Source organism: Plectropomus leopardus, chromosome 1 (genome assembly GCF_026936395.1).
Source record: "Plectropomus leopardus strain MGB_pleo_1.0 chromosome 1, ASM2693639v1, whole genome shotgun sequence".
Classification (NCBI taxonomy): domain Eukaryota; kingdom Metazoa; phylum Chordata; class Actinopteri; order Perciformes; family Serranidae; genus Plectropomus; species Plectropomus leopardus.
The window spans coordinates 36,756,243-36,813,855 of record NC_142176.1 but is presented as its reverse complement, the minus strand read 5'-3'; the positions used below and the strand labels follow the sequence as shown (position 1 = coordinate 36,813,855).

General features: G+C 39.2%; 2 protein-coding genes across 4 annotated transcripts in view; both read left to right on the top strand.

The window, feature by feature from the left end:
• Positions 1-16,812: 16,812 nt before the first annotated feature.
• Positions 16,813-53,577, top strand: rhpn2 (rhophilin, Rho GTPase binding protein 2). 2 transcript variants are annotated; one of them, XM_088080892.1, is made up of 15 exons: positions 16,813-17,009; positions 23,324-23,439; positions 30,115-30,243; positions 36,701-36,776; positions 38,057-38,134; positions 38,599-38,723; positions 39,882-40,048; positions 42,087-42,274; positions 42,466-42,622; positions 44,199-44,318; positions 45,559-45,753; positions 46,159-46,205; positions 48,152-48,298; positions 49,389-49,544; positions 51,280-53,577. In XM_088080892.1, exons 1-15 carry the CDS (start codon positions 16,944-16,946, stop codon positions 51,544-51,546), a joined length of 2,034 nt encoding a protein of 677 aa, XP_087937018.1. In that variant the 5' UTR covers positions 16,813-16,943; the 3' UTR covers positions 51,547-53,577. The 2 variants fall into 2 exon arrangements, with proteins under 2 accessions (XP_087937018.1, XP_042340172.2); XM_042484238.2 differs by having other exon boundaries at positions 46,159-46,235.
• A 1,387-nt stretch (positions 53,578-54,964) lies between these two features.
• The window catches only part of cep89 (centrosomal protein 89), an 83,538-nt gene continuing 80,889 nt past the window's right edge, over positions 54,965-57,613 (top strand). For both annotated transcript variants that reach the window (XM_042484220.2, XM_088080878.1), the window contains exons 1-3: positions 54,965-55,251; positions 55,887-55,993; positions 57,193-57,339. In XM_042484220.2, coding sequence (XP_042340154.2) covers positions 55,210-55,251; positions 55,887-55,993; positions 57,193-57,339 — 296 coding nt within the window. In that variant the 5' untranslated portion in view covers positions 54,965-55,209. The remainder of the gene's footprint in view (positions 55,252-55,886; positions 55,994-57,192; positions 57,340-57,613) is intronic.

The following is a 57,613-nucleotide window of genomic DNA, read 5'->3' as shown; positions in this document are numbered from 1 at the left end:
TACAACAAATGTCAGTGAGATCAATGTGTGACAAGATTCAGGGATCTAACACCTGAAGCAAGATGGTGTCAGTGATTAATGTTATCTAATTCATATGGACTCAGGGATGGTCTGGCTGTTAATTACACTACCCAGATTCCATGTGCATAGGCCTTTCAATTAACCCTTTTAAACCTGGATTGACATCAGTTTTAATGTGCTGTGTTCAGAAGGCTTTCATATGCTTTTAAACCTTTGAAACCTGAGAAAATTGGTTTGATTTATTTCGAAAACATGGGGGAAAAAAGGCACTTAGAGACTTGGGTACTGCAAATTGCAAATTGCAAAAAAAAAGTAAAATGTGACAAGAAAATTACCTCAGCAATTAGGGTTGTTAGGAAATTACACACAAAAAAGGGGGAAATCTCTTTATTTATAATTTAAATGGTTTTACATTTAAAATTGTGAAACAAATCTAACAAAATATATAAAATAGATAGATATCTTATTATTTTGTCATTTTGTTGTTTCTGATTTCCCTTCTTTTTTTTTTGCATATTTTCAGATAATTTTCTCGTAACTTTTTACTAATTGCTTCAATTTTCCGGGTCATTTCTTGGCAAGTTACTCGTTGCCTTCTATCCATCAAACCTGTTTTTCTGGTTTCAAAGGGTTAATACCAACCAACACCAGACCAATGCAGCATTGCGTATTTACAGCTAGCTGACTAACTTAGCTTGCTTGCTCACTAGCGTTATTGCTAGCAAAATACTATCTGATTGGACATGTTAGCTAGCTAGCTTCCAAAGTTACCTCCCCAGCTAATGTGATTCATGATTTATATTTTCGGTAAACGATACTGATTTATTCAGCAATAAGTAATGTAACGATACAAAGTGCTTTCTACTAGCCAGGAGTGATACAGAGTCATGGAGTTAGCTAACAAGCTAACGGTAACGTGAGATACGGTTAGCCATTGATTTGCTACTCGTCATGGATCTGCCGTTGATAAAGTAATTTGCAAACAGCAAGATACTTAGTCTTATGGAGCCATATGCCCAAATGAAATATAGGAACATTGCAGTGTGTAATGTTTCTAGTTTTGTTAACGCAACAAACAGGATGGTGGTCGGTCATGGTCAGTCTTGAATTCCTAGCCACTTGCTTGCAGCTACAGAGTGCATATACCGGAGCAAAGGTCACTAGAAACAGGTTACATACAGAACCTTTAACAAGCCTAACCTAAAGTATGTATGTTTTACTTTTTTTTTTTTTTAAACTTAGCATCCACCAAGATAAAAGTTTAAATGTATGTTTTTTTATTTACCCCTGAAAACACACTGTATCGTCATGACCTAGCTCAGTTTGATCTTGCACGCTGTAAATGTGTAGTTGGAATATATGTCACCAGATCATAGTAAACCCAAAGATGTCTGCTAGTAGTTTAAAAAAGATTAACAAATCAAGCCGCACAGGGAAACTGTCCTCTTCAATTAATACAAAATAATATGTAGAAATTATCAAATTTTATTGCTTTTTTTTTGGCAAACTCCTTCAAATTTACAAACCAATATTACAAACACGTCTGCCTGCCCCTCCTTGGAAATAGATTATTGTTAGTCTGACAGGATTAGGTGTGTCTGTTTTCCCTTAGGGCTGCTGTAATATGAGCCCTTTGCTTTTAACGTGGAGGAGGGTCGACACTATACTGTTCAACACACTGTCTTCAGTCAGCCACAAGATTAAGTTGGTTAACATTCAGATACTCTCAATTTATTGACTACCTTTCCCTTGTGATGGTATACAGGTGCATTCTGTTGACTCACTGTATTTCTGAACAAGATAAATATGGAATTAGAAAACACAGATATTACGAAATATGTCACTGACAGGCTGAGTGATAAATGCAGAAACAAACAAGACTGAGTTCAATAATTTGAATAATAAATAGAAAACAGGACTATAAACAGTTGCATTAGTTGCTCTGTTAGGCTTTATGTAAACACAGTAATGCATACAGTATGTGCTCACCATAGACTGTTAATAATGGATGTTTTGAAGCCTGGCGCTGTGGATCTGACTGAAAGCTAAGGACATTATCAGTAGACAGCCTGCCACTCATGCAGCCCGTCACCTCAAATGGGTAACTTTGGGCATGAATGGGCCTAACTAGTATATTATGTTGATAACAATTGTTGACAGAAGGACTAAAAGACATAACCTACCATAGAGTCGTGCTGCTAGCATTGCAAAAAAACAGAATCTGCCAACATATTTCATTCAGAAAAGATGTGTTTATGAGTGGGGCAGTTGAGGCACCTCAACAGGCAAACATAATTCCATACTGAGTCAGTTCAGCCCTGGCATAAATCTGGTATGCAACACCTGAGAACAAATTCATTATTGTGTGAAATAATTTGCTTGCCAAAAATCCATCAATCAACACTCAGATGCTCCCATATGGAAATGGCCAGGTGATAGCTAGTAACCTGCCTCACACAAAAATTATTTTTTATCAGTTTTTTGTCACACCATCACGTAGCTTTCTTGGTCATCTGCTTGAAGTGGCAACAGATACTGAAAGAGCAGAAAAGTGAGCAGGTGGATGCAAAAAGTCATATGTGGGAGCATTTTTCACAGAAGACATTTTGACATGTCACAGTAGGAAAAGCGTAGGTGAATGAAGACTGACTGACTTGCTCTCAGACCGTCATGATTCACTGGGATAGTTAAATCGAACAAAGCCATTGTTAAAGTGCCTTAGTCTGGTGAAAGGCTAGGCCAGAGGCATTATGTTTAATTCATTAGGTTGTTTCATTCTTGTGAATGTGATATCTCAAGAACACCTTGAGGGAATTTCTTCAAATTTGGCACAATTTTTCACTTTGACTCAAGGATGAATGGATTCGGTTTTGGTTGTCAAAGGTTAAGGTCACAGGGACCTTGCATTTGTCTCATTCTTGTGAAAACTATATCTCAATAACACCTTAAGGGAGTTTCTTTAGATTTGACAAAGAAAACAAACATTCAGTTGGATTCAACATTGAGCTGATTAGAATACGGTGTTTAGAGGTCAAAATCCCTGTGACCTTTCATGTGTCTCATTCTTGTGAACATAATACCTTATGATGGCCTTCAAGGATTTTCCTAAAATTTGTCACAAACATCCACTTGGAATGAACTGATTAGAATCTAGTCTTCAAAGGTCAAAGGTCAAGGTCATGGTGACATCACAAACATATTTTTTGGCCATCACTCATGCATTATTCTTTATGGAAGCCTTAAGCGGACGTGTTTTTTGTTTTTTTTTACAAGCCGTTTTCTCGATATAACGAGATATTATCTCGTTATAACAAGATATTATCTCGTTATCTTGAAAAAATGAACTTTGTTTTTTTGGTTTGTTTTTTTAAACTTTATTGAATGAACGTCAGAAGAAGAAGTGGCGGGTGGATGATGTGACAGCAGGTGCCGTGTGGTGTTCAGCGCGGACAAATGCGTGCAGGGGCGAGAACCTGCACGTACCAAAAAGCACCGGAGCAACAGTATAATAATCTAGTTATGATTACTGATGAATTTGGGTGATGTGTTCCTTTAATAATCATCTTACCTTGCGCATTTGTCCGTGCTGAACACCGCACGGCACCTGCTGTCACATCATCCACCTGCCACTTCTTCGTTCATTCAATAAAGTTAAAAAAAAACAAAAAAAAAAAACAAAGTTCGTTTTCTAGAGATAACGACTTAATATCTCGGGAAAACAAAGTTCGTTTTCTCGAGATAACGAGATAATATCTCAGGAAAATAAACAAGATAATATCTCGTTATATCAAGAAAACGGCTTGTAAAAAAAACAAAAAAAACACGTCCGCTTAGGGCTTCCATAATTCTTGGCTCAAATTTCACACAAATATTTAATAAGAAGTAATAATGAGGATCAAGCATTTTATACCCAAGAGGTCAAAGGTCAACTATGGCATGAATGTTCTGCAAAACACTTTTCAGGCCATTACTCAGCATCATAACTCAGGAACAGAAGGGGAGACATTTATTCAGATACTGAATTGGTGGCATTGGTAGAAACTGTGCTGATTGTATAGATCTTCTGTGCTGCCGGGGGGGTATGTGTGAGAAATATCCATGTTTTCAAAGACATGGATATAAAATATAGACCGGTTTGCGGAGTCATACAACCACTTGGCAGTAATTCTAATTAAATTTGTTAGCATGAAGACCACAGGTGTAATTAAGAAATACGAACAATGGCTGCATTCAATTTTGTTGGTGTTCATGCTGGCTTACTGGGAAGGCTTACTGGCACACTTTAATGGAACAGAGCCATTGTTAATGTTGTTAGCTGCACCTGTGTTCCTCCTGCTGAGAGGAGGTCTGTGTAGAAAACTCGATTGGGTTGTTCTTTAAACCTTGACAACGACTGCAGTTCAACAAAAATAGTTTTTTGTGTGTGTGTGTCTTTTCAAAGTTGAAATATAAGTAATTAAAAAAACATTACCTGAACCAAATATGGATGGTAGAATAGTGGTTTTGGATTTACCAGTACATAGTTTCTTGCTTTGTTTGCACGCCAGGGGTGGTCGTCTGGTCTCCTCTTCAGAAGGACCTTTGAAAGACTTCACACTCATACCAATTAGCCAAGTAGGCATACATGTGCCACAGGGACAGAGAGAATGAAACATTACTACAGAATGATTAATTATTTCTCCTGCGGTGTATTTGTGTGCAGTGATGACTTCCTGGAGGAGAATGGACTCCAGCTGAACTAGCATCCTAGTTACTGTACAGCCGTTACATAATAAACTGACCTCCATGCCACATCAGTTTCCAACAGAATATCAGGTAGTCTAATATCCTCTTATTCACTGAAACTTGGCTTAATCCCAGGTAGCACAAATCAACCAGGTGACTCCTTTTCAATGTGTAGATCTGACAGAAAGGGCTCTGGCGAGAGAAAGAGAGGAAGTTTGTGGTTTATGGTGAAAAACAACTGGTGTGACAGTGGGAATTGAAAGTCCTGTTCCTGCTGTGGATCCATGCAGAGGTGGCTGCTGAGTGGAGTTGCTGCCTGTGTTGTGGGAGGAGCAACCATGCAGTTGTCATTTTTTTTAAGACATTGTCAGGGGATAATGCATTATACACAAAAAAAGTGAGATTACTATCAAAAATGATGATGCAATACATGCCAGTGCCCCCAGTTTTCACAGGGACACACAGACTAAGGGTACTGAAATATTGAAAAGACTGTCCTGACATTGTAAAGACATTTATGTTCCACAGAGAGATAAATCCCAAACACTTTAGTGATCACCTGGCTTTTCATGTAGCTCCTACAGCAGGACAAAGTTTTCACTTTGTGAAATATCTCTACTTACTGATTGTCACATCACTTGGTACAGACATTCATGGTTCCCTGACGTATCCTCATGACTCTGATGATGCCTGACTTTTCCTTTAGTGTCACCACAAAGTTTGCATTTGTGATTTGAATGAAACAAGTATAGGATGAATGAACCCTTGTCATTAAAGCAATGTCTAAGTAGTGATGACTTAGCAGGTGACCCCTGCAATTAACATGTAGAAGTGTCCCAGAGCAAGATACTGAACCCCCAAATTACACCATTGGTGTGTGAGTGCATGTGAATGTTTATCTGATGAGTAAGTGGCACTTTTATGGTTCCCTTAGTCACCAGTGTATGAATGTGTGTGTGAATGGTGCCTGTGTTGTCAAGCACTTTAAGCGGCTCTTTAACTATATACATATTACTTTATAAACATAGTCCATCTAATTTGTCCATTCCATTAAATGACAACATCAGCAGAGATAAGTGTCATGGATATAGGTTAGAAGGGTTTTGCGGCACTACCTTGTTATAGGGGCCATTATCATGCAATCAAATAAACCCTCTGTCAGATAGGGCAAAATATTAAACTTTCACTCAAGAGCTTTTTTCAAAATCTATGTAAAACCAACATTTTAGCCCAGCTGTGATTGTTTCTAAACCTAACCATGTCATTTTGGCACTTAAACCTAAGAAAACTGAAACACTACAAACTTGTAATGACCATTGAATGGGCTGATAACGCCCTTCTGAATCTACAAGTAGGTGTAGCAGGCCTTTATATGGGGCTTAGCCGCTGATAATGCCCTTTCAGTTGAGTGATAACATTCAAGGCACGTGAATATGATGCACATATTTATATTCGCGGTGGAATTATTTGCCAAATCTTTGGTGATCCCTTAGCTTTCTGTCGGGTGGAATTTTGAATGTATCCAATACTTTGGTTGGTGACAAAGTATTTGCAAAGCTAATGACATTCCCATCAGTCTCAGCTGATATCCAATATGTGAATTTGTGGAATCCAACCTCTTTGAGCTTTCTTTAAAGGCTCTGAGCTTCAATACAATTTAAAATGCAATATAATATTGTTGGCAGCATTTGTGTTGCATCAAGTGATGTGTCTGCAGCCTTAAACAGTAAATAATGAGAAAAATTAAAAAATACACACCCTCACACCACACTGCCTCATCTACAGTTAAGGAGTTAAGTTGTTAAGTTGCGGCAGGCGAATGCTAACGAATGCACAATTAACTTGGAGGGCGGCCTCCCTCTCCAAAAGGAGGCCCCAACAAAGAGAGGAGATGCTTTGTTGGTGACAGGAAGGCAGGCTGAAACACTGGCTTCAGTGTGATGGCAGGAGGGGATGAGGAAGAGGAGGAGATGGAGGGGGCAACAGCCAAAATACTGTGGTGGCATAAGGGGAGGAGTCGTGCTGTAAACAAATACATCACAGCATCCCAATACAGCGGCAGGAGGAAGAAGAGGACCATAGAGGCAGGAGGAGGAGCTCGCGGACAGGGAGAACAGAAGGAAGAGGAGTAGGAGAAATAATGAGAGAATAATGGGACAGAATGAGGGAGAAGAAGAGGCAAGGTTTAGAGGGTGCATTGGAGGATGAACCAAAGGATTTGTGTTGATAAGAAGCTTCCTCTGGCCTCATCAAAAGAGAGCTGTCTATTGACCTGGATGCATTTGACACCATCTGATAAAAAGTATGCCCCAGTTAAGAAGCTGGATCCTATTAAGTCTGTATTTTTACACTCAATAGTTCATAACAGGCTGAGAAGGCTTGTACCATTTTTAAAGGGAACTACACCCATTTTCAAAATTCATACGTGTTATTCCTATAGTCTATCACAGTGAAAAACATTCTAGTAAACAGGATAAACTCTCTCCCAAATCCAAGATTGCTAAAACTCAAATATGTGACATCATAAGGTATTAAGTCTGGAGCTGCTCCTTACACAATGAATAAGAAAAGATGCTACAAATGACACTGAGAGCAGTCAGGGGAATGTCTTGAATATTGTGGTACATTTTCTATTTCAGAACTGAGAACACTACAATAGAATAAAGTTCATTTGGGTATAATAAAAAACAACAACAATCTGTGGCTCCAAAAGTCTATGGAGCAGCTCAAACTTTATACATAATGACATCACACGTTTTAGACTTTCTTCTCCAGTCTCTGTCTTTGAGAGAGAGTAGCTCATGTTCACAAATATTGATTGAACTTTCCTCGACCATGGTTGGGATGCTTAATTTCTGTGGTATTCCCTTTTAAAGACTGGTCTAAATACAGCCAAGAAATTGTTGCCAGCCATGACAACTTTGTGGCAACTGGTTTTGTTTTCACCAAGTGAGTCTGTGTATGTGTCATTATGGTAAATGTGGTGTTGGTGACATCAATTGTAGTAGGAGCTAGATCACAATGAAGACTGAGTTCAGAGATAGATGTTGTACAAATGTCAAACTTACATCAAGCAATAGAGGTAGTGAGGTAGACAGTAGGGAAAGGACCACCTTCCCCACATTACGCCCCTGGCCAACATTCGCTTTAAATTGTGGATTGCTGTATCGTGGCTGAAGGGATCCTGTTGTTGGTCCTCTGTTTTTTTTTGTAAGTTTGAAAGACACAGTCGGTGCATTGTGTGCACCCATTAGTTATTTACTGGTGTCTCGGATATTACACAGCTTGTGTAGGAACACATCTATTCTAATGTAACCTACTCTGACTTTGTGTTGAACATACAGTAGGTCAGGTCAGTGGTTAAAATGGTTTTCTAATGGGAAAAATAAATAATTAATGATTGCCGATCATATAATTGTTAAGCATGCCAACTATTGGCTGGAGAAATTGCTTCAAATTTGCATCCCTAGAGCAAGAGATTGTATTTTGTAACTAAAGCATGTGCAGTCAGCACACTTGCTATGCGCACCGTCTGTACGGTCACAAATTTTGGGCTGCATATGAACGTCCACACAGACATGCATGGACCGTTGTGGGTATGGGCGGTTGACGATATTTACGTTATGCAAATCAAGGCGGACCCTCACCACCACGTGGACACAGAAGTATAGGCAGGGCAAGGCAGCTTTTTTTGTACAGCACACTTTATACAATAGGGCAATTCAAGTGCTTTACAGAGCTCTGAAATAAGTATAAAGCAAATTTGGGTGTGAAGGTCAGCTTGCAGGTCGGTTTGACCTTCAGTGTGCAGAAATCTTTCATCAAACCATCCTCTTCTATTCCTGTGTGAAGCTCTTATCTTCCTGTTCTCACAGAGATAAATTATAAAACTCTCTAGAGGAAAGAGTGAAGATAAGACAGCCAGGTGTAACTTGGTTATGAGTGCTTGTATTGTTCAAACAGAAAGGATCACTGTTATAGCAGCTTTCACTTCTTTTTGTCCCTTCCAAGAAGAGAATGAGAGAATAATCTATAAAGGTTTAGTTTAACTTTATAGCTTTGGGCTTTTGTCTTATGAATGCATGAGCCCTATATGCACACTAAAAGCTGTAGTAAACTGTTTTATTGGATTCACTTTATGACAGAAATTTTTACAACACACTCCAACTGGGGTCTATTCTGTCATGCCTTTCAGTCTGTCAGTTGCATCTGCAACGTTCCAGCGCTTAATGAATAAAGTTGGAGGCAAGGCTCACATGTCAGCATGCTGAGCATTAGCATTTAGCTCAAAGCACAGTGTCACAGCACAGTTAGCATGGCTGTCGACTCTTAGGCTTGTTTGCATTTATTTTGTATGAAGTACTCCAGATTCTTTACTGTCTTAGCAGATCCCTTAGATTTTCCAGCTATCTCATTCCAAAATAAAACTGCATTGATTACAATTTGTCGATTAAGATTATCCAACTGTCCACCAGACAGTTTTCACTGTTTATTCGTCCCTACATTACACATCAGCAAATCTGCACCATCAGCCAGATCCAGCTAATGTCAGCGCCCTTACAGTAACTTCACACCATTGCCAAGAAAGCACAAATCAGTAATCTGAGGACACAAAATACAAAGATTATCAGGAGCTAATAGCTAATGGGATGTTTTGTTCTCCTCAAACTGATACTCATTCCTCATTTCAGTTGTTAGAGCAATATTTAATTTACATTGTCAAGACTTGTTCTTATCTCGGGTTCACGTGGGCCTGAAATGATTTGGCAGTCATTATCCCCACAGGTGGTGGCTGAATCCTCCATGTCATCTTTATATGTGGTTTCAGTCAAATTGCTCTGAATTTTAATACCTTTGACTATTTCAGAATGGGCCATATATTTGAAAACTTCTGTTCACAGATCTAATGCGATTATCAGGGGATAATTTTCCGTTCTAATGAGGAAGTCTCCAGTTACGGTTTTAAAATTCTGAAAAATAAAATCTGATATTTTTGATGTGTTTAAATCTGTTTAGGGTGTAATATAGTGTGGGGAGGTTCATTTTTATTCTACTCTACTGTAGTATGGTCTTATCATCAGATACACTAAGGTGCTGACGATTTACTGAATCATGTGACTACAGCATATTGACGAGTCTATAAAAAGTATCAGAAGCAGAAATGTAGAGAAAGAAAAATAGAATTAAAAAATGATGGAAGGAGAGATAGAAGGAAGGGAAAGTGGATTGAATTTGTGAGGGAGCTAGAGACAAAAAAGGATTTAGAAAAGAGAATGGAAAGAAGGGACAGAGACAGGTAGAGATGAAGGAGTGGTGGAGGGAAACAAAAGGAGGAATGAGGAAAGGGGGACCAAAACATGTAAGAAGAAAGAAAGGTAGGAGAAGAGGCCAATAGCCCAACATCACTTTGCAGCCAAGGATAAGCTATCACTCTGGCTCCTTCTCTCTTTCATCCAGCTCTTGATCTATTCTTACTGTAGAGCTTCTTGAGTGGCTGCTCAAATGGTTTGCCATACTGCCCGCACCACACATCATTTGTTAACAGGGAACCCAGAGTTCTTGCAGTTGGGGAGCAGAGCTGCATAGCAACCCCTCAGCTCTTCCTGTTGGGCCGGGGGTTGAACGCCGGTGCCCGTTGTTCACTGCAGTGCCCCCTCTGCCTTTTGAAAAGCGGCCGGGAAGCAGTTCACTTACAATCGGCTTTGTGCTTCGTTGTGAGGAGAAGAGAAATGAGCGGAAAGGCAAAGTGCCCTCAGTTCACTGCACTCTTTAACAGGCAGGGACCTCTATATGGTTTCACTAATATGGGTCTCTGAGGGCCAACTTTTGGAATGATGGTACTGATAGCCGAGCATGGCTATCTGTATTCAATGCCTTTAAAGAAATACTCCTCCCTGCCCTAAACCATCATTTGTATATCAGTTACTCATCCTGTGTTACGTTGAATTCTGGAAGAAAACTTTGTATTTCTCCTATGCCTCCATGAATGAAGAATCTAAAAAATGAGAGAATTCTTAACAACAGCAAAACATCTGTTAGAAACTCTCAGACAACTCGTGCAATATAATTCAAGTCTCATTAATCCAGTCATATGCTCGGTACTTCCCCAAAACTTCATTTTTACTAAAACCTACTACTATTCAAAACACTTAAACGCCTGCTTAGACAACGCAGGCACACTACACCTCTGTGTGTGACACTGATTTTGCAGAAGTGTGTAAAGTATTAGTCAAAACACACATTTTAAAGGTACTGAGCATAAAATGGATAATTGAGACTCAGATTTTACTGCACAAGTTATGTGAGAGTTTTTAAACACATGTTTTACTGTGGATAAACTTGGGCCATTATTGCTTTAATTCACTGAGAATTTTCTATGTTTTTGGATTCTTCATTCACTGCGTGGGCATGCAAGAAAAACAAAGTTTTCTTCCATAGTTCAACATAAAATGTGGTAAGTAATTGATTTACAGATGATCATTTGGGAGGTGAAGTATTTCTTTAATTCTAACCATTTAATGTTCCAGGTCCGAAATCCCCTAAACATTTAAAATGTGTAACAGTGCCTGTGAAGACTACAGACTGCCCATTTTTCATAGCAAAAACACTGCAAAATATGTTCTGAATAAAAACACACAGTTTCTGACCACCCTGCCAAGTTCTGTGATTATAGGCAAAACCTTTAAAGTGGTTTTACAGCCACAAGTGCCAGGGCCTGCTGGGTTAACTCAAATAAGCAGCTTAAGTAAGTTCAGACGTTTACTTGACATGCCCTCTTGACATTGCGTGCAATGTCAATGGGAACTCGGATATTTATCATCCCTGCATCCATGGTCATGTGAGTGCATATGCTCTCAAAACTTTAGAGGAGTACTCACAATGAACAGGACACAAAAACAAAGTGCAAGACATCTTGAAACACATGCCACGTGTTCCTTTGATTGTAAGCTGTTCATTATTCCTGTGATTACAAGGACTGTGTGATATATGTTTGACCCACAAACGAACAATGTTTTCCCTGTTATAAGATAGCATGGAGTTCACTTTGAAACTAATCTCTATATTCCTAGTAATTTATTTCCCAGTTAAATGAAGAACAATAAAACAATATCCTCATCCTTTTATAGGTCTTTTTTTTTTTTTTTTTTACAGCAGATCTGTCATAGCAGGAAAAGCAGGTATATTTAGTTAATTAATAAAGCTGCACTTCATTTACGTATGTGTGCACGCTCCAGAGCCCTTGTGTGGCTCAGTGACATAATTTACTGGAATAGTTAAAGGTACTTAGCTATATTTCCTAATAACACATATATGCAAGGTAGATTTTTTTTGTAACCTGTCAATCAATGGAATAGTGCAAACTGATGGATGTCATATTGCAAGCTTTCATGTCACGTTTACAGTAACATATATGTACATGTGAAAAGTCAGTTGGTGACAAGGAAGAAAGACTTTTCTCAGACAGAAAGTCTGGATGAGAGGTGTGGATGCTCTCAGGCACTGGCATTGCTTATGGCTTATAGACACACCTAAATGGCATTGGGCCATTAGATGAAGAGAGAGGAGAGGAAGACAGTGTCTACAGTGCTAAGACAATAGTTTATTTTATTAATTAGTAAGAGTTTTTAAAAACTGATGACTTGATTCAACACAAACACCATACAGCTTGAGTCAGCTTATCACACAAATACATAAATGTGTGCTGGTTATAGTAAAGTAGAATTATTTTTATGTTATTCAAAGAAACAAACTGAAAACTGAAGGAGGAGAGAAGCATCTAGTAATTCAAAAGTGTAAAACGATAAATAATGGACAATGTTATTGCTTAAATATTGACCTCTAGTCCCATCTAGTGGTGGATATTATTTAGTACAACAGCAGTCATCTCACTCAGTAGTTCCCAACGTTTTACTTTAAGTAACCCTTTTCTGTCATTGAGTAAACTGGTGACAGTGACATATTTGATGGATAATTCATATAGATCAACTGATAAACTGTACAATTAACCCACAAAGTGAATGCAATAACTGCAAGAAGTTTGTGGATGAATTTTAATATTATTTCTTCTAAAAAGATGAGTTTCATTTTGATAGTGTTCTATAGTATTCTCTGTCTCTTATTATTAATAACAATCACACATATGACTCCTTTTTAAATTATTTATTTATTTATTTTTAACAAAATCTTCAATTGATTTCTTCTTCCTGACGCTTGGCCGTTGTTTCATTAGTACTTTGTTCATGTGGTTGTGTATTTCACTAATGCAGGATGAGGTTGTTTAGCAGAGACTACTTAACTTTAAAGATAGCTATTTAATTTAGTTTTCTCCACATAGAATTGATGAAATATTAAGATATTGGTCTAGTGTATATATATTTTTTTTAAAGTTCTCTCACACCCCTAAAAATCAAGAAAGCCTTGGGACCTCTGGTGAATCTATGGTGACCCCTAGTTGGGGTCAGTACCCTCAGGTTGGGAACCAATAATCCAACAGATTCTCATAGTTCAAAAACTTAGAACCAACATATGTTTTGCATTTTCCCTGATTATTTAAATAATGAGTCAATTCTCAAAAATATTGACAATTTGTTTTCTGTTGATCAATAATTACACTATTATAGTGCGGGTGGTAATTGTATCAAAACTATTTACAGCATAATTAGCCATCACACTTATTTTTTGTGGCTCTATATTTTCCTGATCCCACATGCAGAAGCTTCTGCATTAATTTGCAGTATTTTGGGTAACTAAAGTGCAGACCTCTGTAATGACGTTAAGAGCGACAGTGATACATACATATATTCTGTCACTTCATGTATGATTTTCAGACCATCATGTCTGTCAGTTTAAACAACGTCAGACACAACATCTTGTGTTGATGGTCTTTGTAAGCTGGTCACCAACATAACCAGCCTGACTGGTTTGAACAGTATTGTGTCATCCATCAGTACTGTGGGAAAGTGCTCCGCCTGAGGAGAGTGAATGGTCATTTAAGACTTGAACTCAGACCTCCAGTCCTCACCTCTTCCAATTTTTTTAAAGATGATTTTTTGGGGGGGGGCAAGCAGCCGAGGCTGAAATCGACCCCGTGGCCGCTGCGGTGAGGTCACAGCCTCTATACATGGGGCTCTTGAGCTATCCACTGAGCCACCAGGCACCCCAGTTCTCACGTCTTCTGTCAAACATTAGTGTTTTCTGTAATGTTCCCCCTTTGAAGTATTTTTGACCAGCACCCCCTGACCAGCACAAAACATGTTTGGTAGAAAAAAAAATAGAGGTACAACACAGCACTGTGCCATCAGTGTCTGATTTATTAAACAACATTGTAACTGAAAAACATTTTAAATTTCAGGGTTGCAACTCATGGACATAAATCCCATTAAAACATAATCTTCTGCATACTGACGGTATCTCGTCGATTCTGGTTTCGCCTTCTTTGTTACTTGTCTCTCCGTGTTTTCAGCAGCATTACTGCTATGCTTCAACCATGACTCCATTGTTTGTGTCTTGACGGCGGCAAGTGATTGATTGACAGGTGATGGCATTTGACAGGTAGAGTCAAACGATCCTGGTTTGGGGAGAGTCTGTTTTTTTTAAGGATAGTGAAATTGAATATTGAGTATAAAATTCAGTTTATGAACTTAGAGTTATATTTTTACTGAACGTTTTATAATATAATTATTTTTTAGGAGTTATGCATGACTGCTATTTTTTAAAATACATTTTTTTTAAAAATCTCACGTACCCCCTGGAGTACCTCCACGTACCCCCAGGGGTATGCATATCCCTATATGAGAAACAGTGCTCTACACAAAGGTATTAGCTGGTATTTATGTGAATGTCTTAATTGAGCTATAAACCTTTGTGACTTGTGGTTTCGTGCCGACATGGTGCTTCCTGTCAAGTTAGTTTTATTTTTATAGCACCAAATCATAACAAAAGTTGTCTCGTACAGAGCAGATCTAGACCATACCCTTTTCATTTATGTAGAACCAACTATTCCACCATGAGCAAACAGTTGGCGCAACAGCAAGGAAAAACTTCCTTAAACTGTCAGAATCCTCCAACAGAAGCAGGCTTGAGGTTGGCAGCTATCTGCACTGACTGTGTGGTATATGTACAAACTGATACGAGTACTTTAATGAACTGCTTACTTTCAGTCTGTAATTATGGTTTTGATAAGCCCAAGAGAAAATGCCACAGAAAAAAGAAAATCTGTATGCACTTTTTAATGTGTTCAGCATTCATGAGTCAAATGGAAACAAATTTATTCAGCTACACAGATGTTGAATGAGGCTAGGAATAAAAATGTTTCCGTATTAACCTTTGTCTGGCTTTCAGATGGAGAAATGTCCCAGACAAAGAGAGCCGTGGCCTAGTTTACGAGCTTCAGCAACACCCTCGCTCCACTCAGCTCTGTTTAATTGTTATCAATAATCCTCCCCTGACATTAATAACCACCTCTTCCACAAACAGGAGTTTAACCTGCTTTCTAAATGACAAAACCAGCCACACACAAACAGATGGTTTCTCTTGTTTCACCACAGAAACAAACAGACCTAAACACACCACAATATAGTACACTACTGAGGTACCTTTAACCCTTTGAAACCTAGGGTGACATCTTTTTTCTTGTGCTGCTTTGAGATGCCCTTCAGAAGTATTTAAATCCTTGTGGCAACGAGCCACTTGTAAACAATGTTTGAGGCTCTGCAAGAAATAAGTAGATTTGGAAAATTATTTTATTAATTGATTAATTACATATTTTATATTATGTAATTATTATTGTAAATGTTTAAGCACCTTTTCCAGGAAATGTCCTTGTTACCTTGTTGTTGTTTGTTTTTTGTTCTTGCAAATCTTCTCTCTTCCCAAGTTTTTTTTTTTTTAAATAAATCAAGATATTTGCTCAAGTTTCAAAAGGTTAAACACAGCACTGTCAAAAAATAAAAGTTAGCTGAAAGGTAAAGTTCAGTTCGCCCACAGTTCCTTTCACTGCTGTTCTCAGGCAAACACTTAAAACTGCAGTTAGAAATAGCATGTCCTACATTATATTACTTTTAATAGTCTTTGTATCGATGTATCTGTTTATGTCAGTACCATCTGTCTCCTTCCCCTTTATGTAATAGATGTGCATGTCTTTGTCAGTAAGTCTACAAGGGAAAAAAACACTTCTCATGCTCAACACTCAGCAGTGCTGTCAAAATATTAAAAATAAAAAGTGTTATTGTGGATTTAAGACATTTCTTTCCTAAAATGCACATTCTTTTCATTTATGTCTTTGCATCACAACAATGCCAAACTTTTTTGTCAAACAATTTTTCAAATGCCACGCTTTCAAAATTAGGACTTTGATAACAACCGTCAATATAAAATGTAAATACAGCTTTTAACAAATCCAGTAGGCCTTTATTAACCCTTTGAAACCTAAGCAAATTGGCTTGATTTCTGTCAGACATGGGAAGGGGGCAATGAAAAACCACAGAAAAAATGACCCAAAAAATAGGAAGAATCTCATAAAGAGTTCAAGAAAATTACCTGAAAATGTATGTAAAAAATACATTTAAAAAGTTGAATAAAAGTTTAATTAAATACAATAGCAATAATAATAATAAAGCAAGACAAGTACCTAGAAAAAGTGATTACAGAAAATTATAGAAATTTTGTGACATACATTTAAATATGTAATTATGGTTATTAGAAATTAGTTTTTTTCCCTGGATATTTTCCCCTAGCTTTTTAAAACTAATTTTCTAAATATACTCATTTCTTGGGAATTGTGAAACATTTATTACCAAGTTGCTTGCTTGCTTTTATTTATTTAAGACAGACTTAAATTTAGGGGATATCAAATAAAAATTATGTTGGTGAAAAATATTTTCAGGGTGAAACTTGTAAGTCTTACGGTCTGACGTATCATGACGTTACTACAGCCCGCGTGACCTGAGTAAAACAGGTGCTGCCCGGTGAGTTTTTGGGGTGAGGGTTTTGAACGCACCACCCAGTCCTTGTTTCCATGTGGGCGGAGTTTGTATTTTGTGCTGGAAAAGTCCCGGCTGAGCTGAGTGAGCGCACACACACACACCGACGGAGGAGAGAGGATACACACACCTGTTGAACAGCAGCGGTCTGCTTTGTACACACGCTGAATTCACTTGTTTCTTTCCCCGGATAGTTTCAGAGTGTGAGCTTTCAGGATGACAGACACGCTTTTACCAAACGGCATCAAAGACAGCGGAGGGGACAGCACTTATTTCAAAAAGGTGAGCTTTTCTTTCTCGTCACATCACTTTGGAAACAAAATATATCCGTCTGCGTAATGCACGCCGACACGGAGATGCTAGCGGACATTTTTTACAGTTGAAAATAGCTAAATAACGATTTTAGCTTAATGTTAGCTCACTGTTTTCGACATGGTTACGGCTTGACTTAAATTTTGTTCTATTTTTTGAGCGTATTTTTCAGTTTATGCTAGCAGACAAGTTGTATTTAAATGAGCACTCTTCACCAGATGAGCTGTAATTAAGCTGTATTGTGATTTTTGCTAATCTTATGTCGTAATTCTAGGCTCATGTAACTACAGGATATATGTAATTAACCCACCTATGTTCACTGTTTGAAACTAAATGATAACTGACGGGAACTATATTTTGCTCATGTGTTCGGCTAAAACAAACAACAACAACAACAACAACAACAACAACAACATAATAATAATAATAATAATAATAATAATAATAATAATAATGATAAAGGTGTACAAACCACCACATGGAGAAAACTCACTTTAAAATAAAGTTTGAAAATGCCACATTATTGTTTAAAACAGCATGGCTCTGGTCTCAAATTTAGCATAACAAAAACTGCAGCTCCCCATGTGTCACCAACAGCAGCAGAAAGCACAGCACTGTCAGCCACAGCTGTGTGTGTGTGTGTGTGTGTGTGTGTGTGTGTGTGTGTGTTTCTCCAAGAATAGCTGCATCTCCTGCAGTAACTGATAGTGGGAGAACCTGAAAGGTCAGTGACCAAACATCCCATCATTAACACCATCAGCTCCCGGCTGGCTGTGATGATGATTGACATTGAACAGGAAGTGTTGTGGATGATGATTCCTTTGCTGACATGCCTTTTAAATTTAGCCTCCTTGTCGCTACCTCTTGAATGAGGGCAATACCTCCGTAAAGCCCATTTTTTGTTTCTTTTATAATTTCTTCACTACAGATGACTGCTGTGTTTATTAGTGTAAGAACACTCAAGCCCTGACCTTTGACCTTTTTGATGATTACCTCCAGTTGCACACATTAGAGGCGCTGTGGATAACAGCATCAGCTCAATGATTGAAATGGAAATCTAAGTGCCAGGTTATCTAAATTAATAGACCAGATAAGATGTGTATTTCCCCTGCTGGTGTTTGTGTGGAACTTGATGCCTTTTCATCATGTAAATGAGCTGATGAGCTATCATATAAATGTAATCTTTAAAATAATTATCAACTGCATCAGGACCAGCGGAGAAACCTCTTTAGCCAGTTTCACGTTTAATGTAACCGTAGCATTTCCTAGAGCTGTGCGTTTGAGGCTATGAGAAAAGCACTTGGCAGTGGCTGAGTGATTATCTAATGTGTTTTTACTGAGTTCCCTGTCTGCCATGCTGTGGTCCGTGTCTCATTCCTCTACATTTGTACTAGTGTCCTCAACCAAAGTGTTTTTATAGAAAAGCTTGTTTAGATGGGCATCTGAACAGGGCCTTTGTGTCTCTCAATCCCCCCGAATCCCCCTCTGAACGCTGTCTGGATTTAGGCTCTGTGCTGCACTTCCTGTGTCTATAAAAAAATGTCAGTGGGAGCCGGGGTCTGGCACTGTCACAGGACATGATGGGAGACTGCAGAGCCTAATATCTCAATCACGAACTGTTTACTACTGTAACGCACATTGTAGAGTCTAACTCATCCTACTTTTCCGAATCATCTACATTTCCTTTGTCCTCTGTATTTCTCAGGGTTGAACACTGAAACCCCTCTCAGTATAGAAAGACTTGCACATTCACCGAAACCACAAAGCAATGACTTATGTGTTCTCATTGTGTCATGTTAAAGAGATTTGCAATTTGGAAACTTTTTGGTCAAATTTTAACCATGCAGAGCCAAAGCGATCTTTGCTTCCAATTTTCTGTGCCCCTCTTCCTCTTGGGTGAAAATGACTTTAATGATTTACAAGGCCTCACTGGGCTCGACCGATGCTCCGGGGAGCTGTTGTGGCTCAGGGCTGCCTTCCCAGCCGTCCACTGTTTCACCTCCAGCTGGCTGAGGCCCGACTGGACCGCTGCGGGATGGAAAGATGGCAGAACAAAAAGCCGAATCGGCATGATTCTTCTCCTTATCCTCCTCGGCCAGCGAGAGCATTGACGTAGCATCTGGCCCAAGGCCGTCCTTCAGCCAGACCACAGACACAAATTGACAACATGTGTCCCGGTTCAGAAACCAGACAAGCTCCCTCGACTCGGAGACACACTTAGACTCCCTCAGCAGGGTTTGTGTTGGAAAAAGACAGATGAGAGCTTAAGCTGTGATCAAATGTTGTGTCTTTCTTGGGATATAAAGATGTCTTTCTTTGGACTGAATGAAGAGCACCCCCTTTTGAGCAATCTGCCAAATCGTCCCCAGCGTAATTGGAGTAGATTTAATGTGTGAAGTCAATTAGGGAACATATGAATTCAGCTTCACATTTGCTTCATCTTAAAGAGGCGTAGATATTGATGTACTAAACCCATTCTGTGTATTTCTAGGGTGAACAAGCAATTGTGAGTCTGTTCTGCTGTCAGCACTGGTTAGTGGCTGCAGCCTCTGCTTGGCTGGATGCCAGTCTTAAGCACCAGTTGTATAAACCAACTGGTGTCCCATGAATACATGTTCTTTATGAAGCCTCAGTTATACAACAGGAGAGTGATTGGTTGTTTGTGGGATATGACAGCGGACAGGACTGTCTTTGTTTTATGCTGTGACAAAGTATTTTGTGCGCATGTAGATAATGGCCCTACTGTATGAGTTTGCCAATTGGTAGGACTGGTTCAATTACCGGAGTGGTTCAGAGGTTAGGCAGAGCTACATGTTCACTTGCATGTGTCACTTGATATAATGTTGATCAAGTTCTCATCTTAATGGTCTGTAAAGTGACAGCAAACAATGTCCAAGACAAACCAAAACTTGTCGTGGAATCTAACTAAGTACAGTTAATCAAATATTGTACTTAAGTACAATTTTAATTTTAGCTTCTTGTACTTTACTTTAGTATTTCAATTTTGTTTCTCCAGACCTCTCAGAGTGAAATATTATCATTTTTACTTCACTACATTTCCCTGACAGCTTAGTCAGATTATTAATACGAAATATAAATCAACTATTAAATAATAATGTAACTACCCAGCAGTATATAACATAATTATGAATGAGCTCCAACTTTTGTAGCTGCAACATTTTGGTGATAAACAAATTATTGCATCAATAATTATTATCCAGTTATACGGTACATATGAATCTGAAATAAGCCATTCTGCATAATTATTACTTTTATTTTTGGTACTTTAAGTGTATGCGATGCTAATACTTTTGTACTTTTACTTGAGTAGCATTTTCATTTTCAGCAGGAATTTTACTTGTAACATTTTTCTAGACTACTACTTTTACTGAAGTACAAGATCTGGTTACTTCTTTCATTACTGTCCAAAAGAAAAAGTCACAATGTCCCTTAGCTTATGAGAATTACAGGTGTGATATCAAAGCGTCAGTTTTATGGACTAACTGTAACTAACATGACGTAATGCTCAGTGACCAGCTGATCAGAGCCATGTTGCTACACAGTCATCACTCTGGAATGCATCGGTTGAAGTTTCATAGGTTGCTACATATTAAAAATGGAAACGCGATCACTAACCACTCCCTTGTTCTTTCACACATACATACACCTCACTTTTGATGTAATGATTGATGTGACAAGATACTGCAACAAGTCGACGCCCTCTCCAGTCATACGTGACGTCCTGGGCTTGCTGTCTTTCTAAGAATAGCCGCGCCACGCCCCCGGCAGCCTTGATATGGCTCTGTTGTGCAATTAACAAAGCTCTTATTTGTGTGAATGGTTAATCATTAAACTCTTAGGTCAGTGAAATGTTTGTACAAGTACACCCAAGTGTCTACAGTGGAGTGGTTGTAGAGAAAATGTCAAGTTAAATGCGACCAGTTGACCTGAGATCTTGAAATTCGTACTTGAGACACTGTCACCTATATCTTAATCAACTTCTGCTTACTAATTTTAAGAAGCCTCTAGAAAAGAGCATCAGCAATATGAGATGTAAATGTAAAAAATGAGGTATGGCAGGTGACGCGCAGGCAAAACACTCATCAACAAATACACGTTGAGTTACTTGAATAAATAAAAACAATTCCTTCAAGCAGTATAATAATAACTGATTTTGTTTTTCCTTTTAAGATTACTTTTTGTGCATTTCTCCTTTATTAGAGAATTGCCAGTGTAGAGACAGACAGGAAACAAGAGAGCAGAGACGGGAAAGAAATGCAATAAAAATCATCTTCTCGGCTTGAATGTAGGATGTTAAAGTTATGTGGAATGTGCCTCCAACTGTTTGGCAACAGGGAGTTCACTCATATCAATAGTTGTTGAATCCTGTAGAGCCTTATGGTCCACAAATTAAGTGTTTGTGTGTGTGTGTGTGTGTGTGTGTGTGTGTGTGTGTGTGTGTGTGTGTGTGTGTTGTGGATATTGTAAGTAGATTTAAATAAATGAAAAATAAAACATTATCCATATCAGGTGTTAGAATAAGCCTTAATGCTGCACACCTGTCACTGATCATGTAACAAGCAAACCTGAGGATGCCAAAAAAAGAATACAAAAATAAATACAAAAAAAGAAACAACAAAAAACCCTGTCTTTCTTGACGGATGTGGTTTTTACGGATACTTCTGCTGGTGTCAATGTGGGAAATCAGATTATATGACTTACTTACAGTAGTGGTGAGGTGGGGATCAGAGGGATAGTGTGAATCTGAGGTGTTCTTTTTCAGCTAACAGACATGTAATTCTTCGTCTCCTGCCAAGGGACCACTGATGTATAACTAGCATATAGTTAGCTCTGGGACAGCTAAGTAGCTGTGAATTGTCCTTGTCAAAAAAACACATGAAAAGAAAAACAAGAAAAAAAAATCCTGTGTGTTATGCCCTCCTGACGGAACTCCTTGACGTCAGAAAAAAGGTGACATCGTGTGTAGGTGGTTGTCTTTGTCCCAAAATTGTATCGTGGCAAACGGTGTGATATCAGTAAAAATTGTGCTGATATCCAAAGACTTGATAGGATAAAGCAGCACCCCTGTTTCAAGGTAACAGAGGAGTTTTTTGGAATCAGGCTGTCTGCTCTGCTGAGCACGAGTCAGTGGATCCTCCCTGTTGCTGATGTTTATCAAAGAATGTGAACTTGCACTTTGAGATTTAAAAAAAGTATGAGACATGAATATGTAACAACACCGATGAGCTTTCTCGTTGGTTCTGTTTCACCTGTGATCATTCTGCAGTCACAGGTTATCACATGTTATTTGAGTGTTAAGACTTTGGACTGTTTACCTTGATGTTGCTAATGTAAAAACTGAAACAGTGTCATGTCCCAAGTTGCTGACTGTAAACTAACTGGTTTTACTGAGCTGACTGGTTTTTGTGCATCATGCCGATCTTATGATATCGGGTACAGTACACACCACGCCTCTGCTGCACTGTGAGTCAACCAGTATGAATGTCTAAGGCCAGTTTATCTGCACTGGTGTGAGTGACGGCCTGTTGACTTAGTTAGGCTGGGTCACTTATGGTTGTGATAGGGACAAGGACACACAGTCCAGTTATGTACTGGCTATTGTGTGTAAACACAGAGAGTGAGAGTACAGTAAAACAAGGTGCAGCTCCTTCCATACCCGGCTTAGCTTTATTTCTACTGTTACATAAGGGAATAAAGTAAATTCAAAATTCACATTAAATAATTTTGAAGCCAAATGTACAAACATCTTGACCTCAGAGGAATTTTTAAATCAAATGTTGTCTTGTTATTAAGTACATTGACTTAAGAATAATATTTGCCAGCTCTGTTGAAGTGAATTGATCTGGGGTGGAAGATCTAAGAATAAACCTGTGAAGCTGGTCAGTTTTGACCCGAACTGACTCATATTTAAACAAAAGCCTTTTCTGAATTCTCTGAACAAGAACAAAGACATTTGTTGAGTCGATTGTGCAGCCACAATTCACAGTTGTTAAGCAACAATCTTTTATGAAAGAAAAGCCTGGGACTCACCTGGTATAAGTAAATACAAAACTTGAATGACTTGAAGAAAATTGAGAATTTATTTTATGATTTAAAAAAAAAAATCATTGCAGCATAAAACCCTCAATGAGAAAAAAAAAATCCTCTTTTCTTTGCAGTATGCACATTTTTTTTTTTATGCCCATCCAAGTTTTTTCCCCCGACTTATAACACAAAATATGACCTCCTGCTGACATATTTGTCCCGTCATCTCTTTGTCTCAGGGTTGTAACCCGTTCGCACAGACTGGACGAAGCAAACTGCAGAATAAGCGAGCCAGCCTGAACCAGCAGATCATCAAACAGATGAGGATGAGGGCTGGAGCTGAGAACCTGCTGAAGTAAGAATCACACTGATAAACCATAATACAAACATGCTTACATACTGTACATTTGTGTGTCTGCTGAATATATCAGTTTCCTACAAAGTGTTTTTTTAATTGGGACGTGCAGGATGGTGTAAACTCAGTTATGCATTGGCATGTATTACATAAGCTGTTCTAAGTTTATCTCCCTTTTCTCAGGCCATTCATCCATGTCTCATTCACTCGGCTGTATTGCTAGTCAGTTATGTCACTGTGGTAAATGTGACCTCTAGTAAACTCCAGCTGGCCTGTTGATGTTGGGACAAGTTTGGCTTCATGTCCGTCGTCGTTCGGTCGTGAGTTGTCATGAATTCTTGGTGAGACTTAAAACAACACAGGAGGACAGATAATATGAGGTAGCAATCTGGAGGACGAGCATTCCACGCAGCATGGAAACAAAGAGCTATTGTGATGTGGTTTTGAAGAAACTTCCGATAAATGTGAACATTTTGCTAAGCATATAGTTTTTAAAATGATGTGGGTGCTTTTTGTAATTTTACTCTTGCTGTTGTTGCTGCCTTTGTACGTAGCTACAGTACGTAAAATACTTTTTCCTCTGTCACTCGGAAGAGTTTGGCTTTCTGCTGTGTGTTGTCGAGTTTCATGTGGCTATAGAGGTAAAACTTACTGTGGAGAAAGGTGCGACATATCTAGTCAACAGCTCCCAGACTGTGTGTCTCCATTCTCTAGGATTTAAAAAATAAATGGAGAAATGTCCTCTTACTGCTGAAATACCTGTTACAGTTTGAGTGAATGGCTAAATTTGAGATCAGATTCCTCGGCAGATACAATATGACAGAGAAAAATGCGAATGTTTACTGTCCTGTCATGCACCTTGCAACCTCAGGCTTTTTCTTCAGTCTGTCTGGGGGGCTTCTCTTGACATAAAGCTACCATTCTGAAGGCTGTTTCCGGCATTTCCACGTGAATTTTGGACTACCTGTTGACAAGCACTTTGTTTTTGAACTAGTCGTCGTGCTTTGGCCTAAGGGTCAAAATACACGTTAAGAGAATTGCACCGTGTTGTTGAAATTAGAGTGCAAAGCCAGACATTATACAGAGAAAGGGGAGGACATAAGACATTCCTGGAAGACACTCAGTTGTACATGAGAAAAGTGACAGAAGTGGTTGTTTAAAGAATGAAAAAAGACATCTCGAGAGACAAGTGCAGATCCTTTCTCACCTTTGCAAAGCTGGCTAATCATTGTGTGTTTGTGTTGTTGGAGTTGCAGGAATTGTCAGACACAGCCCCCACTAACTAGGTAGACAGTGGAAACAGCAGAAAAGGGATTTCTGAAGCTATTCAACCATTCAGCAAGCACTTATGATTATAGGTGTTTGATAATTTTGGCACTAGGGCTGTGTAATATAGAGATATTATATCATATCAAGATGTGAGACGATATATCATTGTAGATACTGGATATTGTTATATTGTAACATGTAGTAAATAATTTTTTCTTGATTTTAAAGGTTACATTACAGTAAAATGGTATACTTTTCTCGACTTCGACTGCTCTACTTGTTTTAATACTCACCTTTACCCACTTTGTCATCATATTTGAATTACCAATGGTTATTAATCAAAAATAGAATTGTATTATATTTTTTTCAAAGTACCAGTAGTCATTCCGACAATATCGTCACATCAAAATGGGAATTTGGTTTAAAAAATTTAAAAAAATGCAGTGCTTGATTCTGTCTCCAAGTACTAGCATTAATGCAGTGTTTTTGAGGAGATTTAATTATACCAAGATTTATATCATGTATTGAGATATAGCCGTAAAGTATCATACTATAATTTTCAGCCCATATCACCCAGCCCTAATATGGCCTGGCACGTCATTAGTATCGGCCAGCATTGGCTTTAAAATGAAAAATTGAAGTTGGCCAACATTCTGATTTCATACAGATATAACAAACCGATTTATTAATTTTTTTGGCAAGGAGAACATGTACAAAAATCAGCCATAAGTTAAAGTTTGTTTTTTTTTTTTAAATTTTGCACAATAAATGAATTGAAAAGAATTGCATTTCATGCTTCAGTCTGCTGGTGGGCCATCATGATAAGAGTATGCATAATATGATTCCACTACAGCAGAGACTTGATGATCACTAAAATTAGGTGGGGGAAAAGGTGGATATATCAGTATTGGTTGTCAGCCAAATGAGCTGTTTTAAAGTTTATATATGTAATATCAGCAAAAAATCCAATATTGCATCTCTAGTTATAATGAAGCATATTGACAGCTTATTTATATCTTTTACACCAGTGTCAGCCAGACATAAGACTGTAAGTGGCATCAATTGTTTAAAACATACTGTGTGTTTAACTGAGATATTTTAATGCTAGGCTCATTTTTATGTTCAGTGCTTGTCAAGGATATCAAATCAAGGATATAGCACGATATGCAGTCACCTGTAAAGCAAAATATAGGCTTTGCTTCTGATATAGTGAAAGTAGGTACTTTGGACGGAACAGATTTATTCATTTAATTAATTATTTATTGATTTTTTTGCCCCAAGCCGCAGAGCTTCAAGCCAGGCTGAGGCCCTGCTGCACCAGTCAAAAAGTGATTTGTGCGTTTGTACAGTTTCTGTAGAATGTTTAAGGGTCGTCAGTTGTACTTGACCTTTTTAACGTTTGTTGATGCTCTCTTCTGTAGTCTTTAAGGCAAATGCTTCAGATGTGCCATAGAACATAGGTGACTTTCAGAAATACTTTGTGATCTTGCACAACTGCCCTGTAATTACAAGTCTCTGTTATTAGTGTCACATTTAGAAAAATCTTGACTTTCTTCCCTTGTGTTTTTGGTCTTCTCAAAAGGTCAGTGCTGGCCTGTGTAAACTGTAGAAAAAAGTTTTAGTGTCCACGATGAGCTGACATTCTGGTTTATCATTTATTTATTGTGTTTTTTGTGGTGATCTGAGGTGTATTTTTTGTTACATTTTAAATTGCCAAGGAAAAGAAAGGGAGGAACAGTTGTCAACATTTTCTACATTTGACATAGATCTACTGGTTAGTCTGATATCCAATCTGGGCCTGAGCAGTGACAGAAAATGATGATGTGTTTCCCTCAACACTTTTTAAATGCAACACCACCCAAACCTGCTATACTGGAAAAAAACAAGTCAGTCAACAGCGAGCTGCCTGGAAACACAAAATTAGAAGTTCGAAAACATCTAGAGCCATAAGTCATCTTATTATAACTTTTTGTTGTCGTTAACTGCAGGAAATCTACAGGGAAACGTGGGAAAAGCACAGCCTCAAAAAATCCCAGAGTTGAATCAACAGCTCTGTGACGAAGTGTCAACAGACGTGGAATATTGTAAGCTTCATAAAAGAAGTGTTTATTGCAGGCTCACTGTGTTGGATTGCATTAGGTTATACAGTTCCTCCTGTTACTGTCCACCTTCTGTTTGGCAAGGATCAAATGCCCCACAGCAGTCAGGGTGGTGTTAGGCTTAGCGAGCTGTAAGGGGCTGCTGTTAAAAAGTGTCTTGTAGTATCTACTGTCACACTGGGTTTAAAGAAACAAAAGGTATAACCGTCCACCTCCTCTCCCACTGGGATTCTCAGATCAACTCTCTTTCCGTTTGTGTAAAGACTATGAGGTAGGATACTGCTGTGTGTGTGTGTGTGTGTGTGCTAGTATGTGTATGTGTCTGTTAGGTCTGTACAAGCCCACTGGCCCTCTGTCAGCCTGAGAAGCCCCCGCATTCCTCCAGTACTTCACATAGTCTGCCCAGCCAAGGCCAGGGGCAAATGGACTCTGTGTGTGTGTGTGTGTGTGTGTGTGTGTGTGTGTGTGTGTGTGTGTGTGTGTGTGTGTGTGTGTGTGTGTGTGTGTGTGTGTGTGTGTGTGTGTGTGTGTGTGTGTCTTTATCAGCCCAGCTGCAGCACAGAGAGCAGCCTGGATGCATTTCTGAGTTTCAGGTATGCTCTTAGCTTTATATGTACAGCTTTAAATCATATGCAGGTCTGACTGTAGCCCTACCTGCGAGGCTCCATCTGTGTGTGGATAACAGGGTTACCATGGCTGTTCTACTTAATTGGACATCAACATGGACCATCATGTTAAAAACAGATTTGTGTCAATAAACTAAACATCTTCATGCAACCTTGTGCAAAAATATGACCCTTTTTAAGTAAGATTTTAACAAAACAGCAGCATAATAAAAGAACCTATAAAGAGAGTTTATTTGAGTTATGACCCATGTAGAGCCTAAACCTAGTTTTTCTTGAGTACACTCACTGTGGGTGTATGTGTGTTTGTCTTCTGTTTTGTCTCATTTGGTGCTGTCAGTTTCTCAACTTCAGTTTTTTCTTCTTTTCTCTGGTTCTGCATTCCTCTCTCTATCAGCAACAGGTGGAGTCAGTCTGGTCTGACCAGTTCTCTTCTCTTCTCTTCTCTTCTCTTCTCTTCTCTTCTCCTCTCTTCTCTTCTCTTCTCTTCTCTTCTCTTCTCTTCTCTTCTCTTCTCTCCTCTCCTCTCCTCTCCTCTCCTCTCCTCTCCTCTCCTCGCCTCGCCTCGCCTCGCCTCGCCTCTCCTCTCCTTTCCAGCAATAATGACAGAGACTGACAGAGATTCAGCAAACTCAAAATATTTACATCCATATGTAGTGCTTAAATTGAATACTCCAGCGATTTTAATATTGCACGTCCATAAATTTGGGACTACATTTCTCATAATGTAATGCAATCAAGGCTTGACTTAGAACCCTCTGTGCGTCCTAAATCCTATTTTATTTTCTCAAAAACAGCACTTCCAGTATGTAATACAGTAAGATAAGAGTAAGATCTCAAACTTAAGTCACGCTAACTTGGTGAAGCAATCTGAGCAAGTTTATTTAATAGAGAGTAAATTATCTCTGCCAACTCCAACCAGTGTTAGTGCCATCTATCTCTTTTCAGATTGAAAAGGCTTCGAGGAAAAATACAACTAACTGTAAGTCTGCCAAACACCCAAAAACAGTCCCTCCAGAAAAGAGGTTTGGGGAACTTCAGTGAAACCACGCTTTCTGGTTTACAGTCTCATTCCCACGCTCTGTGGGATGATATTAGATATTAAATTAGATATTAATAACAGCCCCTGGGCTGGCGAGCTGGCATCTACTCTGTCCAAACCACAGCACCTCCGCCTCCTCCACCCTGATGGATTCCCCAGACCAAACCCCCTCAGAACCCACTCAGCAGGCCAAGAGGAAGTGATGGTGTGCAGTTAATGCTGAGCAGGACCTGATCCCCCTGTTATGTTCCGATGGAGAGAAACAAAACAATATTTGACCAATATAAACAGCAAACTATGTTCTTTTTAAGAGCATGACTCAAGACCAAAGAGCAGAGTGAGACAGTTTTAAAGAACAAACTATGCAAACATTTGTTTGCAGGAGACTCTGTGGATTCCTGTAAAGCTTAAACACATACTCCATTATATGTAAGGCAACATGATATTACATTTTCCCAGGATGTAATGGTTTTTTTAGCGCTTAGACCTGATAACATATCTGTAGTAAACTTTGGTCAAGTCGAAGCTTGTGGAAAGATTTCTGTAAAAAAAGTTTAAAATGTAAGAGAATTAATTATCAATATTCAGTCGGTCGTCAACAGCTATGTAGGTCAAAACCTATTTTTCTCTTTTTGTCTCTTTAACCTTCAGGTTAACTTTGTTTGTTTTAACTCCTGTCTGCTGGCGCTTCTTCACGTCTCACCTTTCTTGTTAAAAATCACATCCTCTGTAATTGCAGGGTCGAGAGAGAGATCATGTGACAGCGAGACTGACACTGAAACATCTCTGGACCGGATGTCTGGGTGGGGGCGTGTGTGTGTATGTCTCCCATTAGTTACGGCTGACAGAGAATTTGTTGGGATTCACTGTAAAACGGAGATAACAATGGCGTGTTACCACCTTGTATCACCACGGATGCATGTGAATGGCAGTTTGTGTTTTCACAAAGTAACAATGCATCATAAATTCTGCTTTACAAAAGATCCAGCCGCTTTGTCTTTGTATGCTAACACAAACACAAGCCACACACGTCACATGTATCATTATAACCTTATCTCGGCTGTGCAGGGGCTTTGCAGTGAGTGCTAACCACACACACATAAACACAGTCGGTGTAATGCTTGAGTCTTCCTCACGTTAACACATTTACAAAACAGTATTTACACATTTGCATAATGTACATACCCATTTTTTCTATAAATGTACAGAAAAATGTACAAACAATAATATTAAGAATTGCTGGACCTCTGACTTTTGATCTTTCCAAGCTATGTAGTGCAAAATATGGTGCAACTATGCATCACTTTTGTCATGTGATGTGATGTGTGGGTTTTATTTAAAACAGTAATTTTGCCATTGGAATGAGCTGCTGAACTTGCAGAGATTGCAGCTGTGAGTCAAAGATCTCAGTTAAGCTGTTGTTGTGATGGAGAGTAAATCAAGTGCACAGCAGGGCACAGTGATGCAGGTCCGTGGTCCAGAATACCAGGGGAAGCACGCTTATTTTAATAATCAGCTGCAGGATGGTTTGGTTATGTCAGACTGGATAATAACAAGGCTTTCCTTCTCTTTCCTTTAAACGCTTCTGACCTTTTTGTCTCACGCGTGATGTATTTTCATTTTTTGTGTCTCCTGTGTGCAGGGCTACATCTAACAACAAGGTTAAAGAGATGGTTCTGTTGGAGTTGAGCTACGTTAACTCCAACCTGCAGCTGCTGATGGGACAGCTGGAAGGACTCAACAGCTCAGTGGAGGTCTACCAGAACATGCAGTAAGTCCAAGTATTGCTGCTTTACTGATTCTGCTGCTGCCACAGGTAGTTCAATATGTCAGCTGCTTCAAAGTGACACGTCTAATCATTAGAGAAACTAAGCAAAACCAAACGTTACATCTGGAAATATGAGGTATAATAGTAAAAGCGTCTATATGTTCCATGTATGGGGGACTTGTGAAATGGGAGATAAAACGTAACCAGAAAATAGGATCTTGTGTGACTGCTTCTGTGACTTATTTTTTTGGGCTTGTTTGTAAGCCACACAGCTATTTTGGCCTTAAAATGGCTTCACCATTTAAATAGACTATGGTTTTGTTGTCAGTGGCAATGCATCCACAGGCAATAGAATGTAATTACTTACATTTTTTCAGATTAATTAAAGGTTTACTTGCATGCCAACTTCCTGTGATAAGGCTATTAAATTTATTGCAGAGTAAAATGCATGCACAGCAGCCAGAGCGCTCCAGAGCAGACACAAAAGAATTTGGCGCCAGTCCTCTTGTCACATAATGAGGACATCAATGAGCCAAGCGTCTGTACAGTTTTGACCTTAATCTAAATCTGATCGTAATTTTATTTTCCAAAACATGCAGCAGGGAGGCCCGATCAAAGTGATCTCAGTATGCAAATAAGTCCATGATCTGGGATCCAAACCTCAGACCACTGTTCATACAGAACACAGACAAACCGTAGATTGGAAGCCAACAAAAGACTAATCTGTCTCTGGCACTCTGTGGTTAAGTCATCACGCGCTCTTTCAGATGAAAGACGCTTGATGACAGAGGAGCAGAGAACATGGAGGGAACGCGAGACATACAGAAATAAAAAAGAGTTTGTTGCTGTTAAACCGGACCGGCTGGTTTCTGTAGCACAATGCACAAAGCAACAAGGAAACTATGAGCTGAACTTGTATGCAAACCGAGCATGGAGTGCAGCCTTCTCGGTGTGATGAGCGGGTGTGTTTGGGTGTGTGTCAGTCATAGGTTCTTGTGTTTTCTTTCTTTAAAGACAAGCCAAGTTAATAGGGTGTGAAAATGCAGTATGTGTGTCATGATGATACACGTGATGTCTCAATCACGTTTCAGATACGCTTTTACAAGACACAAAGCTCCTTATAACAGCAATATAAAAATATTGAGGTTTATAGAAGCGATGACAGATTTGACTAGAAAATTGACATCTGATTGTGCTGTAAATAACTTCTAACACATGTCCTCATGATAACGTAGTATGAAGCTAAGCGTGTTGCTTTGCAATGGAACGGCACTTCAGCTTCAGTTGCTGGGTCTCAATTTTAGAGATAGATGATAAAGTGAAGGCAATAAACACTTTAAAGGTGAAGTGTGTAAGATTTTGGGGTATTTGGTGGCTTCTAGCTATGAATTGCAGATTGCAACCAGCCACAGCTTCTACTGGTTAGAATCCCTTCAGTCTGTAAAGGGTTTCTTTTTTTTTTACTGGGAGCTGGCTTATCTGCAGAGGTCTGTAGTTCCCCAAAACAAATAGACAGGTGATTTAAATTGATTTAAAATGATTTAAACTGGAAGAAAAATGCTGAATAAAGCAGTTTCACATCACAAATCATGTATTTATGACACTGTTTTGCATGTCGCTGCAGGCAGCTCTCACAGCGCATGGTAATTTGTGGTTTTCTCCAATAGCTTAAGATTCAGGTTAGGATGTTTTTTAGCTGAAGCTAAATTATGCACAGACGATCTTCCAAAACAAACAACAGACACGTTGATTTAAACCAGTAAAAACACGGAATATGTGCTTCTTCAAATGATGTTGTTAATGCAATTTTTGATGATTAAAAGGCTCTTAGATTGAAGCATGTCTGCAACAGGTGGCTCTTATTATTAGGGACACTTGAGACCTCCATGAACCATCTGCCCACTCACACAAACACAAAACACACCATACACATGCTGAACACACTAAACCCTCAGTACACATTCATGCAGGTGCACATAAGACAATGCCAAAATGCATATACTCATATACCACAAGCATGTTAGATTCACCACACTATAAATATACACGTATTATACATATAATCATTGTTACGCAAACGCAAACCACAGCGCACACTTCTGTAGAGTATGTCGTGTTGCCCATGACAACAAATCAAAACAGTAAAGAGAAAAGTAAGGGAGGGGGGAGGGGGTTGCGGAGGATTGTGGGAGATGGGGTGTGTTGTATGGTGGTAACTATGGTAACAGTTGCGAGGGTCGTTGAGAGAAATTTTACATGGTGTTTCCAAAGCACCAAGCTGCTGCCATTAGGCTGTTTGATTTATTGTAAAAATATTTATTTTTAATGAGCTACTGACCTAGTTAGGGCTTTAAGATTCTGACATAAATCTGCAGATGACCTTGTAAATGCCAAGTTTCATCGGCACACCCTGATTAGTTTGTTTAGCTCCTAAGGTTTTCGTGTTACAAGGACCAGAAGGCTTTAACATGGTTTAAGACAGACTGTGTTAGTGAGTAAGAACACAGGCGCTCCCCCTCAGGAATCCACACACGCTCATATTTTCCTAAATGTATTTTGTGTTCCACTCCATTTCGCTGATGTTGTTACACACAGAAGCTTACAATGTGTGAGCTTTTAGGGTATGACGCCCTCAAGAAATAAGAAAACAACCTCTTCTATACGAACTTGGAGAGAACATTGCAGCCACTAAAAAAAGACATTGAGTTCATAAGCTACCTAACACGGACATCCTCAAAATTCATCAGCTGCCTCTTGGTACAGCCTGAAAGCACAAGTGTCCTCTGTCACAGGGGATCAGTGAGGCTCAAGTGTGGGAACATTCAGCCTCCTTGTCAAGCTCTTAGAGAAACACCTGCTCCTTCCACAGACAATAAGCATGCTGTGAAACTACCATCAGCTCTCCATTGTGTGTCTGTTATAACAAGAAACACGTGCAAAGTCCAAAGTGTTCACATCATCATATGCACACCACCACATCGACAAAAGGCCCTACATACAGGTGCACAGGTAACACGCACATGGGAATATTGGATATGTTGGGAAGGTGTGAGCAGGAGTCTCAGTGGGATGACGCTGTTCAGCCACAATAGAGAGTCAGCCTCCTCCTCTCACCCTGAAATACTACCTCAGCCTTAAGTACGGAGACAAAAACCGCTCCTCGCCTCTCTAGGGTTTTCCCACCGGTCCACTGTCCTCTGAATAGAGTCTCTGAGGTTATTTCTTACTCAGACCAGTCTCAGCTGGTTTTGGCATGAGGTAATGCATAACAGAATATGTGACTGGCGTGCTGAACATGATGTTACTGACCCTCTTAAACCACCCCATGAGAAGAAGCAGCTCCTGTATTTTTTGACGTTCTTATCAGTATTTATTCATTAACACTGTGTTAATGGCATAGTGCTTATTGTGTATGTTTACGTTTGTTCAGTCCCTCCGTGTAATGTTCCTGATCGAGACAACAAACTGAACGTACTCACAGACCTGCTGAATCAGCACAGCTAAAGTGATGACAAATGAAAACAGGAAGATAAAGATATCAGAGCTTACAGGCCCCTTCATTAACGCTGCTCCCCTGCTGAGAGAGAGGAAGGAGTCATTTACTCTGTTATTTGAGATTAGATTAAAGAGATGAGACGCTCAGCTTTTGCAACCTCTGACAACTTTGTGCTTGTTCTTTAAATGATCCAATAATAAATACTATGAAAAACAGAATGTGAACTATTTGGTGTTATAACAAAATGAATGCTTTTTTGGCTTCAGAGTCTTTTTTTCCTAGTAAATAAGACTTTAATGAATAAATCAGTCATCAGTAACAAACCATGACTTATCATTTTTGTAAACAAATGAAATTTATTGAGTTTTAGAGCTTTAGAAGTGGATTTCCTCCAGTCTTAATGCTAAGATAACCTAACAGTATAGCTTCATATTTAATTTTCAGACATGGGAAGAGTATAAATCTTCTGTTATGACTTTTGGCAAGAAAGCAAGTAAGCATACCTCCCACTGTCAAAAACATGGATTTATCGATATATATTCATTATGAATATAAATAAATAATTCTGCAGTATTGATACAACAGTACCAGCTGCACTTTCTTGCTCTGTCTGGTGTGTGTGATTATACACTGCATTGCAGCATCAATCAAAAGATGCATGAAGAGCGTGACATGTAACACAACAGCGTCGGCCTCTAGTGTGACATACAATATATGCATTAATAGCACTTTCTAACCAAGAACAAAGGCGTAACATGTCAGTCACAATCACTGACCCTCTCTGTTATATGGTGGCTAATCTCGTCCTCTGCTCAGAGGGTAAGGAGCTCCCCAATCTCATTATTTGTTTGTGGACATTTACGATTGCTGTTCTTCTTCTTTGGATTAGCCGCTACGCTATTATCTGCTTTTTCAATCTCCCACAGTGTGGTCGCCAAGGAAGTTCCTAATAAAAGTGTCTCAACTCCCCACCCATGGTCACGTCTTTACAGCTTCACATTTTACACAGACCTCGTTTCAGCGCTGCTCCTATGCCTATTCCCAGCTCAGAGGCGATACCACTCTATTCCCCCTTTTTGCGATTGCACAGTATATACAAAATAGTCAGGTAGCACAATGACGTGATATTCCTGTCTTGAACGGGCAGTGTAAGTGCGGCTGATGTTAACTCCAGTCATTCTGCTGTTCTTTGCAACTATCCAAGGAAAGGAAAGATGCTGTCATGTTAAAACCTTGATAAATTCATCGTTGAATAAAAATGTTAACTTCTAACCCCCAATGTCAGCTTTTCTCAGTCGTATCAAAAACAGTATTGAATATTGATATATTTCAAAATATTGTGTCAAACATAGATTTTCAAGTGTTATGACAACACTAGTTCCTCTCATGTGTAACTGTTCTTTTTAAACAGACCAAAAAATTGCTGTAAATGCAACTCAACATAGCTGTAACATTTAGTAAAGGGTTAAAGTTGTGCTGGGATCTCTGTAGCTCTGCTTCACTGCCGCGGCAATGGTTGTCTGTTCCATGTCTTGCACACTGGCACTCGTGTGTTTGTGTGTGTGTGTGTGTCTGTCTGTGCGTGCAGGGAGGGCGAGTGAGCTTGTGAGAGGCTTTTAACATTTCAGATTCCCTGCAGAACAGATACCCCCACACACACACACACACACACACACCACACACACCCCGCTCCCTCTGCTAAACCGGAGAAAAGACCCGTGATCTCATCTACTAGTACTAATGGATTACACTGCAGCCACTATCTTGCTCTGTCACTGTTACTGATGAATGAGGTTTTCTGTGATTCACAGAGCCAGTATGCCAGAGGAATGCTGCCTTATCATCAAGTGATGAATGAGAGTGAAGACTTGTTTTACGAACCTTTTGGTTTTGATGTCTTGTGCATTGAAAAGGCTTTATCAGGCAGTCTTTGATGGAAAGAGTCCTGATTAATATCAGTTTGGGATAACAACATCATGATGATTTGTTAACGTTGGAACTTGTGTTTGCCCTCATTGAAAGCTGTTTCAAGCAATAAAAATCCAGAAGCAACTAGTTTTTAAAGAAAAGCACTTTATTTAGTAACACCTCATTGTCTTGCTTTCAGTAGGAGGAGGGTTTTTGTTTTTTATAGACTCTCTCTGATCAGCAGCAGGTTTCTGTCAGGTTATTTTCCTCAGCTCTGATAACAAGCTGAACCTGCTTTCCATCTGTCAGCAACAAGGACCTCCAGGTTCATACAACCAGAAAAAACCCAAACCATTATAGCCACAGCTGAGATCAGAAGAGAAGATTAACCCTATGTTTTATGGCAACCTGTTACTTTTTGGCGGGTTAAAATAATAGAAAATAAAGATCCTGCTTTGACTTTAGAGGTACTTACACATGGCTGCAACTCCAGAATGATTTATCAACAGAGAGATGTGAGAGTTGACAATACAAGGAGACATGTGGGGCCCACTTACCTTTAAATCCTAACTCCTACAGTGTGTGTGCTTACAGCACCATCTGTCTAATCCTGACTCCCCCTCTGAAACCACACCAAAGATTAGACTAAAATGTAAACTTTCTCAAAGCTGTCGCTTGTGTGATCAAGCTGCTCCTGGCACTGTACATATTATTATTTACTAATAATATGATGTGATATTCCGAACAAGGCTTGGTCTGTTGTCAAAGGGAGTGTCTCATTGTTTGATAACTCGCACCACACCTTAGCGCCTGTTTTTCCTCAGCGTTGACCCTGTTAATATATCTGTGCTTTTCTGCTTGGCTTGCGTACATTAATCACATTAAGATAAGATCCTTTTGTCCAGATTTATCATGTATTGTTGGCAGTTACTGAGTTGTTGTCCTTGTTGCCGACATGTCCGTGAGCAAAGCGCAAGATTATTTCCTTTCATGTGTATTATAATGAGCATAAGATGGCTGATCATGATGTCACTATTTTCTGTTTTTTGCTTACAGAGAAACAGCCAACATCCCCCTCATTGCTCTTGGTCTGAAGGAGACAAAAGACATCGACTTCTCCACTTTTTTCAAGGTACAGACGCAACAACAAGCTTCACCACCCAACCTGATTTACATCAAATGTGTACAAATAGTTGACATTCAGAATTTTCCATTTGACGTAATTAGGGCATTCTGACATTCTTAAGATTTTTTACCTTAAAGTAAATGCCATAGAGTTTCAATTAAATTTTGGAGCAAAGAGATACATAATAATGTGATGTTTTAAATTGTGTTCAATCATAATTTGAAGGCACATTAGGTTTCATACTAAGAATGCGATTTGACATTTTTAAAAGCAACAACTGACATCCCACTCAGCTTCAAAGCGGTCAAAAGATTGATGCTCACCTGCATGTCATTGCCATTGGTTAAACAAAACCGCCATTTTTTTAATATGTCAAGGGGAACAATCTCAAACATACGGAGGGCGTAAACACAGACTGTATGGAAACGGAGGATTAGCAAATTTAAAGGGACAGTTTACCTTAAAATCAAAATGCATATTTTACCTCGTAACTGTAGTTCTAAGGCAGATATCTCTATAGCCAATATCTCCAACACTCCAAAACTCACTCAAACCCATCCAAATTGATAAATAGCACTACAGTTACGAAGAAAAATATATATTTTTGATAATGTGGTGAACTGTGCCTTTAAATTGAAATCAACCAACAGGAACAGGACAGAGATATGCAAACAAAGGTTTATAAATACCGCTAATTTGCATCCAACAAATCTGACCCACATCGGTTGGCAGTGTTTTCTTTAAGGATTAAGTTGCACAAAATTAAAGTCTCCTTTCAGGAAGTAATTGGGTCACATTGTCTGTGCCCTGTACTCCTGCTACTACATACCACATTATTTATTCATTAAGGAACAATAAATCAAACAACAAGATTTGTCTTGTTAACAGAACTGGGTCAGTAGTTATTGAAACTAGTAAAGTTATCATGTTGCTATGTCACAGTGCAGGGACATTAGCTACAGGCATTGGCAGACATTGAGAGACTCGTGAGTTTATGAGCACGTTAACGCTGCTCCACTTATTGACTGCAGTCACACCTCACTCTGTTATTGACTATGTGTTTTCTTCCTCTCTGGCTGGCTCTGATAGAGTTAAGCTCTCATCAGCCTACTTGGCTCAGCACAATTGGACATGGCTTCAGTGTTGAGTTAAGAGTGATGTGGATTAGTTGTGAGAAAGGTTGCCAGTAACTGAAAGGTCAAATGATTGAGCCATTCAGAGCGCTCCCAAACAACAGTACATATACATACTGTCTTGAGATGTTGAGTTTTATTTGTTTCCGACAGGACTTCATCTTGGAGCACTACAGTGAAGACCGAAATAGCTTTGAAGATGAGATTGCTGACCTGATGGACCTGCGACAGGTAGTGTTTGCGCGCGCGCACACACACACACACACACACACACACACACACACACACAAACACAGTCTGATCTGACATTATACTATATGGTAATCATCACTGATGTGTGGATTTTTAACCAGTATATTGGGTGCGGAGGTAACCAGTATATGTGCGGTGGGAGACACGCCCCCTTTCATAAATCACAAGCACATTGTAATGGGGAGGTATCTTTGTACAATTCACAATTGTATTACCCCGTAATAATATAATAGTAATAAAATGTCTAGCACCCATATTTTCTACCACACAAATCCCCATGAAATGTTTTGTTAGTGAAAAGGTTGGTTCACCCAAATCACATAAACATCTGAGGTTTTGAGATATTTGTCTCTGAGTGAGACTTTGTCTATCTAGAGGCTGCAAATGAGAAAAAAACTTCATTACAGCAGAATGTATCAGATCTTTTTTCTTTCATGTTATAGGCCTGCAGAACACCAAGTCGGGATGAAGCCGGGGTGGAACTGCTGGCAAAATACTTCGGCCATCTTCCTCTGATGGAGAGCCGATTTTTCTCCCCATCACGCCAGACTGGCATCTTCTTCACCTGGTACACACCAGTTTTTAATAATTAGCACCAATTAAAAAGATGACTATAATAACAACACCACTTCTACTACTACCACAACTAGTAGTACTACTTCTTCTTATGATAATGATAAAATAAAATAAAAATAATAATAATAATGACAACAACTGATTCATGAAATTCTTCATAGGATACTGCTAAAATAAAACTGAGGGCAAGATAAGACCAATGCAAATATTAACATAATATAATGTAAGATAATATTACCTTAACTGACTGTAAGATGGAAAGGCAACAGGTGAGATTACTGCATTGTTAACATAGAAAATAAGAATATTATAGAAAAAGCTGTCCTGCTCTTTAATCTAGCTGCCTTAAGCCCCAACACCAGGGTTTTCTCAAAGCCTTTGAGCTTAAGCAGCAAAGGCTCAGTCATGTTACTTTCTTAAATCCACGCATCACATACAGTATCAGTCAATGTATATCTCTGACAGAAGACACCAGACTGTGCCGTGACCCACAGGAGAGATTTATTAAAAGGACTAGTTTGATCACAGCTTTTTGATTTGGTCTACCTGCATTTTACGCCTGTTAAAAGCAGAGAGCTGTAATCTGCACGAGAAGACAAAGTCAAAACACTTACTGTAGAATTCTCTTTAAAAATTTAAAAGTCAAAGTGGGTCTGAAAGAAGCAATTTCTGCTCATGTTATTGTTATCAGATAAGTCATTAATACTGAATCTTATCGGTGGAGTTTTCTGGGGCAATTAAATCAATTCACACTCATTTGGAGTGAATTTTATGACATTAGGCACTAAGTATATGAAAAGCATCTGACCCTCATCTGACCTCATGCTTAATGCACTTTATTCATTCATGCAGCAGAGGAGGAGAAGATTAGCGTAAACCGTCATAACCTTTAGTTGTGATGTCAAATGTTTTTTTACAACACATTGTGACAAACAGGCTTTTATTCTTGCTGTATTAACTTGCTTAATCCCTACCTACAGAGAGTATTTTTTTAAACTTGAAATGCCATATTCCTTACTACTAGCTGTATCTCTTAAATTGTTTCTTTTTTTTTGCTTTTAGTCAACATCATTTTATTTTTAAGGTACTCTGTGACTGTTTTGATTTGTGTTTTTTAAAAAAAGTGACAGCTTATGCCTCTTTCCTTCAGGTATGACTCCTTCACAGGAGTACCAGTATGCCAACAGAACCTGTCACTGGAGAAGGCCAGCATCCTCTTCAACATGGCCGCCCTCTATTCTCAGATCGGTACCCGAAGTAACAGACAGACGATAGCCGGCCTTGAAGAGGCCATCTCTTCCTTTCAGAAGGCGGCAGGTAGGAAGAGATGGGAGCCACAAAGTGGTTTAATACTTTGTCAGCACTCATCCACTCCACTGTCTCTATCTCCCCTCTCTTAAGCTCCCGTGTGTGTGTAACAGCAGCGGCTAAGCAGTGGCTGAGCCCCACTTGCTGCAAAACACCACACAAAAATTGCCAGGTGTAGTGGTTCACTCAAACTGAATATGCTGTTCCCCTTGCACACATTTCCTAATGACCTTGACATTAAATCGGCACACTGTTCAGAAAAAGCACACTGGTATGAACTCAGCCTTATTTTCAGAATTTGTGCCAGCCTCCACCCTCTGACTTCTGCTTCATGACGGAGAATGAACGCAGTTGATATTTCTTTGGCTCCTTGTCATGTGGCTGGGCTCCAGAGAAGCACCCATCACATGGACTGGTTTCCCAACCCTTTGAGGTTTCAGGAAGCTCAGACGAGTCTTGATAGAATTATGACTTGGCAGTATGAGCAGTATCGCAGTATAATTACAGCTGTGAGAAGGCCATAGCTCTGGTGATGTTGCTTTATTGGCTATAATTTGGGCTTGTACTAAGTAAAAACAATTATGTTGTTATGAGGAACATTGTCACCAGTGTACAGAGCCAGTAATAAACTGAGCTGGGAGGTGAGATGCAGGGATGCTCTCTGTAGATGGGCTGCTGCAGTGCTCTTTAGCCAGGGACATGGGGAGGTTCAGAGGGTGGGAGGAGCCAGCCAACAATGGCAGAACCTTAGAGGAAGACTGGCGAGGCAGCGCTCTGTTATTAAGTTGTCTACATCTCTCTGCTGCTAGGTTATTAATCTGTAAAATAAGAGGGAGGCGCTCTCAGTTGGAATGCAGATGGTCGTATTGCTTCCATTGAACATGAAAAACTAATTTAAGAAGGTTTGTGTCTTGGCGCAACTTTAAAGAAGCAAGCAGAGATTGATCTCAAGTGAGCACTGGATACTGTAGTAAAAGCAGCAAAACCAGGGAGAGGAACAAACTGGATCACCTCATTCTCCGTGTGGAACCCTTTAAAACATAGAGTGTCAGTAATTAGGGTTACTGTGCCAGCATGCTGAAGTCATTTCATCAAACCAGCAAACTAAGCCTCTCCAAAATGGACCATTTGATTTTTGCCCATGAGTGTTCACTGTTGCCAGGCCAACTATACAGTCAGGCTACTACCAGTAGTGCTAACTATTATTATCAAAGTAACTTGTTAAATGCTGTGAGGTCACATTTCATAATTCTGGACTAGACAGAGGACAGTCTCTCTGATAACCTCTCTCTTTTCCCCACTGATCTTCTGTCCACACATGAGACCAAAACCCAAAGTAGTATTCACTGTGTAGATATTATCTTGTCTATAGGACTTCACAGCCTTCCAGGTGACCTAAAGCATTTCGTGTTTTCTTGGAATAATTTGCGTCTGCTGGGCCTCTAAAAGTCTCAAAGTATCTTAAATTACACTTTTTAAATAAAGATTAGGCCTTAAAGGTCATTGAATAGTCTTAAAATTGAATTTGTGATGTCTTAATTGCAAATTTATTTTCTAATGTTACAAGTCTTTTTACTTTATACTTGCTCTTACATATTTAATTTAGTTTAGTTTAGTTTAGATTGGTTTAGTTTAGTTGCACTCAATTAAAAACTGTGTTTAAATCCAGAATTTAAAAAAAAATGTGTCAGGAGAGGTCAAAAAGCCAGAGGTTCATACAACTTGAAAACTAACAAAAACTAAGAAAAGACAAACAACAAACAAACAAAATGAACAAAAAACCCCAAATTAATATAAGCTGATGGCAAAACTAAGATTGACCTAATTTACTTTAATAACCATATTCCTATATAAAACCTCCCCTGCTCAGGACTACATATGTCTTGCTTTGCTAGAATAAGAAAAAGATGACTATTCAAAAATCAGTTGGAAATTTGATTAAAAATGATATGGAAAAGGTCTTAAAAAACATTGAATTGCAGTGTCTGATGACTATAGATACTCTGGTTTGATTTCAAGCTTTACCGAGCTCTTGTTTTCCCACCAGGTATCCTGAACCACCTGAAGGAAACGTTCACCCACACCCCCAGCTACGACATGAGCCCGGCCATGCTCAGTATGTTGATTCGGATGATGCTAGCTCAGGCTCAGGAGTGCCTGTTTGAGAAGACTGCGCTGCCTGGGATCCGAAACCAGTTCAGTCCCCTAATGAAAATGGCTCAAGAGGCTGCAAAGGTAAATAGCAGCAAAGACACACACATTTCTTACATCATTTAGGCAGAGTGTTGTTGCTTTAGCTGTTGACTCAGTGGAATATACTGTAGGTACAGTGAATGTAAAATAATAATGTCACCACTGTCAGATCCCTCACGTCCATCAGTGCTCTTAACGTCCTCTCAGTAACTCTATCCTCCTTTTCCTGGCAGGTCTCTGAAATCTACGACCATGTTCATCAGTCCATGATCCAGACACCAATCAAAGACAATGTCCCATTCTTCTGGTCCACCATGTCGCAAGTCAAAACCAACCACTACCGCTCCATGGCACACTACTTTGTAGCCTCAGCTCTCCTGGACCACCAGTGTAAGAAAAACTGAAAGATGATGATTGTTTTCAACAGATTTGTATGTAAAAGATGGTACAGGGAGGTGGATCTGAGTCCACAATTTATAGAGGGAAAAATGAAAAACTTAAGTGATTTGGGATTCAAGCTACGTTACATGAGCATGCACATTATTCCATTTTCTGCTTGTGAAAAGCAGTCCTGTCAGAGCAGGACTATTTTTGCATTTATTTGCATATAGTGTGCCCTGCATCAGGAACAGAGAGTGGCCTAGATGCTAAACAGAGACAGGTGTCCTCTTCACAGACATACTTTAACACACAGTCATTTAATAATCCTCTAATTAAGTGGCAATGTCAACACATATCAAGTATTGCCTCCTTCCCTTTGAACAACAGCACAGGTTGAGTTTACATCAACAGAGTTTTATCTACTCTATTCATGAGCAACCTCCACCCCCACTCTGTCTGCACAGCTACTGAACAAGTTTGTCAGATCTATCTGTCCTGTGGTATTACTTTGGCTTTTGGCTGCTCAGGTGTAAAACAACCCCTGGATTGTTGTTATAAGACTTAAGCTGCCTGGTTTATACACCCTGGAAAACCTGGTCGGTCTCTTAAAGCGCTGTTGGGCCTGCTGGGTTGCTCAGATGGCTGGACTGAACCACAGCAAGCCACAATGCTGTTACATAACAGCTATTTAGAGACACACACACACACACACACATACACACACACACACACACACACACACACTGGCACACACACATCCCATGGTAAAGAGAGGCTAAGTTTCCAGGAACTTGGTGGCAGCATGGACAGCGCGAGTGAGAATGAAGGAAAAAAGAGAGATGGTTGGAGCGAGTGAATGTGAGGTGATGGACTGTAGACTGCTGGAGGCTTACAGTTATGTAGCTTCTTACACTGCCTACATCATCAAGTGGCAAAGAGTGCCAGTTAGAGAGCCAGCGAATGAGTGAGAGAGGAAGGGAAGGATATTTAGTTGGAGAAGAAACCCCTAGTGGAGCGGATGCTAATTTTGTATCATACTTTTGTAGTTTTTGGCGGCTTGTTATTATTTTTGACACGGTAAAGACTTCACAACTAATAATATCGTTGAAAAAAAAAAGATTAATTTCAGCTCTGTACTGGGTTCATGATTCAAACTGCCCTACCGCTACACATTAACATTGTTGCAGTTTAACTGAAAACCAAGTTAAACAATATACAGCAGATTTTCTAGAGTTTGCAGTGGATGGTCATAGTCTTACCCAGCGCTATGAGCGAGACAGGACTGAATAGAGGAACGATGGAGCGAAGCAGCTTTGAGTTTGGCAGCTCATTAACGGATTCCTGTGTGAATGAGGAGAATAGAGCAATTACCCGCAGGACTGTAGAGAGAGCACTCAGCCCAGAGACAGGAGAGAATGAAGACTGCTGTAGTAAACAGATGAAGTGCAAACACAAAGCGATCTCGTCATCACATCATGTCATTCCAGAGTGTTTGCTATTTGTTTGAGTGTTGACCCAGATCTCAGTGGTGGACAACATTCAGTTTTCTGTTAATTTTAACACTGATTTTTGACTGTGTGTTCAGTGGGTCTCAGTGACGATGAAGACCAGCAGGAGAAGACCCTGTCTCAGGTCTATGACCGTCTTCCTGAGGGACGCTCTCCTCTCGACATCCTGAAAAAGAAAGAAGAACGTGAACGCATTGGTAAGCATATAAGCTGGGCACAGCAGAAGGCAAAGCAAGACAATAGAACACAGTAGAGTGCCAAAAACTAGGGATGCAACGATTTCAAAGTCCAGGGCTGATACTAATACTGATGTGGTTTTTATTTGTATTTGTTTAGGGGTCTTTTGATTGTTTTTGTTGCTCATCACCCTCTTCCTATGTTTTCAAAAGAAATCAAGCCATTTTTTTAGGTATCAAAGAGTCTTAAAGTAATTTAGTCCTTCATTACACTACCTTTGAATAAGCACAAATTCAATCAGACACATTTATGAAACAACCTTAAGTTTAACTTTCTTTCACATGAAAAGTAACCTTTTAAACAAAGCAAATATACCTGCCTCAAAAGCTTTTTTATTGTCGTTATCATAATTCCCTCTCAAATATCTATTTTATATTGTTCAAACAGCTATGTTTATTCAAGCTTTGCACCAAAAAATACATTTTACTAGATGACATTGAACATGATAACATTATAAGTTTCCTGCTAACACTGCTAATGCTAACTAGCTCTCCTCCTGCTTATTTCAACACTGATTCCATCATCGTCGGGCACAAACCTTGTATCGTATCTGTTTTCTGTATGTTTTCTTTTTTTTTTTGGTCTGAATTAATTTCATTGGTCCCCCTCTACATCCATCAGCGGGTTTTACCATTTCTCAACCAATTAAATGTATTTTAAAAAAACATGACTAAACCACTTATCTCCATTGGATCCTTTTAAAAACCCCTTTTTTCTCTAATTCCTGAAAAACAGCAGTTTTAGAGATAGGAGGTCTGCACCTGACAGCAGCGATTTATTGTTTACCTTTGAGCATTATCATGAAAAAAAAAGGCAACGTCCCCTAATATGCTGATAGTGAGTTTACTGGGTCTTCGAAGGCGTCCACCTTTTTTATCCCAAACACATTTGCAGTTGTCCTGGGGATGACGGGTGACATTAGTCTCAAGCCCTGCTTTTTAACCTGCACAAATATGATGTGACAACGAAAAAACATCGGCCACTGCCATCAGTGAATGTCATGTTATTTGCCAATAGGTTGATGGGAGTCTACAAGGTGAATATCGGCTCATACTGATATTTGGACTGCAAACTGGTGCATCCCTACTATTAACAGCAGACCTGACTCTCTTTTCATCTCTGTCCCTCTTCTTTCCTCTTTATTCTCTTATTCACCCCCCCGTCCATCTGTCCTGTGGTGATTCTCCATCTTCCTCCCAGGTAAAGCACACATTCGTCGAGCCATACTGGGTCACGAAGAGGCTCTAAGGATCTACAGTTTGTGCCACCACTTGAACAAGTTGGACGTCCTGCAGGACATTTTAAAAGCCAGTCACCAGCGGTCGCTCAACAAGTGCAGTGACAGTGAGGATGAGGAAGAGTTCACTGACTACATGGAGGCCCCAGACATCATCTGTGAGTCTCTGTTTTTAACAGAAGAAAAACAATTAGAGCAACTGTTTATTTGGAGTCTCTGAGACAACAGCTCTTCTCCTTGTGGTTGACATAGAAACTAATCTTAGTCACCTTAGTGTCACCACAACAAACAGTTCACGAAAGACACTAATGTCAAACAGCAGCAGTGTGTTCATTTGTGAGCTTTGTCTCTCAGGAAACGGTTCATAAAAAGGCTGCAGTGTTATTTGCCACTCCTGCTGCAATCAGATATGTGATAAGTGGCATTTCATTCCAGGTACAGCTGATGTAATGTTTACACTGCTAACTCCCTGCCCGTCTCCCTGCAAGGCATCAGTTGAAATGTGGTTGTGACAGTAAACACTGTCGAATAACAGCTTTGTTTGTCTCTCTTTCCCTCTTTAGCTAAAACAGAGCACAAAGCAGAGATGGAGGTTCCTACAGCCACAAAGGTGAAAGTCACAGACTTCTTCCAGAGGCTGGTATGTGGGTTACTAATATTTTTCCACTTACATTGCCCTTTTTCTGTACACACTGGTTGGTTTATTCATCAAGTGACATGAAATTGCTCTGGATTTGTGTTTCAGACGTGGGCAATTTACTTGTTTTTCAACACCCAGAGTGTATTTTTTGTTATTTCTGAATACAACCAGCCGAGGGTGAATCTCCTGGAGGCTTTGGCACATTTGACCAACATCCAGTCCAAAATCTTATCTTGTTTTCAAAGCCCTCTGGACTTCCATCCATAGCAACAAATGCAGAACTAACACTAACCACAGACAGAGGTGCTCTGACCCTGGTGTGAGCGTCATGGTGGTGACTGATGGGGGTGTGGGGTGAGGCACTGGCATCATCTGTCACTGGAACTGCAATCTTTTGGTCACTTACTCTGAAACATACATTCAGTTGCAAGTCTCTTTTTTCATCTAGCACAGTTTATAATTACTACAACAAAAAACAGGCTTCAATTTTAGGGTGACTAAGCAACGGCTCAGTAAGGAGGACAGGGGTCAGGGCAGACGATCCCAGACAGCAGGTGTCAGGAGTCTCTGTGAATCAGTACCAATGGTTTCTGTTGTGAAATCCAACCTAGCTCTTCATTAACAGCAACAAGACCCAAACCCCTCTGGATCCACAGATAGATAAAGAGAAGATAAATCTGTCACAGTCTCTTCATATAATCACTAGTTATAATAAACCATTTGAAACCTAAGCATATTGGCTGGATTTCTTTCAAAAAAATGGGAAGAGGGCAATGAGAAGCTTAACACAAAATGGCTCAAAAATTAGGAAGAAATTAGTCAAAAGTTACAAGAAAATGACCTGAAAATAAGAAAAATAAACATCATTAAAAAAACACAAACAAAAAAACAAAACTGAAGAAAATTAAAAGAAAGAGGTAAATATTAAAAATATTTTCTTTCTGTAACATAGTATTATGTTTTATGTTTCTCTGGACATTTTCCCTAATTTTTTGATAATATCTAATAATCTTCCCCTGCTAATTTTCTGGTCATTTTCTTGTCACTTTTTACTTTTAGTGAGCAGGGATGAGAGGTATTATCTTGGGGTTACATAGGATTGATTGTTGAGAAGAGATTTTCCCATCTGATAAGAAGTGTATTAATGGGACATTAATTAATTGGACAGGTTTTTCAGCATTTTAAAAAGCAGGACATGCTTTTGTTCTATAATAACAAATTTTTAAATGTTTAACAGAAAGTAACTGATGACAATTTTAATTGATTTAGTCATTTTAGTCATTTTACAATTAAAAAAAGCACTTTCTTAAATATGACTGCTTTCAAAGGAAGGTTTATTTATTATTTTACTGTCTTTGTGTCTGACAAAAAAGAAGCACTTCAGCCAAGTTTTTGGATTTTCTGTACTAAAATGTATTGAATAGAATGAATTGATAATCGCACACACACTTTGGTCATGCAGCTATAACTGTGCAGTGTGGTAGGTGCTGCATATCTGCAGGTCAACATTCAGGCAGGCATAACTGTTCAGTATGTTGAGAATGTTTTTCATATGAATCACTTTGTTTAAAGAGTACACAAAGGATTATGTGCCTTTTCAAAGGGAAACGTGACTGCCCTGGTGAGAGAGCAATTCTGAAAAAAAGGGGGCTGGTGTAACAGAGATTTATCATCGGCCACATGACTTTATGTACGACCTTAGTGTACACACAGTGTAGATACAAACAAATCATAGATGTGGACTTTGATTATGTTTAAAGAGCCTGTAAGAACACAAGAAAGGATTATTATACTGGATTTTTTTTCCAAGACTGTCACCAAAAACTTAAAATTCTTCAAAGTAGGATACTATGCGCTTAGGTCAAAAAAACCCGTAACCATACTGATTCTTGCATCGCCACACTGTCTCCACTCAGGGCCCTCTGACAGTCTTCTCAGCCAAGCAGCGGTGGACGGCCCCACGCACAATATGCCTTTGTACAGAAGACAGAGACCTGGGCTTCACCCTGAAGGGAGAAGCACCAGTCCAGGTGGTTTCGTTGGACCCCCTCTGCCCGGCTGCTGTGAGTTAACCTATATTCCTTACCTTTGGCAGAACATTGGAAGATAGCTAGATTTTGTTTTGCCTTAGAATAAACTGTGGTGACCAACTGGAGGTCATAGTTTACTCTTATCTTTATTAACTGATGGGTCACAGGTTGAGTCTGTAGTTTCACACTCAGGGCAGGGGAACGGTGTCCATCATCTGCAGGCTGTTAGCAATAATTCAACAAGGTATGTTATTTTAGAGCACACAAGATATTTCCGGGCCCATGTTCTGTTAAACTTTAACAAAACCCAGATGCATAGGTTTCTTAATATTAACTCCCTGACACATTATTAACTAGCTGGAGGTAACTCTGTCTATAGTGGAAGGACTAACAGTTTGAAACTTCATGCATGCTTGCACCCTGAATATCAAATAAGTTCCAATGACATACTCTGATTTACTCAGAGAACCATTGATTACATAAAGTAATTCTCGGAAACCTAACAAGGATTCAGCCTCAAAGAATGTTTTGGAGGCGCTCCCGCCCCCTCTGCAGCCGCTCTGGCTACTAATTTAATTAAGAATCAGAGTGTATTTACTCTCTGCAGTGCTTTGCAGTCTGACAGCTCATTAAGAGGTGCTGACAAAGAGCAGACTCTTATTAGGGCCTGCAGGCTATGCAGAGAAACAGATTAGTAGTATTACATAAGCCTAACTAGGCCAAACTCCTTATAACTTTTAATACTGCATTCAACAGAATTTCTTTTGGGGCTGCCTGATTCTCAGATGTTGTTGGCCTGCCTCTGGCGAGCACAGATCAAGTTATCAGACAGGAATAGCCGAGCTCATGTAGATAAGACAGATTTCCCACAGTGATGAAGTAATGTGCCCTGGTACACACACACAGTCCACCAAATGTTTGGCCTTTGTTTGGGACTAAACCTCAGTGTTTTCTCTGCTGATCCCAGCTGCCTCCAGGGTGTTGAAGTAAAGTAGGTGAACCTGACTCGGTTGCCTTTTTTCAACAAACCTCCAGCTGTAAATATTTACTCTGTCTGCTGCAGCGTGGGGACATTTCACTGGCCCTCCTCCCTGACTCCTGCTCTTCTTTGTGTCTTTTCCAGGCTGATGGTCTGAAAGAGGGCGACTACATTGTTGCAGTGGGCGGCACAGATTGCAAATGGTTGGGTGTGAGTGATGTGATGCGGCTCCTGAAGGATGTCAGTGAGGAGGGGATCGAAATCCAGGTGATCAGCGTCATGGACAGCAACCCTTCAATGGTATGACATGCCTTCTAGTCTTCCTATTGGCTGAGAAAAAAGTTATCTATCTGGTTTCCTCGACTGACAGCAAAATTGTTCGTTTAAATTACTGAACTACGCGGTTAGAGTTTCAGATTTCTCCTTTGAGGTAGTGTTTCCTGCCAAGGTAAGTTGTCTAAACAGTTTCCCATGAGAAATCTTTGGATATGATATAGTGTGTAAAACAGATTCCAGCTCTTTACATTTTTAAATAATTTGACCAGAGAGTAAGATGGAAAATTTACAGAAGAAAAGTTTTTATTTAGTTGGATTGTGGAGGAAATGGTTAATGAGCCAGTAGCTTGATTATCAGGACAAAGAGCTAAATGCATTTATTTTTAGGCTTATTCTCAGTGGAACATGCACAGGGTGGACAGAAAGAGCAATGTCTAGCAAAATGCAATCCAATTTTTGTTAGAAAATGACAGAGAAAATTATTTAATGGTACCATACTATGCAAATTTTCAGGTTTTACTTGTATTTGGGGTTTCTACTAGAACATGTCAACATGCTTTGATTTTCAGAAAAAAGAAAACAAAAACATGTTTTTTTTCATACTGTCTGCCTGATGATACCTGTATCCACCCTTTGTTGAAAACGCTCAGTTTTAGTGCCTGTCTCTTAAATGCCTCCTCCCGAAAAAGCCCAGTCTGCTCTGATTGGTCAATGTTTCCGGGTCTTACACATTTGTGTTCTTGGTATCTTTGCAGTGTCATTGCAGAGGGGAATGACTTTAACAGCACTGTAGCAGCAGTTTCTACCTTTATATAGTACAGTTGTGACGTCACAACTTCACAGAAGTCCTGATGGCTCATTTCAAGACACAGTTTTACTATAATAATAGTAAAAAGATATGTAAATATGTCTCTTACATCATGCAACCTTTAATTCTTCAGGTTTTTAAGGAGTTGATAAAACTGCTTCTGTTATTTTTCTTCCTACCTATGCATGTTTCATATTAGGCACAGCTGCTTCACAATAGTCTGTTAATGATTCTGGGTACATATTGACCTAATGGACTTAAAACAGTGAGAAAATGTCTAAGTTAAATTGCTCACTTATTGACCTAATATATTGACTGAGACTGTATGTCATCCAGAGTGACTCTTTGATTAAAGCTACAGTTGGTAATGTTTATAAAAATTACTATTTGGAAATGTCACTACATAGTGACAGTAGTACATGAGACAGATCTATGGAAAAATGTTCCTCCTTCTCATAGTGTCTGGTTTGTGGCTGAACGAAAACAACCAATCTGAGCTGAGGAGTCTCTAACACAGCTATCAAACATGTCAATCTGCTGATGAACTGCAGTCATACAAGGCAGTGCTGATTAATAATGAATCAAGAGTCTTTTACTGCATTGCATATTTATTGCATGAAATGTTTTAAGAAATATTATAGTGTATTATTATGTAAGTTTTGTTCCGGCTGGTGGGTGGTGCTTTGGTTCAGCTTGACTGTTTTCAACATGGCAGCTGGGTCACAAATGTTCTCCTTTTACAGCTTAACAGTACACTAAAATGTTTTTCTAAAAATATAAAAAGAAATAGGCAAAGCATCTTTTATCTGTCTCATGTACTGTACATGTCAAGATATCTTGACAGTTTTAGCGAATATGACAAAAACATATTTTTGTAAAACTTCGCTGCAGCTTTAAACAAACAATGACTATCACTTTCCACTAACTGTCACCGTCCATCTCCCTGTCCAGCCTACCAAGAGTGCCACCTTCTGCGGAAACCTGCCTAAGACCTACTCCATGATCTGTCTGGCCTATGACGACGAAGACAAGAACTCAAAGTCCCGCAAAGTAACCAAGAAGCCATCCTTCCTAAGCTGGGGTCTGAAGAACCGCCTGAAAAGCGCCAGCACCCTCAGCCTTCCCACAGCCGACAACTCGGGCGCTCTCCCCTGGAATAAACCTTGTCCCACCTTCCCCAGCTCCAGCTCCTACAACAACGACAGTGCCCTCTACTGAGCCAGCTGCAGACTCTTTACTGTCTACAAAGTGTGCATATCAGGCCTAGTATGGCTGTACTGTGTTGTACCCATACTGGACCTGCTATAACTATGGTACAGTACCAGCCCTTTGGTGTTTCCACTGGAATACTGAGAAGTAGTGCATTAAGCTTGTTTGTCACCATTACGATGACATTCCTGCCAGCTACCTTGTAAAGTGGCTGTGCCAAAAACTGTACATACATGGGTGCCTTTGTTGGTACAAGGGCGCCTTTCCAGCACAGCTCAGTACCTGAAGTAAACTGCGCTGCTCATTAGACATAATGGGAAATCATTCTGTACCATGCCAGTATGCGTACAGCACAGTACAACTGCACAGTGGGAAAAACAAGTTATCATTCCAGTCTCTCTCTCTCTCTCTCTCTCTCTCTCTCTCTCTATATATATATATATATATATATATATATATATATATATATTTATTTATACTCAGCACTGAGACAGGCCTCAAAGCTTAACTGTCATCTCAGTATGTTTTGTTGATGAAAACTCTCCAGACAGAATTGAAGGAACAAACACACCCAGAGCCAGTTTCTACTTGACTGCAAAGGGGTAATTTGATTGTGGTTCAAACAGTCCCTTGTTAGTTCCATTGTGTACTGATGTAGCTGTGCACTGTGCAATTAAGTTTCCTGTGCGTCCTCAATATCTGTTTCATACTGTAAATGCTAAGGAGTAGGTCATGTTGCAATCAGTGGATCAGTTTTGGGGTTTGAATACATTTTCTAAACAGATATGTAGAAGTTATAAACCTTGTTGCAGTATGTTAAACAGTGATTGAGGGAAAAACAAATTGTGCTGTGCAGTTGTTTTTTGGGGAGAGTTAATGAATGCAATGTTTTATAAGCTGCTAAAAAAAGCACATATATACCTTTGTCGTGTATTATTGTCACTTTTGTATTTGTGAGACAGCCTTTGAGGATTCTTGTGTCTGCTGAGTGTCTTGCCTGGGACACAGTGTAAATGGAAATATTGGTATTTGTACCAGTTATGCCACAGACCAAAATGCCTCCGTGTCCCTAATATGCCAGGATGACCTCATCCTGACTCATCGTACCCAGTTCTGGCCCTCTTGTATCAGTTTGTCCATTTGTAAAAAAGAGCTGTGTGTCTCTCTGTTAATGTGAATCTTGATGTAGTTAAAAGGTTACTTTGCCTCCAGAAGGGAAGAATGTGGGCAGACCGATGACGTTCCTGCACCGTACCCGGACAGCCGGTCACCCAGCAGTGACTTCGATCAAAGCCCGCAGTCAGGTTTCTACTATTCATCTAAATCCTTGTCACAGCCCATATTTTACTGACACTCTGCAGTGTTGGACTATCTCTTTATCTACAAAGTAGATTCTTATACACATTTGATAATCAAATTATTTATGTAATAAAAAAAATGCACACAAAAAAATTATATATATACCTGTATGTTGTAGGTTTCAGAACTAGTTTGTGAATGGTCAGGTTGTGAATTTTTGCACGCTGGATTTCTCGGTTGGTTTCTTGGAGGAATGTATTTTACTAGCCTTGCTTAATCCTTTGGTGAACTCATATACTGGTACATTTTGTCTTTGTAAAGATGTTCTTAAAATGTTTTTAAACCGTAACACTGAGAAGATGTAACACTCTTTACTGTCTCTGTTTACCTAATGTGGTGTCTTAAGTGCCATTTATGCTTAGTCACAAAGAAAATTGTTATAAGAAGTATAAAAAAAGAGTATAAAGTATAACATGAATTTGCAGTTATTGATTACAAAGTGCATACAGAGGGTGTTGTAGACTTAACAGATCTATCCATGCATTTCAGCATGCATAGTGATCTTAATGCCTTGGTCTATATGCAGAGGGTTATTTTACCTGTTTGTCTGAAGGTTTCAGGTTGCCTTTGCTTCTTTCTTTGTACTTTGTACTGCATAGCAACTCTGGTGTGAATGTTTTCTCTGTAAGTCTTTGTGTCGTATGTATAAACTCAGATTTCAATAAAAGGGGACAAAACTAATTTTCTTGGATTTTTCTTTTTTCAACAGTTATATATTTGATTTTGCATATCTGAGTGATTGAAACTACCAAGCAGGTTGGGAATGAGTGGAATGAGGTTTGAGCGCAGCCAACACACAAAGTCAACACTCATGGGTTTGGAGCTCTCAAGAGTCTGTCCTGGGATCACATGACATCCTAATCTGCCATCACGGAAACACAAGAGAAACAACATTTGATGAAGTTTTACCCATCAAGCCACTCTTAACCCATACCAGTCATGGTCTTCGAGTAATGTCAGTGTCTTTGTGTGTTTTTATACTATAGCATGTGTGTTATTTTATGCGGTAGGTTGTTTTACAAAAATAAAAGAGCTGACTGTTTATTGTCAAAGCTTTGAACTTTAAAATGAATCCCCCTTTGGGCAAATTCACCTCAGAATTTAGGTTTATTTTAGTCAGTTAAAATTAACATTGCAGGAACCAGATCTGCTGACTTTTCGATATAAGATTCATACTTCCACTATTTCTAAGGGCAAAGAGGAGCACTTGAAAAATCTAATTTTCAGCTGATTTATAGTCCATAGTTGAAAATACATGATTTTTGTGAAGTATATTATTACAATCACTGTGTATAATACAGGTGGGTATGCAACTACATGGATGGGTGGATAGTATGACAAAATATGTTTTCCCTTTCTGTCCAAGCTCTGAGAATCTCAATTCCATCAATCAAGGGATTAGGGACTGTTTGTTATTTATGAGTGGGGAGGGGGTGAGGCAAAAAAGAGGAGATTTGGCAAATATATTTAAGCACTGGGGAGTGGCCTATGTTTTTTATTTTGGCTTAGTGTAAGGACATAAAACTTTAAATAGCTGCATTTTGTATTTAAGAACCCCTGAACCCCAGAACTTGACTATAGGCTTGTGGGGCACGTTTTCTTTAAAAAAAAAAATAAATGCAAAACTTATACTATTTTCCACAGCCAGAAACTATAAAAACAGAAAATGTTGTTGAAGTTTTACATTTTGGATTGCTGGATGCTCTGTCATATGATATGTCCGTATCCTTTTTATTTATTTATTCATTTATTTTTTTTACTAATATGTGATTTTTGGAGACATCCAATTTTATGCTGTACATTGTATGCAAAATAAATAACATAGTCCGTTCACTGAAGAAGAAAGAAAGAAAGAACGAAAAAGAAAGACTTCCTCATAACACGTCCATTCTGTGTGCTGACAGAGAGGTGACAGTTGACCATTCAGTGGAACGACATCGCCCCCTGTCGGCCTGGCCGCCTGTCGGTAAGGACGTCGTTGCTAGGTCAATCATACCAGTCGCTGATTGGCTTCTCCCCTCGCTTTAAGCCAATCAGCACTACTTTTATACCGAGGTACCTCCTTGTGGTGAAGCGTCTAGATACGAGGGATGTGCAGGCAGACAGCCTGTTGAACGTAGTTAGCTTGCCCATTTTTCCTCTGTCGTTTAAGGGCAAAAGAGGAAATATGCTTTTAAACACATTTCAACGACGAGTAAACTTTTCTAATACTATTTGACTAAAGGAATGGCGGCCAGACGAGTCAGGCTTTTCGCCTAAACTGAAACAATAACTTTAGTCGGTTTAGGAAGGGTCAAAAACCCATTTTCCACCATGTTAAAATTCAGCTTCAGGAGGGAGAAAGACAAGGACTTTGTAAGTTTTGTGTCTTTTACCATTTTTTTTGTAATTCACCATGTTATTTTTTTTAGCTAGCTTGGCGTTTAGCTTAAACGAGTCTAAACATTTAGCTTACATTAACCCAGCGTTAGATAACTTCTGTGGTGAGCTAACGTTAGATCAGCGTCAGCGTTAGGTAAATATTGTTGCTAACGTTAATACGGCTTGTGTTTGGAATTCATTGTCTTGACCAAAATTAAAACGGCGAGTAAACAGAGTGGCACATTGTTCAGCACCTCTCTGCTGTTATTTAGCTTTAGAAAGGCAGCTGAAGTCTGTGTGACAGCTGAATGCTGGGTATATTATGGACAAAATAATGTTACATTCATAGTGGTGTTTCCAATGGAAACACTCCACTGCTGTAACTGCTGTTTGAATACTTCAGTGTTTGGTATCACATTGATCAACTGACCATGTTGTGATTCTGTTATCATCATTGTTATCCTTCCCATTATAGCCTCCTTGTCTTTCCTTAATTAGTGTATGAAACAGTTATTTAATGTTCTAGCTAAAACTCTACCCCACCATTGTCATAGGACACATATTGTTTGTTAATGTTTGTCTCTGTGATATTAACCCTCTCCCTGACCTTTCCTGTATGTGTTGTGTAGAAGCACATAGCGCATGGTCTGATCCCTGCTGCCTCCATTGCTCCCAAGCCTGCTGTGCCTCGTACCCCACCCCCACGCAGCCCAAACCCCTCGCCTGAGAGACCCAGGTACCTCTCCAACACCTCCAACCTCCAACACCCCTTCATTTTGCTGTGTTTCCCTGTTGAACCACTTTTTTGTTAGCCTAGCACAGTGTTGAGTGAAGTACTCAAAAGCCACACTTGAGTAAAAGTACAAATATATTGCCAGAACATGACATTGATAGAAGTTAGTCACCTATTAGAATATTACGTGAATAAAAGTATTTGACATTTTCTATACTTAAGTATCAAAAGTGTTTTATGGTATTGAAAGTGCTTAGTATTGAAATGCTGGAAATTGAAAAGAAGGCAGTGAGAATTTTGAGAATTATGACATTTATTTCTTTGTATCATACACCATGTTTAAAGAGCAAAATCCAGTTTTTCCTTCTCTCCCATCTCTTCATTTGTCCCCCCTTCCTTTCTTCCTTCCTTCCCTGCTTTGTAGTAAGTAAATAAAATATAGCAGAGTAAAAGGTAAAGTGGGATAAAGTGAAAGTTGACAAAAATGTAAAAACTCAGGAAAAGTACAGATACTCCTCAAAAATACTTAAGCACTGTAACAAAGTATTATCATCGCCACACCGTTTTGCAATTGCGGTGAAACACAAGCTCACCGATTTGTCTGGTTCACAGGCTATTATTTTGTAATGTTTAGTCTGTTTGACTTTCAATAAGGACTGAAATAATTGTCTCTGTTAAGAAAGGTGAAGGTACGGCGAAGCTTAGTGATGAAAAACTCAGTAATGGCAACAGTCTTCTGCATCACAAACTTAACTGATAAAGCAGGATTGAATCTTTTTCTTCTCAAACTTAACATACTGTATCTGATCAACCTGGTCAACAGTATTTTATTTCATTTTATTGTATTTAACCTGTATTTAACAGGGAACTGTCCTATAGAGATTCAAGAATATTTTGTCAATGGTGCCCTGGCCAAGACAGCAGCATGATGGATTTTATATAAAAGAACAAACAGACTAAAAACACAAGAGCAAAAGTAAAAAAAAACTAAAAATAAAGAGCCATTTTACCATTTTACATGTTGGATTTTAAAACAATGCTATCAAACTCATCTTTTAGGGAACTTGAAGCAGAGGCTCCCTTTTCTAACAATGTGCGACACCAACATCAACATCAGAAATAATAAACTCTGACTTTTTTTTTTAAATGTGGTAAGCAGCATCCTTATATTATACAATGTCTCTCTTTTCATCCATCTGCAGATCAGCCTTAGCAGCAGCCATCTTGTCTTCTTCGCTCACTGGACAGACATGGGCCATCCCCCCTGCACGGCCGAGGTCTTTCTCTGCGAGTGATCAGTCAGAGTCCTTCATATCTGAGCCAAACATCAGCAAAGCACTTTTTAACAGGTAAACTCCCTCTGGCAAATACACCAGTGTTATCACAAACTTTGTGACAAACGATTCTAACTACAAGAGGTGACTCCAATTTTAAATCTGACCTGGGGGTGTATTTTTCAAGCGTGTCACAGTAAGTTCAAAATGGAACAACATTGGACCTACTTTAAGGATTACCTGAGCTCTCTCAACGGAGAATTCCATGAGAATTTACAAGAGCAAAAGAGATGTTTGTAAAAAGTGACGTGACCTTAAAACACTAAAAACATCGACACATAGTTTATGT

Coding starts and splice junctions, on each gene's coding strand:
- rhpn2 (XM_042484238.2), top strand. CDS start 16,944: ATGACAGACACGCTTTTACCAAACGGCATCAAAGACAGCGGAGGGGAC. Junction 44,319..45,558: donor AGAAGAACGTGAACGCATTG/GTAAGCATATAA, acceptor TCTTCCTCCCAG/GTAAAGCACACATTCGTCGA. Junction 49,545..51,279: donor TGGACAGCAACCCTTCAATG/GTATGACATGCC, acceptor CTCCCTGTCCAG/CCTACCAAGAGTGCCACCTT.